At 36.7% G+C, this 72,089-nt stretch overlaps 4 protein-coding genes across 4 annotated transcripts; 1 reads left to right on the forward strand and 3 right to left on the reverse strand.

The window, feature by feature from the left end:
* The first annotated feature begins 15,246 nt into the window (after nucleotides 1-15,246).
* Nucleotides 15,247-59,952, forward strand: LOC127791761 (26S proteasome non-ATPase regulatory subunit 2 homolog A-like). Its single transcript, XM_052321776.1, is given in 26 exon segments — nucleotides 15,247-15,489; nucleotides 15,571-15,671; nucleotides 36,606-36,726; nucleotides 36,820-36,879; nucleotides 37,166-37,233; nucleotides 37,935-37,977; nucleotides 38,224-38,289; nucleotides 38,446-38,484; nucleotides 38,556-38,638; nucleotides 46,259-46,373; nucleotides 46,703-46,777; nucleotides 50,200-50,358; nucleotides 50,484-50,489; nucleotides 50,491-50,592; nucleotides 50,680-50,784; nucleotides 50,884-51,024; nucleotides 51,105-51,209; nucleotides 51,353-51,574; nucleotides 51,720-51,833; nucleotides 51,914-52,129; nucleotides 53,070-53,129; nucleotides 53,223-53,336; nucleotides 53,432-53,517; nucleotides 59,111-59,219; nucleotides 59,336-59,514; nucleotides 59,591-59,952. Coding segments are annotated over 26 exon segments (2,676 nt in total). The 5' UTR covers nucleotides 15,247-15,378; the 3' UTR covers nucleotides 59,667-59,952.
* On the reverse strand, nucleotides 20,031-21,316 carry LOC127791760 (uncharacterized). The gene is made up of 2 exons (XM_052321775.1): nucleotides 21,179-21,316; nucleotides 20,031-21,082 (listed from the first exon to the last, which is right to left on the reverse strand). The coding sequence occupies exons 1-2, from the start codon at nucleotides 21,290-21,292 to the stop codon at nucleotides 20,687-20,689; spliced, it is 510 nt and encodes a 169-aa protein (XP_052177735.1). The 5' UTR covers nucleotides 21,293-21,316; the 3' UTR covers nucleotides 20,031-20,686.
* On the reverse strand, nucleotides 21,419-22,420 carry LOC127791758 (uncharacterized). The gene has a single exon (XM_052321773.1). The coding sequence runs from the start codon at nucleotides 22,418-22,420 to the stop codon at nucleotides 21,419-21,421; it is 1,002 nt and encodes a 333-aa protein (XP_052177733.1).
* LOC127791759 (uncharacterized) lies at nucleotides 22,520-23,143 on the reverse strand. Its single transcript, XM_052321774.1, has one exon. It carries the CDS (start codon nucleotides 23,141-23,143, stop codon nucleotides 22,520-22,522), a length of 624 nt encoding a protein of 207 aa, XP_052177734.1.
* Nucleotides 59,953-72,089: the final 12,137 nt, after the last annotated feature.

Genomic DNA, 72,089 nt, shown 5'->3' on the forward strand with positions numbered 1-72,089 from the left:
TAAGAGATCTTTCCAATACGGCAAGTCAAAGAAAATACTTTTTTTCATCCAATACTTTAACCAAGTTTCACTAGACCCCTGCTAATTTTCTTTCTCAAGCGTACACAATTGATTAAGAACATAATGACCAAATAGTTGTGGTGGTTGTTCCCTTTGTTCTACCTTACCATCAAAATGAGATTTATTGTTGCTCCATCTGTGGTTCATAGGTAAAAAGCGGCGATGACCCATGTAGCAAATTTTTTTCCCATATGTCAACCATCGAGAAATAGTGTGCTTGTTGCAACAAGGACAGGCCCACCTTCCCTTTGTACTATATCCAGATAGATTAGCATATGCAGGGAAGTCATTAATAGTCCACAAAAGAGCTACATGTAGCTGAAAATTTTGTTTCTTTGAGACATCATAAGTTTCAACACCGATCTCCCATAATTCCTTTAATTCCTCAATCAACGGTTGCAAGAACACATCAATCTGATTTTCAAGGGCTTTTGGACTGGGGATAAGTAAGGAGAGCATGAAATATGGTTGTTTCATACATTTCCATGGGGCAAATTATATGGAACTACCACCATAGGCCATGTACTACGAGCAACACTCATGGTGCCAAATGGATTAAATCCATCACTTGCTAGGCCAAGTCTAACTTTGCGAGAATCACTTGAGAAAGATGGATAAAGCCCATCCAACCTTTTCCAAGCTTCAGAATCAGCTGGATGTCGTAGCAACCCATCCTTAACACACTTCTCATCGTGCCATCTCATATCTGCAGCTGTTTTTGAAAACATGTATAACCTTTGAAGCCGTGGGGTCAGGGGAAAATATCTTAGGGTTTTGACAGGTATCTTCTTACTAGGTGAATCATTATGTGTTGCTATCATCTTCCATCAAGAAGCACCACATTTTATACATTCATGGGAGTTTGCATATTCTTTTCGAAAAAGCATGCAGTCATTTGGACATGCATCTATCTTCTCATAGTTAAGACCTAAATCTCGAATGAACTTTCTAGCTTCATAATACGAAGATGGTACAGTTTAACTTACAGGAAATACTGATCTAATGAGCTCGAGCAAAGTGTTGAAGGAATTATTGCTCCAACCACTCAAGCATTTCAAATGTAGCAATTTCACAAGGAATTCAAGCTTCGAAGCATGATCACATCCTGGATAAAGAGGTTGTTCAGCATATCTCAACAAATCATAAAACTTTTTGGCGGGTTGGTTAGGCTCGTCATTACTAGCAAATGAACATCCACCCATCTCAACGTTGATGTTGTGCATCCCAAATGCTCCTTCCAACATAAGATGCATACCATCATCATTACCGTCCTCATCATCATCATCACTACTATCTACTTTAGCAAACACATCCTCCCCATGATGATACCAAGTGACATAATTCTTAGTCATTCCATACCTTAGTAGATGAAATTTCACATTTTCCCGAACTCTCACTTCTGTATTGTTACAAGTCATGAAGGGACACCTAATTCTACCATTTAAGCGTGTGTATCGAAAAGCAAATTCAAGAAATTGATCAATTCTATTAACATACTGGTCAAAAAGTCTATCATTCAATTGCATCCAATTCCTATCCATCGTACTAGAAATAACAAAAACTAATAGTATTAGAGATAGATTAAATTACAGAGCATGAGAATATGGGATAAAAGCACTACCAATATTCATGTACATATATATATACATATACATATATATATCTACCAACCTAAAAGACTAATTTTTGAGTTCTAGGCTAATCTTTCAAAAAGACTAATTGAAAATATTCTTTTCAACTTCAACCTATGATTTGTCATTGTTTATAATTCATACTCCGTGACAAAGATACTACAAAAGTTGCAAATAAACACCATTTGGGAAATACTACGCTAGAGATGGATTCATATTTCATATGGCAAAAGTTGCAAATATCCCCCCGTTGACTCCTTTTTTTTATTATTTTTTTTATAAAAGAAAAAATTTTGAAAAGCTGTTGGCTATTTAATATTTTTGTATACAAATTAAAAATAAAAAAAACAATTGTTCCATTTATAAAAAATAAATCCATCTTGACTCGATTGTTTTAGTATTTTTATTAATTAAACTAACTATAACGATTAGTTCATAATCCAATCATCCAAACTAAATCAATATTGGGTTGGAAGCTCCTCTCAGTCCTCTCTGATTTAATCGCCAAATATTTGTTTATTTTATGATGGAGTATTCCTATTTTGTTTGTTGCACTACAAAATATATTTTATAAATATAATCATTAATTATTAATTTTATTTATTTTAAAATAATTATTTTAGCTATTTTATTCTTTATCCAAATAAAATAAAATAAAATAGGGAATGATATTATATTTATTTATGTTTTATTCTTCTAAATAATAAATTTTATATTACTTTATTTACTTTTAGATTTCATTTTATTTTTTATTCCACCTCTTTCCTAAATATGATCTACCAATGGCAAAGTAAAAAAGTTATGAGAAAGTGAGGTGAATAATAATGTATGCAGATTAAATAAGTTCTTAATTGATTTTATTTAAAATTGTTCTAATTAAGGCAAGTGTTGGTAAAACAAGTATATATATAAAAAAAAGTTGAATTTCTCTTTTTGTGGAGATAAGGGAAGGGGGCATAATATGAATGCATGTATATATAAAACAAGTATATATATAAAAAAAAGTTCAACTTCTTCACTTGGTAGGAATAAGATGGCTTACCCCCAGCTAAATGAATGCATGTATTTAGTTTTATTTATTCTTTTCACTTCTCATTTCTCAAACTCTAACATACAATTGTAGTTCGTTCCTTTTTATACAAATATCAATGACAGAAATTATTATCCGAGACTTATAGAAGTTAATGCACATAGTAAATCCAAATTTTTCTTTTTATGCAACTGGAACTGATGAATTCACAAGATTGATTGCACACAGTTTGTCCACCAACAGTTTAGCAGTCAGGTTTAAGTAGTTCAGCATAATACTGAAAAATTTTTAACCTCTTGTATTTAATCACATAGTATTAACTATTATATCAGCTGATCTTATTATATACAATTCAAATAAAAAAGAAAAGCTTGGATATTTTCTCCTTTTTTTCCCCTATATTTAAGATAAATTGTGATTTAAACATTCTTATTTCAGGAATGAATAGTGTAGCCTACATATTTATGTGCATGCAGAAAAGAATGGTACATTATTGTAGTTAAATATCTATTCAAACATTTAATATTCTATTATTTAGCTAGTAACAGAAAAAAGACTAAACTAGTGCACATTTTTAAATACCTTCAATAGGATGCAATAACAGATAGGCACAAGATGGAATGTCCATAGAGCTAAGGAAATGATAAAACGATGATAAATAAAAACATAAAACAAACACACACCTTTTTCTTTAGCTAGTGAAGAAGATGACCCAGTATCCTGCTTTACTTTCAAATAGAAGGCCAATTGACAAAATGCAACCTTGATTTCTTTTCTGAGACTAGCAGTTGCGTGACTCTGAAATCTAATTGCTTTCTGCTGAGGCTCCCAGTAGTAAGACTTTAGCCAGTCAAGTGCCTAAAACCATCCATTGGTTTAGAATACTAAGTGATTTAACAAAACATAAAAGATATTGTTATCAAGATAGATGGAAAGGACATAAGGAAAGCATTTTTGGTCATATAATCTCAGAATGAACATGTATTTTAAACATTTCAATTGGATATTGCATGGAGCCCATGAAAACCCTTTGAACCTAAGGGGATTCCAAAACCTAAGCACAACCTAACATCCATGGAGACTTAGCACCTCCCTCTATCACATAGCCTTCAGTTGTACCAAGAAGGCTTGACCCTCAGGTTCCGGCCAAATTTGGCCAAAAACTTGGCTATTGGACCTGGCTTGAGTCTCACGTGAACCTCACTCACCCACATAAATTCAAACCCCTAGAATCAAACCCAATTTGGAGAATAGTAACCACACCTAATCCAGGTCTAGGATTCCATGACCCAAATTAATGAAAACTTTTAACCCAACCCACATTAGTGCAGGCTGACACAAACCAGAGAAAACTTGACCAAGAAGCATGTAGCAGACCCGAAAGTTGATTAAAACTAACCCAGAATAATGAATACCCAACCCAAAATGAATCACACCTAACCTACGTCCTTAATAAATGCCCAAATCCACCCACATTGAGTCAAATCCAACTCTAAACACCAATAAAACATGAAAACTAGCTTACTTTTGGAGGCGGAAGTAGCAACGTTGAAGAGGAACTGTTGAAGCAGTGGAAGCGGCAACGTTGAAGAGAAGCTGTTGAAGCAGTAGAAGCAGAAACGTTGAAACGACGGTAAAAAGAGGCGATGAAAGGTTGGGGATTTGGGGGATTTGAGGGCTAGGGGTTTGCAGGTTGATTGGAGGGTTTGGGGGGTAGGGGGGTTTGGTGGGAGCATCTCCCGCCTGATAGAAATAGATATATATATTTTTTTAGTTAAAATATTTAATTGTTAAATAAAAATAAAATAACTTATAAAATTAATATTAATAATAATTTGATTGATAAAAAAAATAATTATGATTTTGATAACTAATAAATAATTTTAATTATAATAATTATTAAATAATTTAACTAATAATATATGATAATAATCTAAATTATAATAATAAAATAATTTAAATTATTGCATCAAATTAATATTTATTAAATGTTAGTTAAATAATATATGATAATAATCTAAATTATATATATTAGTATTTAAAATAAATTTAATCCTACAAAAACCATATGTTGAATTACAAAAATCATCAACCTTGTATATTTTAAAATACAAAAACTCCTTATTTTTAATTTTTGAATTACTCTATTAGCTGATGCTCATGTTTTTCAATTATTTAATCAATCAATAAAATTATTTAAAAATTAAAAAAAATAATAAATAAACTTTATTTATCTATTAAAAAGACTTCTTTTAATTTAAAAATATTTAAAAGCCTATATGATTTACCTTTTTCATGAACTCCAAACACCCCAAGGCATGGCACAAGTGATAAAACTCTCAATTTTTTTTTCCTTTTACCCATATTGATTTAAGTGATGGAGGGCCTTTTGGAGACAACCCCAGACATCTCTAACCTTTATTTTATAGAACAGGTGTGATACACACAAAATTAATAATAATTTTATTTAAAATTAATAATACTTTATAATAGTGATATTAAAAATTAAAAATAGATCTATTCACAATTATAAATTATTATTAATTTTAAATAAAATTATTATAAATTTGATTAATTTAAAAAAATATTAAATCTATATATAAAAATAACACTTCTTCACATGAATGTGTATGGTAGCGGTGGCGGCAACTCCACGTTGGTATAAAAAGAGTTATTAGGCTTTAATTAGGATTATATATGCCTGTGTGTGTATAATGAAATGATTTTTGGAGTGAATATAATTATATAAATTTAAAATAATATATGATAATAATCAAATTAATATTTATTAAAATAATACATGATAATAATTTAAATTATATATATTAGTGTAATAATTATATTCATGCATTTATAAAAAAAAATATAATCAACTTAGAGATTACTTATATAAATGTTAGTTAAATCTTAATAATTTTTTTCTATTATTTAACGGTTAGAATTTAAATTTGTAATCAATAATGATTGAAAAGTGGTATAACTATTTCTTAGGAGTATGATTAGTTTTTTTTATTCAAATCAATATAAATATTTCACATTAAAATAAGTTATATTAATTTATCTAATCTTTCATTTATTTATATTTTTTAGGTTCTTGCAATGTATAAATAACAGAAGAAGAAATAGCCTGAAATTAAATTTAATGTTGCTATCATTATAAGTATTCACATTAAAAATAGTTAGAGATTTTTTGTAATGTGTCGTTGACATTAATTTTATTTTATGTGATTAATTGAAAGTTTTTAAAGTTATATATTGTGTGCTTTATATTTCATTTAAATTTTATAGGTTTAGAAAAAAATATTATTCCCAAAAAAAGGATTTTTTCTGCTACAAAATTAAATTTAATAATATCATACATATATAGTGGTTTATTAGTTGTTTATAGAATTAACTATAAAAATATAATTATTGATTACAAAAATTTTTGTAAAGAAAATCAATTTACAATGAAAATTAATATGATTAGCAATGATTTGATGTAGTGAAAAATAAGGTTGCGTTCTATTTGTGTTTTAATTTTCAATTTTGAGTTTTGAATTCATTTTTAATTTTCTATTTTGGGAGTTTGTTTTAAAAGGTTAAAAATGCATTCTCTTTATTATTTTGAAAAACTGTTTTTCAAAATAGAAAGTTAGAAAATGCATTCTCTTTGAAATTTTAAGAATAAATTTTTAATGATATTTTATTTAATAAATTTTATTATTCAATAAATTATAAAAATTTAATATTAATATAATATTAAAAATATATACATTTTAAAGTTAGTGAATTTTGTAATATTTTTTCTATTACAATCATAAAATACGAATAAATATTGAAAATGAAACTTGTTTGATGTGTTTTGAGGGGGTAAATTATACCAAAAATCACTAAATTTTTGTGTATTTTTTATTTTGATCACTAAACTTTAATTATTTAGAATGTGATCATAGAGATTTAAAAAATTTTGCAATATGATCACATATAAGATTTTTCAATCACTCTATAGTCGAAGTGGGTGACGTGGCGCTGATATGGTCAGAATGTGCCACGTGTCAAAAAAATATTTTTATTACTTGTGTTTTGAGTGACAAAAACACAAATAAAAATATTTTTAGTGATATTTAGTGTGAGTTAGTTGTGTTTTGAGTTTGGAGTTTGTTTTGAATAAAAGCACTCAAAACAACATTTTTGTTGTTTTGGATTTTTTTTATAATTTTCTTTTATTTTTGAAAATGCGTTTTTAAAAACAATAATTCATTATTGTGGAAAATTAAAAACTAAAATGGCTTAAAAACAACAAAGAGAATGCATACTAAGTGTTTTATCTATAATTTCGTAGAGAAAATCAAATTTTTTACGGTGAATACAAATTTTGATTAATTATTTTTTTGTATTACAAGAATTGTTGTGACTAGATAAATAAAATTATTCAAAATATCTAGCTATTTGAATGAAAAAGTGATCAATTATCTAGAGTTGAAAAAATATGTAAATTTACAATTTAATTTGTCTGAAGACATTAGTATATCTATACATTTTTTTAATTCAAAAACTACACCATCGCTATTTAAGTAAATTCATTTTATTAGTTTCAAATTACATAATTAAGTGTATTAAGACTAAATCATGTTAAATTTATATATATATATATATTTTTTTTTCAATGTGCAACTCTTTTTGATGATTCTTGCTTAATCCTTAAATATTACATTTAGTGACGACCAAGTGTGGCTGTCATTATTAACCTCCATTTGTGATCACTATCCCCTGGCTCTCACTAAATGTGTACATTCAGTGACAATCAATTCTGACCGCCACTATTGCTAACCCATTTGTGACCGAGCATTCTCGACCCTCACTAAAGGTCCAATATTCAGTGACGGCCATGTGCAGTGGTCACTATTGTGCCTTCATCTGTGACCGAGGTTCCCGACCCTCACTAAAGGTGGTACATTTAGTGACGAGCATCTCTGGTAGTCACTATTGTGCCTCTATCTGTGATCGATGTTACCCAACCCTCACTGAAGGTGGCACTTTCAGTGACGACCACGTGTGGTCGTTACTATTGTGCCTCCATCTGTGACCGACATTGTCCGACCCTCATTGAAGGTGGCACTTTCAGTGACAACCGCGTGTGGCCGTCACTATTGTACCTCCATCTGTGACTGACATTGCCCGACTCTCATTGAAGGTGGTACTTTCAGTGACGACCGCGTGTGGCCGTCACTATTGTGCCTCCATCTGTGACCGATGTTGCCTGACCCTCACTAAAGGTGTCACTTTAAGTGACGACTGCTTTTGGTCGTTACTATTGTGCCTCCATTTGTGACCGACATTACCCGACCCTAATTGAATGTGTCACTTTCAGTGACGACCGTGTGTGCCGTCACTATTGTGCATCATTTGTGACGGATTCTATCTGATCATCATTAAATATTGGCATTAGTGATGACTTTTAACTGGCCGTCACTAAATGTGATCACTAAAAGTCAAATTTCTTGTAGTGTTGAACCCCTTCTCTTTACTCCTTTTCCTTTTCATTGGACAAAGAGGAACCACATGTAATTGTTAATGTTGCGTGCCCTAATACTAGATTTAGATGACATCTAGCAAGCATGTAACTAGTCACATTTATTATATATTTGTATATAAAAGGCAAGTTTCTTCATTCATGAGCTCTTCAGTTTAACACATGAATGAATCCCTAGATATTCTATTTAAAAATCTTATTCTCAAAGAGTTAAGACTGTGTGACAGAATTATTCTGTAACAGGATGTTTTAAACTATTCATAGTCCTTAGATTCTTTAGATGGGGATTCCAATTAGTCGAGTATGGACTAACATAAGGGTTACTATCTCATTCAATATGAGATATTGATGGGAGAGTGGTGTGTCACATGCCACATTACATGAGATATTGCTAGTAAACCTGTGTGTGGTTGTTGAGGAACAACCAGCCGAATATGACACCAATGATAAACCATATGGCATGGTGGATAATGGTTTTATCGTCAGATTGCGATGGTGTGTTGATCCTCGGACTTGAACAAGCATGGTTGTTTTGTACAGTGATGTACGGGATTTGGTAATGAATTAAACCATCCAATTGGGAGATGGAGATGTTCATCTATGTGATTCTTTATTGTTGGTATATAGAGACACGTGTTGGGAATATGATCTGTCACCCTCGTCAGTAGTTGATGGGGTGATCATCCTATGTGATCTACTGTTAATGTGACATGATAGTCCCTAGGCAAGGCAGATTGAATATCAAGAAATGAGTTTCCTTGGGTGTCATCTAGTCACATTGACGAGGTTAGACACATAATTATTGAATTTGTGAGTTTATCACTCAATGACTCTTGCTTAGTCAAGACATTAGGTGATGAAAGGATTAGAATACACAGTAATCGTCAGTCATAATAGGTTCACTTGAAATGAGACTTTACTGCCACATATACTATCCTAAACTGTAGCTAGGCATTATTCAGGAATTCTTGGATCATCATTAGGATATGGAGAGACTTCAATGATTGGTCAAGGGGTTAACCGGTACTGAAAGGGGTTTTAGTGCTATCTAATTGCTAGTGGGTAGTGAATTTAGAAAGTCACACACTCTATAGTGTCACGTCTGGTATCGGTATCTTGTGCCCAAAGTGTCTTAGAGATTGGCGGGTCAAACTTTGACTTACTAGCTTGGATAGTTGACTTTCTTGGGGCAAAAGTCGACTTTAGGGGTAGCGAAAGTCGACTTTCGCCTTTAAGAAAGTTGACTTTCGATGCCACCCAACAGCCACAATTGAATGCCATGTGATGCGAATTTGAGAGGGGTTGGGGGCTTGGTGATGGACGATCTAGGGCAGATTAAATTAGAGGAAAAAGTAGAATTAACTACTTCTCTGCGTCTTCTTCTACTTCTGCTTCCATTGAAAAATCTGTAGCTACCAAAGATAGAATACGCGTGATAGTTATGCACAAAAAAATTGAGTTGAGGGTACTAGTGATACGGGAACCTCTATGACTAGCTCAAGAAGAGGAAAATGGAACAATACCAAACAACGTATTAGGTGTGAACCTACTAGGACCACCACAACGTGAGGTGGAGTGGTCTTAATTAGTACATAAATAGTTTATGTATCAACCCTATATCGGGCTACAGGTATGTGTGTACTTATATTCATATAATGAATATGCATGTTATTTAAATACCCAAGATACGTATGGTTTCTGCATGATTAATTTCGCTGGGTGTATTTGATACATGTAAATTTTTTATTTTACCCATACCCCTATACAATATTTCCTTTAGTATTAGGATGAACCTATGACACAAGCGCCAAACCCCCTTGAGCCTTTGCCCATCTAGGCTAACGATGTTTAGGGGAACAACAAGTGCTAGACTTCTTTTCCCTGAGGGACTTCTAGAAGGCCCAACCTCATTCTTCTTTCTTTAGGCATGATAGATTAATAGTTCCCGAGACTTTAAAATTTGTTATTGAGGAGTTTCCTTATCTTTAATAAAAAAATGGTTTTTGGGGATAAAGAGACATAAAGGCATTTAAACAAATATGAAACTATAATGGTAATAATTATTAGGGAGGAGATCTTTCCTCTGCTAGACTTTGAAGAAGGTTCTGTTACCCTCGTAGAAACCCTAGGTCTAGCTTCCTCTTTGGCAACCTCTATCAAGACTTACCCTCACACACTTGAGCCACAAAAATTTCTATTGCCTTTTTCCTAGGAACTCTATCTTGGGGACTTGCAACCTAGACTTTAGTTAATGAGATAGCTATGCAATGTGGTTTGGTAGTTCCAAATGTGCTCAATTTGCCTCTATGAACCTCTTATCCTTCTTTTTTCGACTAACAACAACAAACTCTAGTTTAGAGGACCTTGCGAAGTCTAGAATTTTTTTTAGCTAAATTGGTGGTGAAGAAACATCCCACTAATCTTCAACTAAAAAAGGAAAATTGTGAGAAAAATGCATTGGCTTGTAAAAAAAAAAAAAAAGGAACTTGCAAGATAACTGAAAATTTGGACCATTTAGCCTGAGGCATGCAAGGCTTAGACCTTGGAGTAGATTGTTAAAGTTGTGACTAGCCAAGAGGATGTGAGCATTGTTTATTCATTAGATGCTACTCATATTCCAACAAAAGGGTCAAGAGTGTTTGGCTTTACGAAGAAAAATCTCCCCTTCTAGTCATCGGAGTCTTTGGAACCCACAAGTGCCACCATAATAATACTTAATCAAGTCTTTATCTTTTGATTATTCGTGACACTAGGGAGACCCAACCTTTGGTGTCTCGGTTAGATAAAAGAAGAAGCAAAAGAGTTCAATAGTTGGCTCAACCCCAACAACATAGTAAATCACTAGGAAACCCATAAAATGCCTCCAAGCAAAGGGAGATAGTTAAGGTGTCAAAGCGAATCCATCACCTCTTCCTCGCCTACAATTTGAAGCCTCGTTTCAAAGTAGCATTATAGAAGTAGAATTTGTTAAATATAAGACGATGAGCTCAAAGGTGATTATTAAATTCCATCAACCAATCTTCAGGAATGTTGTAGGTGGAAATGATCACCTTCTAATCTTCGAGTAGCTATGTTGTCATGAGAAGTAAAGTTAGACGAACCTCATACTTGATTATCTCCATCCCAACAATAATAAATTTTCCTAAATAAAAAGGCATTACGATAAAGAAATAGAGAAAGCACAAGTAAAGGATAAAGAGTAAGAAATTGGAAATAGAAGCAAAAGCAAGGTAGTAGAAGGGGGAAGAAACTTGCTAGTTCAAAAATAACATTAGAAACCTAAAAGAGAAAGAAAACGATACAAATTCCAAGAAGCAATCATGGTGGAAAACTTGAATAACCTAAATAGCAGCAATAATGGCAAAAATGACATCACCATATCACCCATATGGGAATTTGAAAAAGCAAGTGGTGCATTTATGGTAGCATGGAAGGAATGTTCAAATTCAAATAAATGGTTATGATTGCTAAACACTTAATGTAATTCCTAAGTTCAAAATGATTGTAATACCCTTAGTTATCGTGATTTATAAATCGAAATTTTGTGTTTTTAAGACCCTAAAGAGATTATTAGAATTTTAAGATAAGTATAAATTATTTTATTTAGTGTTTAAATAGGATTTTTTTTTGTGTATTGCTGTATATATAATTTAGTATGTATGTATGTATATAGCTATGAAAATTCGTATGTATATATGATATATATATATGTAAAAAAAAAATCCAAAAAATCCAAAAAATACAGAGGCCAGAGCATGACCGCGCCTGCAATTGACCATCAGGGAGAGGAGGGGATTTAATGCCGAGGTGATCGCCGGAATGGCCTCTAAGATGCGAGGCCGTCCATGATAGGACAAGTCATGTCGAATTTGGGCTATAAATAGCCATGTTCGAGTGAAGCCATGCATCCAAAAATTTTTACTTCTTAGAGCAGTCGATTGAGGCAGCGTTTGCGAGTTTTGTAAGTTGGGTTGTGATCCTTGCATCGTGGGCAAGCTTCTTGGAGCATTTGGTGGCCAACGGAACAGTGAAGAATGAGGAATCGAGCTTGCCGGAAAACGTGCAAGTCGCTGGAGCCGTGCCTTCAATCGACAAATTGATGTACCCCTTGTGTTTTTTTCTCGATTTTAAGGCCATATTTGGGTTCGGGAGGTTGGGTTTAGGGGGAGTAGGACCTCGTTTCGAAGCTTGGGAGCTTGGGAGGTTCGCCGGTGGCGAGGAAGCCGCCGAAGAAAAAGAACCAGACGGGGCGCGTGGCTGCACACGCCCGCGAGTGGGAAGAAGGTGCGTGCCTTCCACGCGCCCGACGGAAAAGAAAATAAAAAATAAAAAAGAAATAAAAAGAAAAGAAAGAAAAAGGAAAGAAATAAAGAAAAAATAAAAATAAAAGAAATAAAATTTTGCAATTTTTTTTATTAAAACTGGAATTTTATTTATGTTGTGTTTTGTGAAAAATATTTCTGGAAAATGTTAAATTAGCCATTTATTTAAATAGTTCTTTTATTGTGGAAATAAGGAAAAATAAGAATTTAATTCAAAAAAATTCCAAGAAAATTCCAGAATGTTAGAAATAATATTTAAGGAATATTGGTAAAGAGAAATTAGATTTTTTGAAAGTCTAGATAATTTTTATGCAATTTTTGAAGAGATAAGGCTTAGAAATAAAAGAAAAAAATTGAAGAAATTATGAAAAATAGTAAAATGATATTCTAAAAATAAGTTTAATGTTTTAGGAGTCCTTGAGGACGAGAAGAGTAAGAAATAGCCGCCTGTCACTATTTTCGAGATTGGCACGCTTTTCAAGACAACTTAGTAGTAAGTGTACCGTTTCGAACTTAGTACGAGTATAAGTGTTTATCTTCGAGAATGCTTATATCATATTGACATGCTATGATATGTATCCAACACGTAGACTACATCCATGACATGATTATGAAATGCATAAATACACGTTGATGTCATTGATCATACGCATATGAGGTCTTAAGGAGTACGAACTGGCACTGCTGCCTTACCAAGGGTGCACCCATATACCCTGACTTCGATAAAGGTGGCCGTTAAAATGGTAGGTAGCACGAGGGTGCAGTTGACACCTACGAGGTAAAACATTACATACACACATGGCATAGCATTATGTACTCTTACTTAGATGGTTCATCATCTAACTTGGGTTCGCCCCTGAAACATTCAACGTTCCAGTCAGGACTTGCAATAATGATACCGAGATTGGAGATGTGTAGTGACGCGAGACGTCAATAAACGAGGAAATGCGCCATGTTGTAATATGAATAGTCTAAGAATTATGTACACTTGTTTTATTGTTAGAAGTTTATGTAATAATTTTGTAATAAATGCTATGTCCAGTTATTCATGTATGTATTGCCATGAGTAAGTTCGATTTAGCTTCCGCTTTGTATTTATTTTCTAGTGTAAATATCTCGCCTAGCACTAGATAATGTCTTAGGGAATTTAAAAAAAAAAATAAGTACAAATTTCCTAAGACATAACACGCCCTGAAGAAGTGGACTGTTACAATGATAATGTTAAACTTAGTAAATCCATGTCAATAGGAAGATTGCCTCGTTAAGGGTCACATTAGAAGTTAACACCTACTCTATTTTTAGATTTGACTTTTACCAAATAACTAAGGCTTTAAGCACTCGTAGGGACCAAGACCATGAATGAAGCATATCCTTAGGAAATCTAAGGTAAAGTAGAACAAGGAAACCCAATTTAAGTAAAAGGTAAATACCAAAACATTCTTCGAGCAAGGTAAGGATATTCATCATCCACGTGTTACTAAAAGTACAACCTAACATGTATAATAAGATCATAAAGACATTCATTAAACCCTCAACTTAAGGAAACTCCTAAGATTTAAGGGATAGATAAATCTAAATATAGTATGAAGAATTAGGTGATAAACATTCCAAGTTTTCTTATTACCACGTGTTTATATCTTTATAAGCTGAAATCAAGATAATTTGTACTTACACAACAATCATAGATCAATTTAATCCCAAACTCATGGAATAAGAGGGAATCAACTAATCATTTGTGATACGGACATGATTGATTCATTCTTTTTATTATCTTCACTCCAAAATGTATAAAAAAAAACATCAAAGGGAAAGCCAAAGGTATAATATTCTATTACATTCTTCATTATTTTAGTCCTGGTTATTTTTTATTTTTAGGATCTTTTTATAATTTAAACATTAGAGTGGTGTCATCAAGTCTTGAAATAGCCATTCTTGTTTTTTTTTTTTAATCTATGTAAACATCTATAATTCGTATCAGTATCACATGGGTGAAATTTTGTATAAAGTGTATAAATTCAATTAGTGAGTCGTTGGTCTATCATTAGATTGGATATATTTTTACAAAAACATTACTTATTTCTTTTTAATGGATTAGAACAATAAGAAAATAAATAGGCATACATCATTTATCAAAAGAACATTGAACAATTCTTGCATACTTAAATTTGAAAAATCAAAATACAATGGATTATGAAGAGAGAGACAATAGATTAATTTTAATGCTCGAAGTTTATATAATCGCGTCCCTTACCAAATAAATTTGGAATTTTAGGATAAATAATTATTATTAGGTGTTATAATTATTTTTAAATTAAATTAAATGCCACAAATGCGTCCATGTTGAGGCCAAAATACATCTTTGAATAATGAGGATATAATTTAGTATATCTAGTATTCATAATGAATAAATCTTTAATTTAATAGAAATTTGATAAATAAATCATTGAAAAATGAGGATATAATTTAATGAATAAATCTTTGAATAATGAGGATACACCAACCAACCATGTATAAAAATGGCCAAAACTAGGGAATCAAGCTCAAATTTATCCAAAATTTCAATGAGATTTTGGCGCCATCATCTTAATTTATTCAAAATTTAACAAAAATAGAAGTTATGAAGCCCACCACATCTTAGAAAAAGAAAGTGATCCTTTTTACTTAATTATATAAGAAAAGGAAAGACAATGAAAACACCAAACCCTGAAAGAGCTTAGGGTTTAACTCCCACATCTCTGTAGGTTTTTGGTTTTCCCTCTCAGCGAACGCTAGTTAGGTTTCGTCAATTGCTCGCTTGAATTCAGCGTACTAGGCTTCATTATGGCGCAAGATCCAAACAGCGGCAGCGGCGGCGCCACTCGGGATGAGCCGACGGTGAAGGTCCCTTCGAAGGACCCCAAGAAGAAGGACGAGAAGAAGGACGAAGATCTTGTGAGTTCAATGTTGGCTGTTGATATATTCCTGTGAAATAAAGAATTTGTGGGTTTCTAATTTGGCTCTGTGGATGTGCAGTCGGAGGAGGATTTGGCGCTGAAGCAGCAACTGGAGTTGTACGTAGAGAGGGTTCAGGACTCTGATCCTGGGTTGCAGAAAGTCGCGCTTGAGAGTATGAGGTATAATCGTATTCTGTATAATTTGTTGCGTGGCTCTCTCTCGCTTCCTAACTCCCGCAATCCTTGTCTGTTTGAGTCTCACCTTAATTCCCTGCTCTTTTATATTATACTCCACTGTGTTACTCCAGAGTCTTATCAGATGCTCCATGGACTCCTGTTAGTCCAAGTACTGAAGGACCCTCGGCATGTTCCATGATTGAAGTGGCAGCAGCTGAAGTGTGGTATTAGATGGGTGTTCTTTGCTTGTCTTATACGCCAGGGCTGCTCCTCTCATCCCATCTACACCAATGCATTCTTGAAAATCTCACAGTACATGTGTGTTTGACTCTCACCTTAATTGCCTGCTCCCTGTTTGCATCCCTTTTACTTTATGCTCCACTAGCGAAGAGCGATACTTGTTGAGCACTGCATTAGCCCAGAGTCTTACTATATTATTCCATGACCTGTTAGTCCACCAATTTAAGATTTCTCAATATGTTCTATGATGGAAGTAGCAGTGGCAGCTAAAGTTTGGCATTAGATGGGGGTGCTCTTTCCTTGTGTTATATGTAAGGACTGCAACATAGCCTCATTTGCTATACTCATGGACAAATTTAAGTTGACAGCCCATATCCTAAGATTTAGGTTCTAATTTTTCTCAAACCATGTGACATGGGATAAAACTCGATGGATAAATTATTCAACTGCTTACCACTCTTAGGATATAGGATTACTCCCCCACCTTAGAGATATAGGGCAGGGTGCACTCACCTCTCTAAAGAATCCTCCAAAGAGATACATAAATGTGTAGGATAAGTCACCACTCAATGGAATCCACCAAAGAGATACAAAACTTTAGATAAGAAAGCACAAATGGCTCTTCAAATCCCCTAGGATAAAGTTTAATTGATATCCAATAATACCAATATGATACAAGAGTAGGAATAGATGGCCTTGGAACGTCCCTTTGTCATGTGCGCACAGTTATAAGGGCAGGGGGAATATTGTATGTTGTTTAAATAGTACAGGCCTTCTTGTAATAACTGAGTAGTAGACGATTACACTATTTTGAGGTTGGGCTGCCTTTGGCGCCTATTTCCAAGCAGTGGATCAATATATAGCACAATGATCTCGCTCCAAGTGAGGCATCAATCAATACAAATAGAATTCACCTTTCCCACCTCATTCTCTCTTGTCTCTCGACTCTTCTCTCGCTCTCTCCCTCTCAATTCTCTCCCAAACTTCCCTAATTCTCCCCAATTCTAGAGGATAATTCCATTGTTCGTATTAGAGTCTGACAAACTGGTATTAGAGCATGATTTAGGGCAGCAATTACGAATCCTATCTTCTTTACCATGGCCGATGGAACAAGAATGAAGCAAATGGAATCACAGCTGCAACAAGTTACAATGATGGTGGTAGATATGCAAATCCGAATGGTAATGTTGGAGTCATCAGTGGAATTAGTGGTGGAAATGAGGATAGAAGGAGCAATGGAAAGGTGGCGTGAGGAGAGTCGTGATTAGCACAATTGGCTGCAAGACCAAATGCTAGAGCATAACCAACAGCTACGAGATTAGATGTAGCAATTAATGGTGATGTTCACTAGCCAGATCCCGGTAAGGCTTTCTCTCGAATTCCCTCCTAGAGAGAGATCTGAGCCAAGCCTCCCTAGGCATGGGACAACCCACCGATCCAAGGGATCGTCGAAGTTTGAGATAGATCCACCATTGGTGGGGGAAAATAATGTGGGCAGGGAGCTATGGATGTTCCTAATCAGCCTGGATTCCCAATGCTGAAGATGGAGATCCTATTATTTGATGGCTAAGACCCAAGATGGTGGCTTAGGCCACTACTTACCTTAATGATGTCGGGGATGCTTGGTTTCAAGGGTGGAGTCGGGTGAGGGAGAGTTGTCTATGGGTGGAATCTGTGGAGGATTTATGTGAATGATTTAGAGATCGAAGTATGTTGGATGTTGTAGAGGAATTCAACAAGCTTAAGCAAGAGGGGACAGTGCAGTCTTATCAATTGAAATTTGAAGAGCTCAAATCACTCATGCTAATCCTTAATCCCACCCTCACAGAGGGATACTTCGTCTCAAGCTTTATTAGCGGCTTGAGCGAAGAGCTATGCCCCACAATAAAGTTGTTCCAACCTAAAACTGTTAAGTTGGTAGCCGAATGTGTCGAGTTACAAGAATTGATAGTGGAGGTTCTCATGAAGAAATAGAGATGGATGGGAAAAGTGACAAACTTAGGCTTCCCCTAGCAAGGAAGCAAGGGGTTCAACACGGAGAGTGGCAAGATCAGTCAGGGGAACAAGGGAATGGCAATCATCACCCCTGCTTAACCACCAGGCGGGAGGATCATGGAACAAAGGAGGCAAGTCGGCCTCTGTTTTTGCTGTGGAGGTAAATACTCCCCAGGGCACTAATGTGGAGACAACTTCTACTATTGGAAGGAGAGGAAGAAGTAGAGGCAGTGGAAGAAGGGAACACCAATCCTATGGAAACCAAAGGGGAGGAGAATGTGGAGATATCATTGCACGCATTGAGGGGATTGGCCAACAATAAGATAATCAAGGTGGAAGGAAGGGCCCTAGACAGCAAGCTGATGATACTAATAGATAGCGAAAGCACAGATAACTTCCTAGATGACGGCATCGCAAGGAAGTTGAATTCTCAACTTACAGGCACACAACCACTTTCCGCGATAGTGGCTAATGACCATAAGGTGATTTGTAAATTGGCTCGTGTGGGATTCTATTGGCAAATGCATGGAGAGGAGTTTGAAGCAGGCCTAAGGTTGCTAAAGCTTGGGGGCTATGACATTGTGCTTGGAGTAGATTGGATGAAGAATGTGAGTCCAATTTGTTTCGATTTTAATAAGATGGAGGTAACATTTGAAAATGAGGGAAGGGGAATGACACTGATAGGCAATGCAAAGGTAAGATTGTGCAAAATGATATTCAGAAAGAAGCTACAAAAGATCTTCAGGAGCAAATTATCGCAGGTAGCACAATTATTCTCAGTCCATGCGGTGGGACAAATGAAGGAGGAACTGGAGTAGGAAGGAGAACTAAGGCTAGCCATTAACGACTAGCCCCAACATCAATGGAAGGTACAAGAACTTGATTCTCTTGATTCACTTCTAGTTGAGTTTTAGGACTTATTTGTGGAACCCAATGCCCTACCCTTAGAAAGACCCCTTAACCACACAATCACTCTCAAGCCTAATATATGTCATGACCCTATGAGCAATAAATGGATATTATTGTAATAGGGTAGAATAGTTTGGTAGGGATATTTTAGCAAGTGGTTAGAAGCACATGGGAGCATATGTTAGGCTGTTAGAAGGCAAATATGCCTATATAAGGTTGCTGTAATGGGTTTGTTTCTTTATTCAGAAATTAATGAATTGAATTTGATTTCTCCTCCTTCAAATTCTCTCCCCTCTCTTGATCTTCATCTCCTCCTTTTCTGTTCTTCTAATCCTATTTCTTCTAATCTCTCTCTCATTCTTTCAAATCTCCCCCTAATTTCCTTTTGTTCTTGGCCTTAGCTGAATCGGATTCTTTCGATTCCCAAACTGATCCTAGGTTAAGCCCTAGGTTCATGACAAATTGGTATCAAAGCATCAATCCTTGGTTGTGGTTCTGATTCATATGAAGGCTAGTGAAATCAAAAGTTCTATCAAAAATCTGATTTCTTATTCTCTTTTCCAATCTCCTTCTTTCTTTCTACGATTCTTCATCCATCCCTTCTAAATTTGATCGAATCCTTAGAGACTGCAACAGAGCCCGTCCTAAGCTTTTGATTAGTTCGATTACAACTGAGCGGCAGTCCTCAGCTGTTGAATTGGATCTAGACGATTCCGGAAGATGTGATTCTTTGTGAAATTGATCGAGTAGAGGTTTAAGGTGAAGTCTGACGGTGATTGGGCGAGTAGAAAGACGAGACTCTGTGAAATGGACTAAGCAGGGTTCAGTGATTTTGACGAATTAAACAGTGTCGGCAATAGATTGCAAGGTGAAGAACGATTCAACCGAGAGAAGGAGCAAGGTGACTTGGCTTCGAACTGAAGGCGAATTAGATAGTGAGTGCGATTACATAAGGTGATTCAAGTAACCTTCGGTGTGAACTTGGAAACGAAGAGGAAGAGTGACTCTTGGTTGTGAATTTACTGAGTGTTGGTCAGGAATTCCAAACGAGCAGGTCGGGCGATTTCGAATTGGAAGGCGACTTGGCTAGGCAGATCCGTTTGAGATTCCGACAAATCTTAACGATTGGGCTCGTGTTTGGAAGGCGCAATTGAGAGGCGAATTCCTTTGGGTGTTTTGCTCATTGATTTCTGACCCCTAGGCTGCAGAAATTGGTCAAATGTTAGGCGATCTCTAGCGGCAATGAAATTAATTGAACTTTCAAGAGGCGTTTCATAGAGTTGAATTGGTAACCCTCGGCGCTGGCTATTTGATCTTTAGGAGAACTGACTAGAGCATGGTCCTTGGTTGTGATTTTCGACAAGCTAGGTGAACTCCCTAATTGCGACAACTCTCTGCTATGTTCTCGTGATCAATTTTCTGTTGGATTTTGAAATTTGATTCTGACGCACTAGGAGGTGAGTGACAGTTAATACTTTGGGCTTGGAAATTTGAAAGCGACTGGGTCAATTGGTTTCGATGGTGCTTTCGGAGACACCTAGAGCAGTTTCGGCAGTGTTCTAAAAGGCGCTAGGCGCTAGGCGGGCGCTAGGCTGGGGCCTAGCGCCTAGGCGGGGCCTAGAAAAATTGCTATTTTTTTTTTGTTTTTTAAATTTTGTAATGTAATTTGATGTTATTTTCAATTTAATCAAAGTTAAAAAGCATTAATAATGCAACATAAACCAAAAATACAATAATAATGGAATGACAAGTGAAATATAGAATTAAGCATGAGAAAACAAATTGTTGTAGATCAGTTCTAGGTTCAATAAGATAAAAGCAACAATAATGCAACATAAACCATACTTGAAGAATTTAAGTATCTAACTATTTAATTAGACTTCTTCCTCTCCATATTCTTCTAATACATGATCTTCATCAGATTCAAAATCAAATTCATTGAGCTCTTGCTCATCTTCTTCTTCTTCTGATTGGAAATCATCTTCATGAAGCTTTCTCATCCTAGAATTTCTTCGAGGTTGAAGCATCTCGTCTGCTCCAGATGCTTCACCAACCACTTCCCAAGTAAGCCCCGTACCAGGATCAATTTCTTCATCATCTCCTCCTTCAACAATCCATCCTTGTGCATTGCTGGCATCACTAGCAAGTAACACATCAACATTCCTTTCCTTCTCTCTCTTTTGCTTGTTCATCAGTTTTGCATTAAATTGGACATAGACAAGATTGTTCAATCGATGCACATCCAGTCTATTTCTTTTCTTCGTATGTATCTACATAAATAAAATAAAAATAATATCACTTTAAGTCTTTAAATGATAGGAATAATGAAATTAAAGTATTAAAAACGTTTTAAAGTATACACTAACCCCTTCAAAAGTGCTCCAATTTCTTTTACAACCAGACGAACTACTAGTTAATGAAAGATCCTTATCGCCATTCGTTGTAAGTTTGGAGTGTGATTTCCATAAGTTATCCACCATTTAACTACATAGGTCAAACAAGTATAAAGTAAATAAACTTATACACAATAGAAGTTAAGAAAATGATTAAATAAATTTTATACCTGGATTATAATTGTCATCATTTTCTGCACACCCTTGAGTTGCTCACGATTTTCCAAAAGTTCCTTCTTTATGAGTATATTTTGGCAACTCAATATTTACAACATGACCTTGCAATTCACCATTGGTATCATAAAACATCTCCACACAGTTAAAAAATCCATCCATGACTTCATGATCAAGTTTTATACTCATATCCTTAAAAAAGTAATAGGGATTCAAAAGGTAAGCCGCAAAATGTAGTGGACTATCTAGCCTATCTTTTACCCTTGCTTCAATAATCTCAATAATAGGTTGATAGTTCTTCTCAATATTATTTAGGGCCTGCATAATAGCTTCCTTTGCATGCTTAAGCTCTCCATATAAAAAGCTCATAGAAGGCTTTTTATCTGCATCAACAATTCGAAGTACCTTCACCAAAGGAGCAAAAACCTTGAGGCATAAATTCACACCATTCCAAAAAGTAATGCTCATCACAGTAGCATATGTTGCTTTCCCTTTAACAATCTTTGACCATTTGCACTCATCCCATTCAGAGCTAGTAAACATTGTCCTCATTTGAGCTTTTTTCTCCATCAAACTTTGCAAAGTAAGGAAAGAAGAAGCGAATCTAGTAACTCCCGGTCTCACAATATCCCTCTTCTTTGTAAATGATCTCATTAAGGACAATGTCTTATGGTGTGCATAAATGAAGATCGTCAAACTCTTGGCCTGATCAATGACTTTTTTAAACTTTGGTAGTTTTCCAATACTTTCAAGCATCAAATTGATAGTGTGAGTAGCACATGATGTCCAAAAGATATTTGGCCTCTTCAATTTCAATAATTTTGCTGCTCCCATATTGTTGGCAGCATTGTCTGTTACTACTTGGATGACATTTTGTGGGCCAACTTGCTCAATGCACTTGTCCACATATTCAAAAATGAGTTCGCTTGTATGTGCTTCGTCTGAAGACTCTTTGGAAGACAAAAAAACAGTACCTGCATTAGAATTAACACATAGGTTCATGATACTCCTCCTTTTTCTGTCTGTCCAAGCATCTGTCATAATGGAGCACCCATTTTGTGCCCACTCTTCTTCATGCTTCTTTAGTAATTCTTTAGTTCTATCCACTTCTCCCTTTAACAACGGTTCTCTCAACTGGTATTAACTAGGAAGTTTGAAGCTCGGGCCAAATTGACCAACTGCCTCAACAAACAATTTGAAGCTATCATGATTTATCGCATTGAAAGGAATACTAGCTTCATACACCCATCTAACACAATACTCACGAACAGTCTGTGTTCTTTCTTTGAAGAGTGCTTCATTGATATTTTGTTGCCTTTTCGTCAAATAAGTTTCAGGACTGATGGAGGTTGCAAACTTATCCATAGGGCCAAGAGTATGAGGCGTTTTTTTGCTACCTAACTCTTTCAATTCATCTTCATCATCCCCCCCTTCAGAAATATTAACAGAAGATCTCATAAAATCTTCCTCCTTCTTTTTATTCTTCTTCTTACTCTTTGCCTCGGCAATAGCATTCTTGCATTTAGCTTGATCATCCAGAGAAGATTTTGGACATGCAGAAACATTTCCAGAAATATTACCTATGTGTTCTTTTATTCTGTAAACTCCGCCAGACATAATTTTACCACACAACTTACATTTAACTTTATCCATATTCTTCGGATCAATTAACATTCCATACTCCCATCCAATATCATTGGATTTCCTTTTAAAAACCGAAGCTGCATCAGACGATGCTCCTGTACTTCGAGTCCCATCCGACATTTTTAATTTAATTGAAGAAACTTGCAATAGAAACCTATATATAACGAATAACCTCACTTAGTATTCAAAATAACAATAACATATCATGATTCATGGCTGTAAAATAATCAAATGATTCAAATTAAGATAATAAAATAGCAAAATAATTTATGTTTTACAATATAATAAAAACATCAATATATTATAAGTTTATAAGCAAGCAGCAATTTTTTTGGAAATATTAAAGAATATATATAATTAATAATAAAAACTAAATATAAATCTAATAATTATATATAAATAGAAAAGAAAAATGAAATAAAATAAAAAATAAAAAACATAAAAACGAAATAAAAAACGTAGCAAACGCAAAACAGAGAGAGAGAGAGAGAGAGGGGTTACGAGTGGACGGAGATGGACCTTGCCGAGGCGGAGATGGAGCTCGACGGCGAGGACGAGGGCGTAGGTGACGATGCTGAGGCAACGAGGAAGAGGAGGACGCGACGGAGAAGAGGCGGTGATGATGAAACTTGGCGGCGAGGATGGAGCTGGATGCAGCGACGACGGTGAGCTACTGGCGGGCCGATGAAGCTTGGCGGCGTTGAGGTGAGAAGAGAGTGAAGAGGGGGAGACGCTAACAGGTTTGAATCGTTTGATTTATGATTTAGCAAAAAAAAGCCTTAAAAACTGATATTTAAACCGAAAAAAGCCCTAGGCGCACTGGCCGACTAGGCGCCCAAGTCGGCCGATTACTCGGGCCGGCGCCTAGGAGGCCCGACTAGGGCAATTTCGGGGCGGCCAGTGGCCGCCTAGCGCCTAGGCGGGCACCTAGCCCGATTTTTAGAACACTAAGTTTCGGTTGATCAAAACTTGCAAGCGAATACAACCTCCTTGATTCCGACGGAGGAATTCTTGGCTAATTGGCCCTGAGGCAGTTGATTATCCAATTGCTGTGATGCCGATTGTGATTTTTAGCTAAGAGTTAGACGCTCTAAGAGACTTTAGGAGGCCAATCAAGTTGCTGTAATTGTGCAACTTCTTTCGTTCCTAAAATAGGCTGGACTTTGAAGTGGAACAACTCCTGAAATTTGCCACCTCTTGGATCAATTTCAGAGGTGATTGTTGTGAGACAGATACAGAAGGGAAGTGTGGGATTCATCATGTATAAAACTCCTTTTACTTGGACTTCGAAGTATACTATTGGTGAAAAATCAGTCATGGAAAGTAGTGCACGCACGAGGATATTGGAGTCTCAGTCATAGCAGAAGGGTGCTGCATTTTCAGGGGGATGACCTGCTTGTGAGGCCATTGGGAGCAGTGCATACATGAAGCAGATTAGCCCTCAATTGCAGCAGAAGAATGCTTCATTTTTAGTTGGAATGGAGCCTTAATGGCAGCCAAAGAAGGTTGCATTTTTAGTTGGTAGCAACAGGGAGTGTAGCCAGAAGAATCAAACATGGGAAAAGAAGTTTGAGAATGAGATCAACCAATGGGACAAGAGAGCAAGCAGTGGGGTACACGATACGAGCAAGAAATTTGGCCTTATGATACGTGAGAAGCTGCAAGAGTTTGCGATACTTATTAAAAAGTATCATTACAACTTTCCAGTGGAATACTTTGATGATTATCACGGAAGTTTTAACAAGGAGGAATTCCTTGGAGTGGAGCAGCTGAAGGAGGAGACAAGATTACGAATGATCAATTCACCGCCTATTCTAGACTTTGGGCAGAAAAAGAAGCATTCTGATAGAAGCAGCAGTGACCAGAAGGATGGCTGTAATATTGGGAGTAATTTTGGTGGTGAAAAGCATAATCTCGAGGAAAATCATATTAATCAAGTTGATAGGGCAACAGATCAAAAGGAGCCCATAGATCTTTTTGAAGGAGAAGTGCATGTAGAGAAATATCTTGACAAATACGGGGAAAAAGAAGTTGCTGGATTACTTGCATGGAATCAAGAGGAACTAACTGAAAATTCAGTCAATATTAAGGAAGTTGTTGCTGGAATCAAAGCTAATTTATCAATGGTAACTCAGGATTTAGAACATGAAAGTAGATTGGAAGAGGAGATCTGTATAGATCACACTTTACAAGAGCTGGAAGTTGATAAATCGGGTGCTAATCAGTCTATACAACAAATTGGAGGCAAGAACTACTAGAGATGGCTTCCATACATTGCTATATTTCATTAGATAATTGGGCTGCAAATCAGGTTGAGAAAGAAGGCTGGGATAAAGGCCTTATGGCAGCCACTGAGGAGCTATTGGCTGGGATTGAAATCACAACATCCTCTAATTCCAATGCTCACAGACAACGTTGGTCTGAGAACCCAAGGCAAGTCTATAATTCTTCATCGCTATATTTCCAGGATGTTGTTGATATTTTTGCAACAAAACTTGGCCATGGGTTGAATGGGAATATAGTAAAGGCAGCTATGGTTGTAGGTCCGTTATCCATCCTTGTATTGGACATGGAGATTGATTTTGGTTGGCCAGCTATTGTAGAAGGTGGGGGCATCGAACTTGTACTCAATCAGATTTCTTCAATTGAAGTTCTAGGCCAAAGTATGCCTGGGATGGATCTTGGAAACCTAAGAATGAAAAAGAAGAGACTAGAAGTAGAAAGAAGGAAAGGAGAATGATCTGCATAGAGAAGGTTGGAATTGGATGAAGAGTAATGGCTACTTGCGACAAGTTCTTAGGGACAAGAACTCTCTTAAGGAGGGGGGAATTGTCATGACCCTATGAGCAATAAAAGGGTATTATTGTAATAGGGTAGAATAATTTGTTAGGGATATTTTAGCAAGTGGTTAGAAGGACATGGGAGCATGTGCTAGGTTGTTAGAAGGCAAATATGCCTATATAAGGTTGCTATAATGGGTTTGTTTCTTTATTCAGAAATTAATGAATTGAATTTGATTTCTCCTCCTCCAAATTCTCTCCCCTCTCTTGATCTTCATCTCCTTTTCTGTTATTCTAATCCCCCTAACATTTCTTCTAATCTCTCCCTCATTCTTTCAAATCTCCCCCTAATTTCCTTTTGTTCTTGGCCTTAGCTGAATTGGATTCTTCCGATTCCCAAACTGATCCTAGGTTAAGCCCTAGGTTCATGACAATATAGATCCCATAAACATCTGATCCTACCGTTATCCTCCCAAACAGAAGGCTGAAATTGAAAAGATGATCAAGGATATGTTTTAAAGGTCCATCATCGGACCTAGCCTTAGTCCCTACGTGCCCCCAGTACTTCTTGTTAAAAAGGATGGTAATTGGCGCTTTTGTATTGACTGCTGTCAACTCAACTCCCTTACAGTCAAAAACAAATTTCCCATACCAAGCATAGAAGACCTATTAGATGAATTGAAATATGCCAAAGTGTTCACCAAACTAGACCTTCAACCCGGATACCTCCAAATTTGAATGAACTCTAATGACATGTCTAAAATAGCTTTTAGGACCTATCAAGGGCATTACGAATTTATGGTGATGCCATTTAGACTCACAAATGCCCTTACAACCTTCTAAGCATTAACAAACCAGATATTTGAACCATACCTACGCTAATTCATTCTTGTATTCTTTGATGATATATTGATCTAAACTCCCTTTTTCTCACAACACTTAGAACATCTACGAACCACTCTTCAAGTCTTGAGGCTCAACTAGTAGTACATTAAGAAATCAAAATGTGCCTTTGCACAGCTCCAAGTTGAGTACCTTGGACACATAATATTTGGTGCTAGAGTGAGCAAAGATCAAAGGAAGATGGCAGCAATGACCTCTCTCATGTACTTAGGGTTTAGCCTAGGGTTTGGATTGGAAATTGGAAGATATTGAGGGGGAATCAAAGGAAGATGGCAGCAATGACCTCTCTCATGTACCTAGGGTTTAGCCTAGGGTTTGGATTGGAAATTGGAAGATATTGAGGGGGAATTAGACTGAAAGGGAGGGAAATACAACAAGAATTGGGGTAGGATTACAGAGAAATTAGAGGGATCGGGAGAGAATTCAGAGGGAAATTGAGAGAGAATTGATGAGAGGGGAAAGCTAAAATTCAATTATCATTCATAACTGTCTTTCCAATAGACTTAAGTAGCTTTATAGCTACTCTATGGAAAATAACAGACTAACAGAAAAATACAACCAGAGGAAAATACAAGTAAAATGTAAAATAGGCTAATTACTATTTTAGCTCTAGTAAACCCTTGGGTCCTGACATTTCTCCCGCCTTAAAACATTTATTGTCCCTATGAAATGCCAACTCTCCAAAGCTTCTAATATGCTTTTTCCTTCTCTTCCACAGCTTGGTTGGCACAATCTTAAAAAACTTCTATAAGCCTAACACATTGTCAATAACTCTCTTGGATTCATCGGCTGAAACAAAACTAGAAGCAACCACTTTCTGGTAGTTGTAGTTAGCAACTGAAATTTGCCGACTGCTGTTCACACCAATTTTCCCCATCATCGCTCTTTCGATATTGACTGTTTGGAGTCTCGAGGAATGACTAACTGTGACTTCCTTTAATAGTTCATTACTATCTAATACAAGTAAGGATGGCAGACACGCATCCATAGCTGTAGTTAATGTATTCCTGACAGGCTAACGACCATTCTTTATTGCAAAAATATATGCAATAACTTGCAAATGCAACGATGAGTAATGTAGACTTGCTTTGGATACCCAAACTGTCTGAGAGCAACAAAACTAGGAGTTGTTGTAACATCAATTCCAATCATCACTCCATCCTTCATTACAATATACAAAAATCCTAATTAGCTAGCTAGAATGAGAACAAACAAAATAGCAGGAGCTTTGTGACACAGCTGAACTTTTGGGCTCTTTTTGCTATTTCCCTTAGTTGAAACCTCTATAGAGATTTATTTGTTGAAGCCATACTTTAACATCACCAGAGTAGTGTTTTGCTTTACTAGCATAAAGTACCATAACCTTCCTTGAAAAATTGAATTGTCCAACTCATGCAAAACCTTGTTTCCAATTGTAAAGCCTGCTTTAGTTCTTTTTCGTAGCTGTCCTCCAATTACAAGTTGCTTCCATATTTCCTTATCAAATCCACGTACCTTCACAATATTGAAAGATATCTCAATTGAGGATATATCTCCAATCGTACCATTTCAAGTAATAGTAAGGGACTCAAATTTCTTAGCCAACCAAGAGCTGATCTGATAAGGTAGCTCATCAATTGGAATTTGAGCAAATAAAACAGCAAAAACTCTTCCTCCTGAGCTGTCTGCTGCTCACTATCGTACACCCAAGATTTATCTTCAACAAATTTCCCCTCCAATGGTGTTCCAATGTCAATTCTTGCAATTGCCCTTCTTGTCCGGACATATTGATTGCATAGGAAGGGATGAGAAAGTTCCATAGGTTCCTTCCTCAATAGTTGAAACATGGCCTCCATCACAACCTTCATTCCCAACATGATTTATAGCCGAATTATTGGATGAATCAATATCCCTATTCGAAATATTAGATGCATGAAAACCATCTTCATAGCAGTTCTCATCTCCAATTTGATTTATAGCCCGCATATCACCTGAATCATCAACTTCCTGCCATTGTAAAATGTGGTATACATGGATCTCGTTGTCTGATCTCTCTACGTCTTTGGAGTCTTGAGTTATCGTTAACTGGTTTACTTAAGTTTGTTCCTTAGATTCTTGTAGATTAGAATTCTGCAGGACTCCAACACCAACTTCCTTATCATTAACTAATTTTTGAGCCGAAATTTCCTAATCCAATGTAGGTAATTTAGCAACGTCTTTTTCTTTCTGTTTGCCAAAATATTCTAGAGGCTTGCTGTCAACAATTCCCTTCTTCAAGAGCTCTATGTTATGGTCGCTCAATCCCGATGATTGATTGTCTGAATCAATCATCTCTCGGCTAGAACTTTCGAGAGAATCATCTAAAACATCTTTTTTCGACTTATAGAAGAATTTAGCTAGAATACTGAATTGATACTCCTTGACAGTGTTATGTGAATAAAAATAATGTGTACATTCAACTAAAAGTGTACAATACAAGAGTATACAAGTATTTAAAATTAATTACACTAATACCCCTTATTTAACTTATTAACACTCTCTCTCAAGTTGGAGCACCTATATTGAGCATGCCCAGTTTGGTACAAATATAATTCACACGAAAACTTCTAAGTGACTTGGTGAGTAAATCAACCAATTGATCGTTGGAATCCATATATGTTGTAACTATATCCCTAGAGAGCACCTTTTATCTAACAAAGTGGCAATCAATTTCAATATGCTTGGTTCTCTCATGAAACACAGGATTAAAAGCAATATGTATTGCAGTTTGGTTGTCACAAATCAATTGTATAAACTTAACCTGCATAACTCTTAACTCCTCAATTAATTGTTTCAACCACACTAGCTCATATGTTGTTATGACCATTACCCTATATTCAGCTTCTGCACTAGATCTTGCGATAACAGTTTGCTCCTTACTTTTCTAAGAGACTAAGTTTCCACCCACAAATACATGGTATCCAAATGTGGATCGCCTATCACTAGGTGATCCTGCCCAATCAACATCTGTATATATCGAAAAATACGAATCACTGCATCCCAATGACTGTCACAAGGTGAATCCAAGAACTGACTTACCACACTCATAGTAAATGAAATATCAGGACATGTGACTGTGAGATAATTAAGTTTCCCAACTAGTCGATGGTAGCGCCCAGGATCAGAAAGAAGCTCTCTTTGTCTCGGTAACATGATATTTGGATCCATAGGGGTATATGTGGGCTTACATCCAAGCAATCTTGTCTCCTCTAGCATATCCAATGCATACTTCCTTTGAGAAATATAGATGCCTTGCTTTGATCAAGCTACCTCAATACCCAAAAAATATTTCAAAGGACCCAGATCCTTAGTTTGAAATTGTTGGTGAAGATGTGCCTTCAATTCAGTGATACCAACATCATCATCCCTTGCAAGTACTATACCATCAACATATACTACTAGAAGAATGTGGTGGCCAAACTGAGAGCAATTAAAAACAAAATGATCAGCTTCATTCTGAGTTAACCCAAACTCAAGAACAGTTGAACTGAATCGACTAAACCAAGCTCAAGGAGATTGTTTTAAACCGTATAAAGATTTTCGAAGGCGACACACTAGCCTAGATTCCCCCTGAGCAACAAAGCTAGGAGGTTACTCCATATACACCTCTTCTTGTAAATTGCCATGAAGGCATGCATTTTTGATGTCTAGTTGATGAAGAGGCCAGTGAAACATAGTAGCAAGGGACAAGAAAAGGCAAACAGAGGAGATCTTAGCAATAGGAGAAAATGTATTGCCATAATCAAGACAAAAAACCTGAGTGTATCCTTTGGTAACAAGGCAAGCCTTAAGATGATTAATCTGGCTGTCAAGGCTAATTTTAACAATGTAAACCCAACAACAACCAACAGTAGACTTATCCTTGGGAAGAGGTCCCAAGTCCTGGAGGAATGTAAGACAGACATTTCTTCAACCATAGTAGCCTGCCACCCTGGATGAGAAAAAGCTTCGAGAACAGATTTAGGAAGAGAAACAAAAGTAGAATATCCAAGGGACAAAGAATCATAGCTAACAAAATGTGAAATAGGATGGAAAGTGGTGCAATGACGAGTACCTTTATGAAGAGCAATAGGTAAGTCAAGATCAGAAGTCGGAGGTGACAGACTAGAGGAGGAAAAACTAGTTGGCACAGAGAATGAGTCAGGAGATGGCTCCCTCTGACTAGTGACGACAGGTGGTGCTGGTTGGGCCACAGGTTGTGGACGTCGTTGATAAACTTGAAGATCGAGGCGATCAAGGTGAGAGGCAAAGAGTGGAGAAGATGGAGATGATGAAAGGTCAAGAAAAGGAACAGGCAAATGTAAGTCAGTAGACACGTACTCGGAGATCTTAGACGAAGAGGAGAAATAAGGAGATGACTCAAAGAAGGTAACATCTGTTGAAACAAAATATTGAGTTAATTGAGGAGAGTAGCAACGATTCCCCTTCGAAGGCTGGAATAACCTAGAAAAACACATTTAACAGAACGAGCAGATAGCTTATCACGACCTGGGGCATGATGGTGAACAAAGCAAGTACTCCCAAAGATACGAGGGGGAAGAGAATATAAATCAACCTTAGGAAAAAGAACAGAATGAGGAATCTGGTTATTAAGGACAAAAGATGACATTTGGTTAATCAAGTAACATGCAGTTAAGACAGCATCACCCCAGTATTAAAACGAAACATGCATATTAAGAAGAAGCGTGCAAGCTGTCTCAATTAAATGATGATTCTTGCGTTCAACTACCCCATTTTGTTGTGGGGTTCCAGGACACGAAGTTTGGTTAAGAATCCCATTGGATGCTATATAAGATTGCAATGGGAGAGACAAATATTCAAGAGCATTATCACTACGAAGAACACGAATAGGCAAATTAAACTGAGTTTTAATTTTAGCATAAAATGTAGTGAAGACTAAAAATAATTTTGAATGCGTTTTCATTAAATATAGCCATGTAGTTTGATAGAAATCATCAATAAATGTTACAAAATAACGAAAATTGTCTTTTGAATTGACACGACTGGGACCACATACATTTGAATGGACTACTAAAAAAGAGAACTAACACGTTTATTGACTCTACTTGGGAAAGAACTACGACTATATTTCCCAAGTTGACAAGACTCACACTAAGGAATAAATACTAGAGAGACTGGGAACCATCTTCTTGAGATTGGGAAGAGATGGGCGCCCTAGTCGACAATGGACCTGTAGTGGGGAAGTAGTCGTCGTGCACGCCATTGAGGAAGCAGGGGAAAACAGATAGTAGAGGCCATGAGACTCAAGCCCCGTGCTAATCGTCTGTCCAGTCCTTCGATCTTGCACAAGAACAAAATCAGACAAAAAGGTTATAGACCAATTCAAACTACAAGTGAGTTAACTGAAAAAGAGCAAATTAAAGGAACATTCTGGTAAATGGAAAATATATGACAATGGTAAAGTAGGAAGAGGGGATGTTGTGCCAATACCCGTGACTGAGGTTTGAGAGCCATCAGCCAATGTAACGGGAGGTAGAGATTGCAGATTTTGAATATGAGACAGGAGAGAGTGATTAGCAGACATGTGATTAGTGGCACTGGAGTCGAAGATCCATGAGCCAAGAAAAGAGGACTTAGCAAAGCAGACAGTAGGGTTATCGGTGTCAGTAAGGGATGTAATAGGTGAAATAGCCTGTTGTGCTGCTTGGAGCTGAAGGAATTGAGCATACTACCCATCGGAGATAGTCACCGGTGAGGAATTACTTGGTGTGATAGATGCCTGACTCTCCGAAGCACCAACAACCATGTTAGTAGTACTGACTGCCTAAGGTGGACGACCATGTAGGCGATAGCAAGTCTCTAGAGTGTGACCAAGACGATTACAATAGGAGCACTGGGGCCGAGGACGATGACAACCATGATCGGTCGGGGTAGTAACAAGGGCGGAGTGATCTCCAGGTACGGACACGCCATGATTAACAATAATAAAAGAGGTTCGAAGTAGCCTGGCTAATACATTTGTCAAAGGAGGGAGAGAAGTATTGCTGAGAATCTGTCTTAACGGATTCAAGCTCCGGTCAAATTCCATGAAGACAGAAGACAATAAACATTTGATCATGTTGTTGTTGTTTCTTGATATCTGGATCAAAAGGCATCAACTCGTTAAAATCGATAATAGAAGCTTGGAGCTTATCCAAATACGTGGTCATATCCAAATCAGCCTGTTATAGATTGAACGAAGCACCAATCACATCATAAATACGAGTGATGTTTCTCGTATACAACTCACGAGCTCGACTCCATAGAGCACTACACTCACAAAGAGGTCGAAATAGAGGCATCAAAGTCGGTGCAATAGTTTGCTACAACGAACCGAGTAATTGTGCATCCACCTGTCGCCAAAGAGATTGATTTCTTGTAGGAATAGATGAGATGGTCATTGATAAATGAGCTTCAAGGCCATGTCCAAGAAACCAAATTTCAACCGCAGATGACCAAGTCGAATAATTTTGGCCATTTAATTTCTCCGTAGTAATAATTGGTGTGCTTGAAAAATGGGGAATGGTCATAGTTGTGGATGTGGTGGAAAGACTTGTGGATGTAGATGAAGACATGATACAGACAGAACAACCTGCTGTTCTAGCTGACTAGGTCTGGATCTGAAGTGGTGGGTCAGACATGAACTAAATAGATCTGAAGTAGATTGGAACCAGATCTGTTGTCTGATCTGAAGCAGATTTGAACCAAAAAGAATACTGGAGGGAGCGCACAAAGCTGAGAGTCGCCGGAACTGGAACAACAACGGATTTGGGCGTGCAAAGCTGGGAGTCGTCGGATCTGGAACAACGACAGATAACACGATCGGATCTGGGCACGAATGATGGCCAGATCTGGGGTCGGCCAGGAAGAAGCAGTGATGGCGGATCTGGGTGGCTATGCGATTTGAGAGATGGTTGTGATCTGGGTGAGCGAATCTGGATGGCTGCGATCTGGGCAAATTTGAGAGATAGCTACGATTTGAGAGACGACCGCGACCTGGGTGGGCGGATTTAGATGGTGATGGTAGCAGCGTCGGTCGGCGGCGACTGGGTTTAGGGTTAGGTTGGGGTTTGTGACTTTGATAGCATGTTATGTGAATAAAAATAACATGTGTATATTCAACTAAAAGTGTACAATACAAGAGTATATATATACATACAAGTATTTAAAATTAATTAAAATTAATTACAATACTACCCCTTATTTATCTTATTTAACAAACAACATTATGAAAAACCCCTGCATCTGTTTGCGTATCACACGGCCTATTTTCTTGCACGTTTTGCGTATCACACTGCTTGAACTAGCACTGCCCCTACCCCGGTTCCACTAACATCAGTTTCCAAAATGAAGGGCTTATCAAAATCTGGGAGGCCCAACACTGGTACTTTGCTCATAGCCCTTTTAAGGTTCTCAAAGGCTTCCTTTGCTTCCGATCCCCAATTGAACCTCCTTCAGTAAATCAATCAATGGTTTGCTAATAACGCCATAATTTTGCACAAACCTGCGATAATACCCTGTTAACCCTAGGAATCCCCTCAAGGCCTTCATTGTTGTGGGCCTCGGCCAAGACACCATTGCCTCCACCTTCTTTGGATCAGTACTCACCTTCCATCTGATATAATGTGCCTTAGGTACTCCACCTGCCTTTGGGTGAAAGCACATTTGGACTCCTTAATAAAAAGCTGGTGGTTCCTTAGGATTTCAAGGGTAAGCTTAAGGTGGGATAGGTGTTGTTCAAATGTAGGGCTGTAAACGAGTATATCATCAAAGAATACCAATATGAATTTGCAGAGATAAGGCTCAAAAATTTTGTTTATGGGGATTGAAAGGTGGTCGGGGCATTGGTGAGCCCGAAGGGCATCGCTAAGAATTCGAAATGTCTATGGTGGGTTTTGAAGGCAGTTTTAGGAATAGCTTCAATTTTCATCCTAATTTGATGATATATCCCGCCCTTAGGTCTAGCTTAGAAAAGAATTTGGCATGGTTAAGTTCATCTAATAGGTCCACCAAGAGTATGGGAAATTTGTCCTTGATGGTCATGGCATTTAGTTGTCAGTAATCGATACAAAACCGCCATGTTCTATCCTTCTTTTTTGACTAAAAGGACGGGAGAAATGAATGGACTTTGGCTAGGCTTAATGAGAGATTGTTCGAGCATGGTTTTAACCATTTTTTCAATTTCATTCTTTTGGTTGGGAGGATAACCGTATGCTCTAATGTTGACTGGTTCAGCATCTGATTTGAGGTTGATATTATGGTCGAACATTCAGGTAGGGGGTAAGGTTTGGGGTTCCATATAAAGGTCCTTGTAATCCACCAACAATTTATTAAAGGAATCCAAATGGCATACCTGGCCTTGCATTCCTTGGGGTGTGTTTACTGTCAACCCAATCTGCCCCTGCATTGTTTACTTTCCTTAATCTCCTTTTGTTGCCACCATTGAGAAGAGGTGTGCTAGCTAGCTCCACTTGCCCTTCAACACTCTTTGCAATCTCTTTCCTGATATCATTTTACAAGCTCCCGTCTCCTTTCCCCTAGATAAGGTCATCCTCTTACCTTCTTTCTCAAAGGATACCTTCATCCTATTGAAATCGAAGCTAATGGGGCTCACCCCCTTTATCCAGTCCACTCCTAGGACCACATGGCACCCCTCTAACTATAGTAATCTCAAGTCGGTTTCAAACTTCTCCCCTTGCATCTCCCAACAAAGACCATTGCAGGCGAAGTTACTTAACACCCTTTGGCTGTTGGCTACTATCATGTTCAAGGGAGGGGTTCCTGTGAGCGAACACTTCAATTTCTTGGCCATGCTTTCATCAAGAAAGCTATGGGTGCTCCCACTATCTATTAGAATCGTAAGATTACAGTCCTTAACTTGACCTTCTACCTTGATGATCTTGTTGTTGGCCACTCCTTTCAGGGCATGTATAGATATCTCTCCATTGTCTTCTTCTTCACCCTCTTCAACATTTTCTTCCCTTGCTTCATCCTGTTCCTCCTCTTCTTCTCCTTCCAGCAACAAGATCTGCCTCTTGCACTGATGTTCGGATGGTACTTATCCCCACATCTGAAGCATAGGCCAACCATTCTTCTTTGCTCCCGTAATTGTTCCCCATAGGGAATAGAGCTTGTTCTCATAAGGTGCTTCCCTCCAGTGCTTCCTTTGGTAGCTTCATGAATGTGACCCCTCGCCCCCATACTAGACGTTCCTGTATTCACTCCCTTAGGCAAGTGTCTTTGCTTTTTGATTAAGGCCTCTACCATCATTTCTTGCAAGCGAGCACTCCTTGAAGCTTGCTCGACTGTTTGAGGCTTCATCATTTTTACCATTGGTTTGAGCTCATCACTCAACCCACTCATGAAGCTTGATACGAAATAAGCTTCTGAGAGGTGATGGTTATGGCTGACCATATACGACCTAAGCTCTTCAAACCTCCTGAGATAGGATCCCACACTCCCAATCTGCTTAGTTTATTGAACTCTTCGATTTTATCCACCATACTTCTCTCCCAAAACGTTCACATAACTTCTCAGAGAATTCCTCCCAAGTGTATTCTCTCCTTACCCTCAAACACCCTTGCAACCATGCATCTACCACCTCGTTGAAGTATGTAAATGCAGAATTTAAAAAACGCAACGGAAATAGGTGCTGCTAACGGATCATTTCGTGACAAGGTGGTGGTTGCATTCCTTATGAAACTAATTGTTGTGACACCTGTAAATAAAATACTTTTGCCACATTAGCTTTTTTTTTTTTCTTTTTTAAACTTTCAGCATGTTTCCTGAATGTTGTACTTTTGATAGCATACAGCTATCCATGTCTGAATGGAATTCAATGCATGATATATGGTTCAGTTCTGAAAACATTTTGTTTCTAGGCAGGAGATACGGACCTCAACAAGCTCTATGACTTCAGTTCCAAAACCTTTAAAGTTTTTGCGTCCTCATTATGGAACGCTAAAGTCATATTATGAAACAATGGCAGAATCAGATGTGAAGGTATAAGCTCTTTAAATAGTTCCCCCCCCCACCTCGGGAAATTTTTGTTTCAGCTCTGTAACCAGTCTGATTCACATTTTCTTTCTGATACAGAAATTCCTAGCAGATATACTTTCAGTATTGGCAATGACCATGTCTGCAGAGGGTGAAAGGGTATGCTGGAGGTTTTGTGTCTCATTTGTTTGTCTGATTGCCTTATTAGGTTGTGGAGCAACCTCTTACCCTGTGACTTTCCTCTAGTCGCACATGTTATATACGTTAATGTACTCTTGTAGTCATGTTACTTGCAATACTGGCTTAATTGGAATATATTAACTTTAGTTTATGTAAGATATTTGGTGTTTACATTGGTGTCGGGCTGTGCCTAATTATGGTGGGAATATTGCATTTTGTGCAATAAGTGTAACTGATGTTCTGATTTATGTTTCAATTCCCCCAGGAGAGCTTAAAGTACAGGCTGTTGGGTTCTGAAGGTGATATAGGCTCATGGGGCCATGAATATGTCAGGTGAGCTGCATCAGATAAAATAAGAGGGTAGCTGTTCATGTCTGTATGCTTGTTTTACCGAGGATTTAGATGTTTTGCTTGGATTATTTGGGTGCCCTAACTGGTGGTTTAAAGTAGAATTAAATTCCAAAGGTTCTTATTTTCTTCTCCTAATTGGTCATTTGAAGTAGAATTAGATTCCAAATTTCATTTTTTAATGGCTTCTTGCGTATGCTGATGTGGATTAGGACACTTAAAACACCTACTTGTTTCATATTCATGCCTATTAATTCATTACTTTTGGTTCTAATTAGAATATAATACTATTCAAACAAACAATGGCCTTCCTTCCTTTACCTGTAGCAGAGAGGTCTAAAAGGCTCATCTCCTTTGCATTGTGTAAAGGAGGGAAAAAGGCTCGCTTTCACTTTGAGATTTGCCATGGGCAAAAATTTTTTTTTGATTGATCTTGGGGTTGATCTTATTTTGATTACTTTGTTTGTAATGTGAGTCACCTGTAGGGCTGTGATCATTGGGACATTATATGCATTATGTTTGTTGAGAATGCTGCTCTCATACACTTTTTCGTTATTTTAATATCATTGTCATGTTACATGGATTCTTGTTTCCATTTGGAGTCCTACTGGCTTTCATTTTTACTTGGTCGTGATTCTGCTTCTGTTTTAGTTAACTTTGAAAACTATTTAACTTGTTCCTGACAGAAACTTAGCTGGTGAAATTGCACAAGAGTATGCAAAAAGACAGGTTAGAAATTTTTTTTTGTGCTATTAATATGCCTCTGACTGGGATTGATATTACTAGACCAATGTATGCTAGTTATGCAGTGATTCTTCTCCTGTATCATTTATTTTGATTGTTAGCAGATGGACCTGGTGCAATGGTGAGGTTGCTCCAGCAGTTCTTGGATGTTTGGGTTCAGGAACAATCCTTGCCATATATGTTCCCTTTACCATGCCCTTTTGTAACAGATCTTTGTATAAATAATTTCAGGGTGAAGAAGGCCCAATTGATGATCTAATGGACCTTGTACAACAAATTATTGCCTTTCACATGAAGGTATGATTCATACAAGGTGTTTTTGGTTTGCTTCTTTATTGTTAGGAAACTGTAGACATATTAAGAGCTTTGTTGCGTACATATTTAGTCAAAAATATCATTGCAAACATTTCTTTGGAATCTGTTTCTGACTCTTTGTGCCTGCCTGTCTTACAGCACAATGCTGAATATGAGGCTGTGGATCTTTTGATGGAGGTATTTATCCACTTTTTTCTTGTCCTTGTCTTGCTGCACGAGTATGTTAGCAATATCTTGAACTACTTTAGGTTGAAGACCTTGATTTGTTAGTGGAGCATGTGGATGCTACAAACTATAAAAGAACATGCCTGTACCTCACCAGTGCTGCAAGGTTAGTGAATCCTGAGAATCCTAGATTTAATCAAGTTTTATCTCCTGAAACTAGTTTCCTTTTCCCCTATTGTGGTCTGGATTACATATTGATCTACCGTAACAGTTTGAATGTGTATAAGCTTGTTTCTTGTGAATGCATGCCACAGTTTGTGTGCAATTGAAGGAATATGAATACCAACAACTGATAAATAAGCCGTAGCAAATGAGAGACCTATAGACTATTCACTAAATGAAGCAGCGATGTGCTATTGTTTGAAATATAGCATCTCAAAAGTCTATTTAGATAATATGAATTGCAAGAAGTGACCTACTTAACCTGGATCAAACTTCTCAATCACCCAAGATTGTGGTGTGTTAGATAGCTAGTAGTTAGTGTAAAAACTCGTTGGATCAAACAAACATGAATTTTTGACAAATTCAAAATTGTTGGGGGCATAACCCTTCATAATGGTTGCTTGTTGTAACAAATGAGCTACATTGTTGCTTCGACGTTGGACTGTAGTGTTAAATTTACAAGGGTTCTTGCATTTTCACGAATAAATGCAAGTAAAGAAGTTAGTCCAAGATCATGGATTAAGGATTGACTCAAGGACTATCAAGACTTCAATAGGAAAATCTATGCAAGTGGTGTGTGTGATGATTATGAGAAAAAATAATATGGTGTGCCTCCAAGAGATGAGATAGGATGGAGATCAAGCTAAAGTATTTAGATAATCTAGATATAAACTTTGGTACTCTGGGAAGGATCGAGCAAAAGAGTGGAGTGGAGATTATTATGAATAGGACTTTGAAGGATGGGGTAGTATATGTGAAGAGAAACTAAGGAGATGGAAAACCAATTTGGTTTTATACCTAGCTAGAAGGTCCATAATTGAATCTATATATTTGCTAAGGCACCTAATGGAAATATATAGAGAATCAGAGATAACAAAAGGATTTTCTTATGGTGCGTATAGATCTAGAAAAAAAGCTTAAGACACTTTTTAAAAAAATCTTATGGAGAGTTCTAGAGAAGAAAGGTGTCCAAATTGCTTATATACAGGTTGTTAAAGACATGTATTATGGAGTAGAAACATGCATTAGAACTTATGGAGCAGACATTAAAGTGTTTCCAATTATAGTAGGGTTACATTAAGGGTCGACATTAAGCCCTTATTTGCCCTAGTAATGGATGAAATCACTACCCATGTGTCATGGGACTATTGTTGTAATTGGCAAGTTTGGTAGGCGAGAATTTCTATTAGGTAGTTAAGCCTATTTCAACTTCAAATAATTTGTAAAAACATGTGGACGTGAGGCTGCATTTGGTGCCTCTCTTGAGCTGGATCAATATAAATCACAACTGATGTCGCTCCTTTGGGTATGTTGAGAATAGAACATTCCAATTCTCTCGCCTAATTCTCTCTCTTCCTTCCCTCTATTTCTCTCCCCCCTCAATTTTCTCTGTTTCTTTCCCCCAATTCTCCTCAATTCAAAGGAGAATTCCCTTTTGTCAGATTCAACTTTGACATTTGGGTATCAGAGCACGATCTCGGGCGAAGATTATCCTTCTTCCTCACCATGGTCGATGGCACCCGTATGAAGCAGATGGAGGTACAACTTCAATAGGTCACAGTGGCAGTAGCTGACATGCAGATCAGGATGGGAAGTATGGAGTCGACTATGGAGTCAGTGGTGGAGAGAAGAATTGATGGAGCCATGGAGCGGTGGCGTGAAGAAAGTCGAGAACAACACAACTAGTTGAAGGATCAAATGCAATTGTTCATGTGGATGGTTACGAGCAACAATTAGGTAAGACTCTCTTGAATTCCCTCCTAGGGAGAGATCTAACTCGATCTTATCAGGACACATACTGGCCCCTAGAAATTGAGGACACCTTTGAATTTGAGGCAGATCCAGTGGTGGTAGGGGAGAATACTATGGAAAGGAGATAGGGAATTCAGGCTGTTTCTCATTAGCTTGGTTTTCCATTACCAAAGTTGGAGATCCCTATGTTTGATGGCGTGAATCCGAGGTGGTGGGTACACGTGTGATAGGATGTTCAGCATCCATCATGTACCTGAACACCAGCGAGTGACTCTCGTCGCTGCCTACCTCAATGATGCCGGAGATACTTGGTTCTAGAGATGGATAAGAGCTAAGGAAGGGAGTCGTTGGGCGGAATTTGTGGAATATCTATGTGAACAATTCAGTGACAGAAACATGATGGACGCAATGGAGGAGTTTAACAAACTATGTTAGGAGGGATCAGTTCAATCCTATTAGTTAAGGTTTGAAGAGCTTAAGTTGCTCATGTTGATTCTGAATCCACACCTCACAGGAGGGCTACTTTGTTTCCAGCTTTGTGAGTGGGTTGAGTGAAAAGCTGAGGCCAATTGTGAAGATGCTACAACCCAAAACTATCAAACAAGTAGTCGAATGTGCAAGGTTACATGAGGGGTATGAACACTGGAACACTTCAGTATAGTGGCAAGGGAGTGGGAAGAGGAGGAAGGAGCAATCAAGGTGGAAAAGGAGTGAGCAACTCAATAACTATTGTTCCCATTCCCATAACTAGTGGGATGATTATAGAACAGAAGAGGCAAGCATGATTATGCTTCTACTGTGGAGACATGTATGTTCCAGGGCATCAATGCTGAAGATGGCTCTTAGTACTAGAAGGAGAAGAAGAAACAGAGGAACTTGATAAAGGGGCTAACATTCAGGCAAAAGGGGAAGGGGAAGAATGTGGAGATCTCACTGCATGCCCTCAGAGGGCTAACCAATAGTAGGATAATCAGGGTGGAAGGAAAGGTTCAAGACAACAAATTGATGGTGTTAATTGATAATGGAAGCACCCATAGCTTCCTATACGAAGGGACAACCAAGAAATTGAAGTGTGAGCTAACAAGGACTCAACCATTGTCAGTCACTGTGGCACATGGTCACAAGGTGATGTGCATATCGGCTTTTGTGGGGTTTTGTTGGGAGATGCATGGAGAAACATTTGAAGCAAACTTAAGGTTGCTCAAATTGGGAGGATGTGATATAATCCTTAGAGTGAACTGGATGAAGGGAGTGATTCTTATAAGCTTTGACCTTAATAAAATGGAGGACACGTTCGAGAAGGAGGGTAGGAGGATGACTCTCACATGTAGTCTTGAGACAGGGGTGTGCAAAATGATATTCGAGAAGAAGTTGCAAAAAATTCTGAAGACAAAGTGGACTCAGGTGGCTCAACTCTTCTCAATCCATGTAGTTGAGCAAAGGGAAGAGGAGCTAGGATAGAAGGAAGAAAGGAAGACACCCCTCGACAGTCAGCTTCCACACCATTGGAAGGTACACGAACTAGATTTACTTAATAAACTCCTATTTGAATTTAATGACCTATGCAAAGAACCCAATTCACTCCTAGCCCATAGACACAATGATCATTCCATCATTCTTAAACCCAATACTGAGCCAATCAACATCAGAGCCTATAGGGGCCACACAGAAAGGAGAAATTGAGAAATTGATAAGGGACATGTCGATAAGGTCTATCATTCGACCGAGTCAAAGCCCTTATGCCTCACCTATACTTGTTAAAAAGAAAGATAGTAGCTGGCGGTTTATCAAACACTTTAGTAGTATTGTGGCTCAAATTACTGAGTGTTTAAAGAAAGGAAAGTTCCATTGGGGTGAAGAACAAGAGCAAAGTTTCGCCTTGATAAAAGAGAAATTATGTACCGTTCCTGTCTTAGCTTTGTCAAGCTTTGATAAATTGGTTCAGGTTGAGTGCGATGCAAGTGGAGTGGGTATAGGTGTTGTGTTGTCCCAAGAGAAGAGACCAATTGCATTTTTCAGTGAGAAGTTGTGTGAAGCTAGAAGAAAGTGGTCTACTTATGATAAGGAGTTTTATGCAGTGGTGAGGGCTCTTAAGATATGAGAACATTACTTGATTGCCAAAGAATTTGTTCTTTACACGGATCACTAAGCTCTTAAGTACTTGAGTAGCCAAAGGCAATTGAGGAGTGATATGCATGCTAGATGGTATGCTTTTATTGATAAATTTTCATATAAAATTGTGCATAAGTTGGGACAACATAATCGAGTGGCGGACGCTTTGAGTAGGCGTGTGGATTTGATCAAGACCCTTAGTGTTGAGATTGTTGGGTTTAAGTGCTTGAAAGAATTATATGCGACAGACAAGGATTTCAAACATGTGTGGGAACAATGCATGTCTCAGCAACCGTCGAGAGATTTCTATGTGCATGATGGGTTTCTCATGAAGGGAAATTAGTTGTGCATCCTTTGCACATCTCTTCGTGAGAAAATTATTCGGGATTTGCATGGTGGTGGCTTAGCAGGGCATCTTGAAGAGACAAGACTATTAAAGTTGTTATGGGAAGGTATTATTGGCCAAGAGCAAGGAGAGATGTTTCTATTATTGTGGCGAGGTGTTATATATGTCAAACAGCTAAGGGGCACTTTTCTAACGCCGGTCTCTACCTGCCATTGCCTGTTCCCAATGCTATTTGGGAAGATTTGTCTATGGACTTTGTGTTGGGTCTACTGCGAACCCAACGAGGTATGGATTCTGTTTTTGTAGTGGTTGACAGGTTTTCCAAGATGACGCACTTTCTTCCATGCAAGAAGACGGCAGATGCAGTAGCTACTGCCAAACTGTTTTTCAAGGAGATTGTTAGACTACATGGAGTCCCTAAAACTATTACTTCGGATTGTGATACAAGGTTTTTGATTCACTTCTAGATTACGTTGTGGAAAATGTTCAATTCATCTTTGAATTTCAACAGCACAGCACATCCCCAGACTGATGGACAGACAGCGGTGGTGAATTACCTTAGGAAATCTGATTCGTAGTGTTTGCAAAGACAAGCCAAGACAATGGGACCTAGTCATAGCTCAAGCGGAATTTGCCTACAAGAACGCTGTGCATAGCTCAATAGAAGATCACCATTCTCTATCGTATACATGAAAGTTCCTAATCATGCATTGGATTTGGTAAAATTGCCAAAAGCACCAGGTTTCAGTGTTGCAACTAGTGACTTAGCGAGCATGTTCAAGCAGTTCAGGAAGATGTCAAGCAAAAGTTGCACGAGGCGAATAAGAAGTACAAGGCAGCAGCTGACAAGCATAGGAAGCACAAGGTATTTGCGGTTGGAGATGAAGTCATGATATTCTTGAAGAAGGAACGGATTCCAACAGGACAACAGAACAAGCTCAAGCCAAAGAGGTATGGTTCTTACAAGATTACAAAGAAGATCAATGATAATGCTTATGTTGTGGATTTGCCTAATCATATGGGTATTTTCAAAACATTCAATGTTGCTGATCTTTTTTTGTATTTACTAGATGTTGAGTTGTCATACCCAGATCATAATTCAAGGACGAATTCTTCTCAAGTGGAGGTAAATGATGCGGTCACCAATCAAAGACTAGACCCAAAGCCGACCCGACCATGCCGGAACAATATTTTAATACTTCTTAAAGTTTTAAAATTCTACTTAATTTAGGATTCTACTTCATGTTATTTTAATACTTCTTAAGTTTTAGAATTCTACTTGATTTAGGATTCTACTTCATGTTGGATTAGGATTTTATTTTTATTAGAATTCTAGTTGACTTTTACTTAGGATTTATTTCTATTAGGATTTTAGTTGGATTTTGTTTAGAAATATTAGATGGATTTGGATTAGCCAAATACTATAAATATGCCTAAGATCTAGAGTTTGTAATCAAGTTTTTCTCAATCAAATGTCAGCAATCTATTTGGGTTTTCTTAGAAAAATAGTCTTGTTTTTGCGTTTTCTTGAAAGTTAAGTTTCGACCATTGAAGTTTGCTATTTCAAGGATTTATTTTGGTGTGTTTTTTTTCACACACACGCTACACGCTGCTTCAGCAGCTCACTATGGATGGCAGTTACACTAATTAGATGCAAAGAATGCATTTCTTCATGGTGATTAAGAAGAAAAGATCTTCATGGAGCAGCCACTAGGATTTAAGGAAGGAAAAGGAGATGAGGTGTGTAGACTTAAAAAGGCCTTATATGGTCTCAAGCAGTCACCGAGAGCTTGGTTTAATAGGTTCTCTAAAGCAATGAAGTGTATGGGGTATCAACAAAGTAGAGGAGACCATATTCTCTTTTTCAAGCACTCAGGGGAGGAAAAAGTGACTACATTATTGATTTATGTGGATGATATCATTGTGACAGGGAATGATATGGATGAACAACAAGATCTAAGAATCAAGTTGGCCTAAAATTTCGAGATAAAAAACTTGGGATTACTTTAATATTTCTTTGGAATAGAGGTAGCCTACTTCAAATAAGGTATATTTCTATCCCAGCGTAAGTATGTATTGGACCTTTTGAAGGAGATATGTTTACTGGGAAACAAAGGAGTATGCACTCCAATAAAGTCTTGTCTGAAATTAGGAGAAGACACCAACAATGCACTAGTGGATAAAGGCAGATATCAGAGGTTAGTAGGACATTTGATTTACTTATCACACATTAGGCCGGACATAGCCTAAACATTGAGTTTAGTAAGTCAATTTATGTATTGCCCAACTGAGAGTTATATGTAGGCCGTAAGACGAATATTGTGCTACTTGAAAACTACCCTGGATAAAGGAATCCTATTTAAAGCGAAGGTTCTTTGGATATACAAGGGTATACAGATGTGGACTATGTTGGATCTATAATTGATAGAACATCTATTGCAGGGTATTGCATGTTTTTGGGAGGAAATTTGGTCTCTTGGCGAAGTAAGAAGTAGAGCATAGTGGCGAGATTAAGTGCTGAAACTAAGTTTAGAGCTATGGCATTTGGTCTATTTGAATTACTATGGATGAGAATTGTGCTAGAAGATTTGAAGATTGCTATCAAGGAACCAATCAAGTTATTTTGTGACAACTAATCAAGCATAAGCATTGCACATAATCCTGTATAGCATGACAGGACCAAACAAATTGAGATTGATCGACACTTTATAAAAGAAAAGCTTGAAAAATGTATAATTCAAATTCCCTGTGTTCCTTCTAAGCAACAGGTGACAGATTGATTGACAAAAGGATTGGTGACTACGAGATTTGAAGACCTAAAATGCAAGCTGGGGATGATAGGTATTCATTCACCAGCTTGAGGCTGAGCGTTGGCGTGAAAAGATTCTCGGGAAAGGAAAGGAGAGGAGGTAGCAGTGCAGTTTTTAGAATGTTTTATTTTTTGGTCTTGATTAGATTAGTTTCTTAAAACAGATTAAGAAACTTTTCTAATCTTTTGTATTATAATCTTTCCTAAATGTTGTAATCTTTCTAATTGTAAACTTCCTATACCGGTATATTCCAACCCTATAACTAGGGCTACATGTAAATGAATTAATATGCTTTTCCATTCAAAATCTTCAGATCACAAACGCCAGAGAACAGAAATATGATCTTCTACTTAGATTCTTCCAATGGGAGGTGACATTTTAAGTTTTACTTTCAAGAAAAGGGAGATGACATTCAACTAACATAACCTTTGGGCAGCCAAATTACTGTTATTTAAATGTTTCATGGTTCTGTGCTTTGCTATTATCAGCCTACTTTCTCTCATTTGTGCTTCCTACTTATGTTTGGAATCTCAACATCTTGCAGATACCTTCCTGGACCAGATGATGTACTAGTTCTAGATATTGCATATGTGATCTATCTAAAATTTGAGGAGTATCCAAGTGCACTTCAGATTGCCCTTTTTCTTGACAACCTGCAGGTTTACACTTAATTATATTTGTCAAATATTTTCTTTTTCTCCTTAACCTGGGTAAAATAGAGATAAATAATGCAAAATAATAATAATAATAATATTAGTAAACTTGAAATTTGGAAATTTGTTTTTAGTGACTAAATAGCAGGTATGCCTTTTTACTATTGGAAAATGAGATGGAATTATCAGATGATATTCTCCCCACCCATTTTTTGTTCATAATGACTGGGTAGCAAGTATGTCCTTTATACTTTTGGACGAGAGGACATTGATCGGATGACATTCGCCCCACCCACATTTCTGTTTTCACTGACATTTCATTCTACTCCTTGCAGTATGTGAAACAGATATTTACCTCTTGTAATGATCTGCTACGAAAGAAGCAATTTTGTTTCATGATAGCTAGACATGTAAGTACTTTCCAGCTGGTTCTATTTTTTCACTAAAATGTTGGTTATACTTATCTCTCCTTTCATTTCCCAAGATCATTATAGTGGTGGGTTCAAGGTGTGAAGAACCCAATAGTTTTCCTTTGTGTATGATGTACCCATTTTGTTATGCTTCTTGCTCATATTTGGGGTCAGTTCTTAATGACGGTGCTTGTCTAGAATAAAATGCAAGCTACCAGTTTAATATTTTAAATAGTATCTTTCCTGTTATTAAATTTCATCATTTTTATTGTAATATGACAATATATTGTCTTTCAAATTTGGAATGCCCTTCATGATCTCTCTGTTGGACCTGATACTTGAGATAGAGTTCTTGTTTTTTCTTTCAAATTTGGAATATCCTTCATGATCTGTTGGACCTGATACTTGGGACGGAATTCTTGTTTTGTGCTTGGAGATAATCAGCTTGCTGTTCTCTCAATTAACTTCTTGGGTAGATGCTGATGATGAAGTTATTCATAAATAATATTTAAAAGCTAGGCCATTGCAATATTACAGTTTTGCACTTTCGAATGATTTCCTTCTTTATTTTTCTGAGTGTGGCTAAGGGGAAGGGGGCATATAGGATTTTTTTATTCTGACTCAAGGTCATTCCTTTAGTCACCAAATGTTTTTATGTGAGTCAGAGGAGATTTTGGATGGTGTTATCATGGCTTAATGAGAGTGTTGATTCATGATTCAAAGTTGGACTTCCAGTGAGAAGATGATGATTGTCTAGATTAGGATTCTTTATTGCATATGCTTTAACAGATGAGATTTGATCTGAAACATACAGATTGAATTTCAATTATGTATCCCTATAGTTTTTCTGCCATGATAAATGGAACTCCAGCATATCTCGTTCATACTTCTATAGGTCATTGACTGGGGGATCCTTCAACACCTCTCTATTATTTGTGTCATTGAAGATTTGACCAAAGATGGATAAAGGAATTCTAATTAAGGTCCTTTGAGTTGGACAATGAATGGTTCAGAGAAGGTGATTTCCTACTTTCTCTAAATGAAGTATAAATCTATTTTCTCTAGTATTGGTTACCGTTTCTAGATTAAAGGTAATTTGTAAAAATATGAGATCATTCTGGTCAGGAATTTGTGTACTAAGGAGGTGGCTACGCTTGTGCCTGCTAATTGTTTGGGTCTTCTGGGGAGGGCTTCTTACTAAAATGCTGTTTGGGCTGCTCAGGCAGCAGTGCTTGAAAGTATTAGAAGATTTAAAGAGAATGGAAGCGGCACTATTTCTTACTTATTTGAAGTGGGAAGACTCGCATTGATCAGGAGCAATTTCTCTAGTCTTCCTGCATATTTTTTGTGTCTATTTTCTTTTCCCATTTCATTTCTGAAGAGGTTGGTGAAGCCCAAAAGAGATTTCTTTGGAGTTGGATTGTGAAAGATATGCCATTTAGATGTTATCAATGTAGAGCTTCAAGATGGAGGCTGTCAGATTCGTGGATCTGCATTGATAACATCTAACATCCAAATGGCAAAAGGCTCAGGGAAAGGCGCCAAAAGGTACAGAGAGAGAGAGAGAGAATTGAGGCAGGAAGGATGAGAGATCAAATTATATTCAAGGATACCTCAAAAGGGAGTGGGATCAGTTAGTTTTATACTAATCCATCGCTCAGGGAAAGGCACCAAAAGGCTGCCAAATTCAAATATTACAACTGCCTACTTATTTTGGTAAGGCTTATAACTGCCTTCACACTACTTAAGCCCCCTGCCTTTATAACTGTAGGCACATGTCAGAGGCCTAGGCATTGGAAGGGTTATCATTGCTAGTGAAGCACTCACAACATGGTTGTGGATGTTTTCACAATGAAAAGAGATATTGGAGAAGAGTGATACCTGGTATTGCTTGGCTTGTGGATTTCTAAGTTAGTCTTCAAATCTTGCAAAAGATGCATTTCAAAGAGTTTATGCAGTAGTTGAGATGTTTTCAGTGACATTAGCCTTAAGGTAGGAGGGGGCAGAGTGTTATTCAAGAAAGGCCAATGGTGTGAAGAGGGAGATGATTGCTGCAATTTTCCTTCTTTTCTAGTGATTTCACTGGAAGATGGAAATCAGTTTGGGAGGATGTTGAAATGGCTTTACATTTTGTAGTTTAGAGTTGAAGCTTCATTGACCTTATTGTGAAATAGATTGCACCAAAACATGGATAGTTTGAAGTGAAATCTTTCTATTCTGTTCTTTAATTGATGTTACATTCCCTTGGAAGGGGATAGGGAAAACAAAAGGCTCAAGAGGGAATCACATTCTTTATTTTACACAGACGCAGGTCATGGTAAACTATGCATAATTTAATAATCTAGAAGCACGTTGTTTTGGTAGGATCAGATCACAGAGAAATCAAGAGAAAGAGGATATGGAAAATTTAATGCGGTTTGTTCCCAACAAACCTACTCAAATCAATGAAGATGTTTTTGGATGGAAAAACTACAAATCCTCTTACAACTAAATTTTTGTATGGAGAAAACCGTAAACCCTCACAATATTCACAATTCTAGATAACTGGTCATGCTTTACTCAAATATATGACACTGGTTATTGAGTTGTGACTCACTCTATAGACACTCAACTCAATAACACCGGTTACAATCTCTATGAAAACCCTAACTACTCAGATCTGCCCACTCAAAACCTAGGCTGGTTGGGCCTATCTATAGGGTACGACCCCACCCCATCAGGTTTTCCTATTCCCACATGGAATAGGTTTCTCATGAATACGATCTGCCCACTCAAAACCTAGGCTGGTTGGGCCTATCTATAGGGTACGACCCCACCCCATCAGGTTTTCCTATTCCCACATGGAATAGGTTTCTCATGAATACCTAAATTTTGTTATCCTAAAAAAACAAATCTCATCTGGTTTGGGATTTGAGGAGTTTACTAACAGTTTTGAATTGCTGCAGCATGTGCAAGGATGTTGAATTAATGTATAATTTACTAATCTGCTGGATAACGACTAGGAAAGCTGTGGTCTTTGATTTCTGTGGCTTTTCTTTGTGGGTTGATACAAGATGAGATGGGATAAAGTTGAGAAAGAGCAAGAAAAAGGCACGGGAGTGGCTCCTTCTTGTCTTATGTGGATCATGGAGAGAAAGCAACCGATGTCCTTTTAGAGGACAAGGAAAGGGATTATTGTGCTGAAATCTTACTATGTGGAGCCACTTTCCATGCCTATAAAGGACTTCTTGGAGTTTGTTGGATGCATGCTACTTACCATAGAGTTTTGAGGTCTAACACACTTTCTGGAGTTTTGTTTTTGTTTTTATTTCCTCTGTTGTGTATATTCTGCATGCCTTGATACTTGTTTTATAGATTCCTTATAGTGAAGGATCTTGATTGACATGAATGCCCTTGATGCTTTCTGAATCATTTCCATACAGGGTATAGCTTTTGAGCTTGATGAAGAGATGGTTGCAGATGATGATGAGAGGGCGTCATTGCAAGATATTATTGTTAATAACAAGTTAAGTGAAGGTTATCTTACACTTGCTCGTGATATAGAGGTCATGGAGCCCAAATCTCCAGAGGATATTTACAAGGTTAGGACTCCTTAGATATCCCTATTAGCTCTTGATATCATCTATGATCCTAAAAAATAATTCTGCACATTATGTATCTGTTACCTAATTGTTTTAACCTGTCATTCTTGCTTGCATTTAATTAGGCGCACTTTGCTAGATGGCCGAGCTAGTGCTGGTGCAAGTGTTGATTCAGCCAGACAGAACTTGGCAGCTACATTTGTTAATGCATTTGTTAACGCAGGCTTTGGTCAGGTAAAGGCATGGTTTATTTTCATAAGAAATTTTTAGGCTGCTGCTAGGAGTGGATTCTTGAAACATTTGCTTTTTTCACTGTTGCAGGACAAGTTAATGACTGTCCCCTCAGATGCTTCAGGTGGTGGTTCTTCAGGAAACTGGCTTTTTAAGAATAAAGAACATGGAAAATCCAGTGCTGCAGCAAGTTTGGTATGGTGCACTCCCTTGCCAATCACTTTAATGGGGTTGTCTCTTTTCTTTTTGTTATTTTTTTTATGGTATCATCATCGTCATCATGCCTCTTTTTAGGGTATGATTCTGCTTTGGGATGTTGATTCTGGGCTTGCTCAAATTGACAAGTATTTCCATAGTAATGACAACCATGTCATTGCGGGGGCACTATTAGGAGTTGGTATTCTGAACTGCTGTGTCCAGAATGAATGTGATCCTGTGAGTTCTACTTTAAGCATTTTCTTTGGATACAAGACTGCTTTATGTTCTATGAAATCCTAAGATTTTCCCTTTTGCAGGCTCTGGCACTTCTGGCTGATTATATAGATAAGGAAGATTCTTCTATCAGAATTGGGGCAATAATGGGCTTGGGCCTCGCGTATGCTGGTTCTCAGAATGAGCAGGTGAAGTTGCGTGTTGCTTGCATTGTCATCTGGTGATTATTTGGTAGCACAGTAATACCAAGTGTGGCAGAAATAAACAACTTCTTTCAGGAATCATTGTTTGACAGGCATAACCAATCTAACCAATCTATATTATTTTCCAGATCCGTAATAGATTGACCCCTGTCCTTGGAGATAGCAAAGCACCTCTTGATGTGATTGCATTTACTGCAGTCGCATTGGGCTTGGTATTTGTTGGTTCTTGCAATGAGGAGATTGCTCAGGCAATTATATTTGCCTTAATGGACCAAAGTGAGTTGGTGTTGGGGGAACCCCTCACTCGATTTTTGCCTCTTGGACTTGGCCTTCTATACCTTGGAAAGCAGGTAACCAAAAAAATCACAAGCTATGATGGTATCATGTTATTTTCTTTATTGGTTTGTTCTTTTCCAGTTTAATCTATTCTTTACACTAATATAAAAAGTTATTGAATATTGACTTGGGACATAATTGTTATATCAATCTTAACAGGATAGTGTGGAGGCAACTGCAGAGGTCTCAAAGACATTTCATGAGAAAATCAGGAAATATTGTGACATGACCCTACTTTCCTGTGCTTATGCTGGGACAGGGAATGTGCTCAAGGTGCTTATTCTCAACACTGTAAGTCCAATTTTTGTTTGATGTTATGCATATGAGACAGCTGGCTTTCCCCTTTCACACAGGTTCAACACCTTCTGGGTCAGTGCGGCCAACACTTTGAGAAGGGAGAAACCTATCAGGGACCAGCTGTACTTGGGATTGCTATGGTAGCAATGGCTGAAGAACTGGGCCTTGAAATGGCTATTCGCTCCTTAGAGCATCTTTTACAGTATGGGGAGCAGAACATCCGAAGGACAGTTCCTTTGGCTCTTGGTCTTCTCTGTATATCAAACCCTAAGGTAATCAATTCTTTGACATTTTTGGAGTTAGCACTCTTGATGGTGGTACTTGCAGTTCAGTTGAGCTAAATGATGTTAATGTTTTATTTGTGAAATTCTTAGCCACCAACTGATTTAAAACGCTCCCTCGGTTTTGGCCATAGTCTCATAACTAGGCCTAACATGCAGATATTCTGATTTTGGGTTCGTGGCCCAGTAACTCATGTAAAAGTTTAAGATACTAGAGAGAGGTAATTTTGTTTTTTATGGTTTTAGCTTAACCAAGAAAGGTCAGTTCTGATGTCTTAGATGAATCATATAAAAAGATGGGAAGGTTAATGAGGATGTTACACATAGAATTGAGGCAAGATGGTTAAAATTGAAAAGTGTATCTGGATTCTGGCTTTTTGTGCAATATTAAGATTTCATTAGGGCTAAAAGAATTTTTTTATAAAAACAACTATAAGACCAGCTAGACCAGCTTTGTTGTATGGTGCATAATGTTGGGCGGTAAGTCACCAACATGTGCAAAATATAAGCATAATAGAGATAAAGATATTAAGATGGATGTTTGGACATACAAGATAGAAGTAGAAAATGAGGTTATTCATACTAAGGTAAGAGTAGCTCCAATTAAAGACAAGGCACATGAAACATGATTAAGATGGTTTGCCATGTGAGAAGAAGACTAGTAGAGGCTTCTGTGAGGGGAGTGGATGTAATGGAATAAGCATCTAGCAAACGAGATAGAAAAACCCAAGAAAACTTGGTGGATGACACTTAGGTATTATTTGAGTAATAAGGGCCTTACAAAGTTAAAACCATAGATAGAAAGAATTGGCAAGCTAAAATTCATAAACCTGACCCTATGTAGTGGGATAAAGGCTTGATATGTTGTCTTTAGTTTACCCTCAACAATATAGTCATATTTTAACAAATTTATTTCAATGTTTTGATCCAGGTCAATGTTATGGATACTTTAAGCAGACTTAGTCATGACACGGATACAGAAGTGGCAATGGTATAATCACTGGAAGGAAGATTAAGATTGTTGTTAGTGTTATCTAACTCTAGTTACAACCTAAATCTTAACATGTTTTTCTTTTTCAAACAGGCTGCTGTCATCTCCTTGGGATTGATTGGTGCTGGAACTAACAATGCTAGAATAGCTGGCATGCTTCGGAATCTTTCTAGTTACTACTACAAAGAAGCTAGCCTTCTCTTTTTTGTAAGCTTCTGTTGGAGTTTCACACCCATGCATCTCAACTTTCTTTTCTCATTTGAATGGTTCTGTACAATGATTTGTGTGGGCTGGTTCTGCAGGTACGAATTGCTCAAGGCCTTGTACATATGGGGAAAGGCCTGTTGACTCTTTCTCCCTATCATTCTGAGCGCATGTTGCTATGCCCGTAAGTTTTTCTTCAATTAAGTGAACTTGGGTCCTCTTGGAGCTTCATAGTTTTAGGATAAAACTTGTCTATATGCAAATCCAATTGCAAAGGGGTAATTTCTTCTATTAGTTTTGGCTTTTAATTGGCATAAGTATTGTAGTCACGCTGTGAAACATGCCTGTTCACAGAGTGATTCCTACCACACCTTGGTACCCCATCTTTTGTAGTTTAACCATTTACGTGATTGAATTCTAGAAATGGATGAATGACATTTCAAAACTATTCAGAACAAAAAAAAAAAAAATTTCTAACTCTTTTGAAAGAAACAAAAATTTTCATAATTGTCAAATATGTAACAGAAATGTGTTGTAATTAATTTAGAAAATTACTGTTATTACGGTGTCAAGTCAAATATGGACATACCAAAACAACAATCTATTACAAGATTAGGACATGACCTAGTAAGAGACCTATCAGCAACTAAATTTTATGAATATGTGAAAATAACTATTCTTTTATTGTTTTAAGATTTGTTATATCTAATAGTAAGAATAAGTTTTCATTTTCTATATTTTAGGAAGAAATAATTTTTGATGTCATGCATTGTAGGAAAAGAAGAGTGGATTATGGACAAAGAGTCTTAATATCCATTAGAATGTTTTATTTGTGAAATTGAAATTTTTTGGCTTTTGATTCCTGAATTAAGTTTAAACGAAGGTGTAGTTACTATAGATCCATATTACTTTTATCTTGTTATCAGTTTACAAAATTTTTTAAGCTCCCAATGTCATTCATGTATATTAAGTGCTGGATGTGTGTTCCACTACATAGTTGCATAAATTCCATTTAAACCACTCTGATTTAGAAACAATGCGAGGCAATATTTTTTTGGGGAAGGTTATATATGTAGTTTTCTGGTAATCCTCCACCACTCTGCGCTAAGACTTTGATAGATCTAAGTCCAAGTAGTTCTTCATTATTTGAGACAACGGTTATAAGTATGGTCACCATGACTCTGCTTATACCCTAATTGCATCATAGCCTTAGTGAATCTCCCACACCAAGCTCATGGAGATTGTTGTAGCCTATACAAGGCTTTCTTCAGTCTGCAAACTTTGTCAAGACCATACTTGCCATCAAAACCTGGTGGTGGCTCCATGTTCACCTCTTCTTCTAAGTCTCCATGAAAGAATGCATTTTTCACAGCATATTGTTGGATTTCCCAGCCAAAATAAACTGCTAGAGATAATAGGATTCTCACCGTGTTTGTTTTTCCCACTCGTGCAAAAGTCTCTTAGTAATCCACCTCCTAGGTTTGTGTGTAGCCTTTTGCAACTAGCCTTGCCTTGTATTGTTCAATAGTTCCATCTGCCTTAAATTTAATGGTGCAGACCCATTTGCAGCCAACTGTTTTTTTTTCATTGGGACGCATCTCTCATGTTTCATTCTTCTCCAAAGCTCTCATTTCCTCCATGTCATATGCCCAATTCTTGTCCCTTAAAGCATCATATTCTGTTTTGGGTATTTCAATTAAGTTCAAGGAGGAGAGAAAGCTTTTGTGCTGGGAGGATAGTCTATGTGAGGAGATGAAATGGGCTATAGGATGTTGGGTACACTTTCATGTTCCTTTTCTTCAAGCAATAGAAAGATAGAGATCACAATTTGAGTTAGCATCACAAACAACAGTCCCGTCAATTTCAGAATTGAACAAGTTAAAAGTGTTTGCATTACCTAGGCTTGGAGTTGATTCTTGGACTTGCTTGAGAGGCTGTGAGGGTTGTACTTTTCTTGAATATTGCTTCAGTGTCTTTAAAGGGTTATGGATTTACACCTGTTCATGGACATTGGCAGTGTCATTAGCAGGTTCAATAACATTTGCAGTATCATTGGTGCTTCATTGTCTTTAAAGGGTTATGGATTTGCACCTGTTCATGGACATTGGCAGGTCTAAGAACATTTGCAGTGTCATTGGCAGGTTCAAGGACATTTGTAGTGTCATTGGCAGCTTCAATGTTGTCAATGTCAGTTGCTGCAATGTCCTTTGTAGCAGTGATATCTGCCATATCTGCAACATGTTCAATTGGTTCTGGGAAGATAACACTGGGAAAGGGTTGAGATGATAATGGTTTATCAATAAGGTTTGCATGTTGTTCGAGAAAGGGGATGGAACCTAAACACACATCTTTATTTTTGGAGTGCTCCCCCTGGAGATGAGTGTGAGGAGGAGATCTGTAGAAAGGTTGAGGCTCATGAAATATGACGTCAAGAGAAACATAGGTGCGTTGACTAGAAGCATCATAACATTTGTAACCCTTTTGAGTAGATGAATAAGCAACAAAGATGCACTTCTTTGCCTGGGAGTCCAATACTTTTGGGGACAGATTTCTAGTGGACACAATGTTTGGAAAATGGTTGGACATAATATGTATAGGACTATGATTGGCTAGGACATTACAAGGAAGACGATTTATGAGATAAGTAGCTACTAGAACTGCTTCCCCCCATAGGAATTTTGGAGCATTAACAGAAAAGGAAGTGCACGAGTGACTTCTAGGAGATTATGGTTTTTTCGTTTTGCCACCCCATTTTGTTGTGGGGTTTCAACACAGGAAGATTCTTGAATAATACATTCCTTGATAAAAAAGAAAGAGGGATTTTGATTGAAATAATCTCTAGCATTATCTAAGCAAAACCGTTTTATTTTTGCTCCAAACTGAGTAAAAATCATTTTTTACAATTGAGAAAGCAGTAAACTAACTTCAGATTTGTCTTTCATTAAAAACAACTAAGTAGCCCTAGTGCAGTCATCAATAAAAGTGACAAACCACCTAGCCCCATGAATATTAGGAATCTTTGATGGCCCTTAAATATCAGAATGTATCAAAGTAAAAGGCTGACTGCATTTTATTGAATGATAGGGAATGAAGTGAGACAGTGTTTAGAAAATTGACCCACTTCACATTGAAAATCTGACATAACCAAATCTTTAAACAACAATGGAAACATATATTTTAAGGGAGGAAAAGGTGGATGACCAAGATGAAGATGATGTCCAAATTATTTGTTTATTAGATGTGGTTACAAGGGCTTGAGAGAAAGGGGACTAGTTTCTCTTTATTCAACCATTGTCAAGATCTTTTAGGTAGTACAACCCATCACACACACTAGTAAATCCAATCATCTTCCTTGAGACTTGATCCTGAAACACATAAATGAGAGTCAAAGAATGTTCTTTTGCAATGGAGTTCTTTAGTAATTTTTTTGGACATAGATAAGATTAGTTGAAAGGTTAGGGATAAGGACATTTGTAAGAGACATGGAAGGGGTAAGATGAAGACTTCCTTGGTCCAGCAACGTCAATGGGAGAGCCATCAGCTTTTGGTTTCCTTGGGTTGATTTGTATGAATCAAAGAAAGAGATATCATGAGTCATGTGATCAGTTGCCCAAAAAACTACAACCCACCTACCCGTTTAAGTATGTGATGCTTTAAAAGAATTAATCGTAAGACACATACGACTTTTGGCAAGAGAACAAGAACCTGAAGATTTATCCAAGGATTCAAAGAGTCTCAATCTTCCTATGTCTTCTTTGTTGAATTCTGTAGACTTCTCCTTGTCTGGCCATGCAATGTTGATTAGTGACTGCTCTTTGCTAGCCACATTAGCTTGGTTGTTTCCTTGGCCCTTTAATTCTCCTATCTATGCCAAAACTTGGGTCTTACCATGCAATTTAAAACAGTTCTCACAAGTGTGGCGGGGTTTATTGCAATAGGTGCACCACAGTCCATCTTTGTTACTATTTCCTTGATTTTGTTGGCCTCAAATTATTGTTTCCTTTATTCCCTCCTTCTCCAAGTCTACGAGAGATCATTGTTGCAGCCTCTTGTATACAAGGTTCAAGCATAACACCTCGTCGACTCTCTTTGGCACGAAAAATTGAAAAACATTCATGAAGAGTTGGTATAGGAGCCTTACCGAGGATTTGAACTCTGATCTAATCATACTCAGAATTCAATCCTGCAAAAAATTCAAATACTTGATCATTTTCGAGTAATTCTTGAATCACTTGAATGTCATGGTTGCACTCTAGTTTTAGATTTTGGTTGTGGTCTATTTCAAGCCCAAATCTAGTCATCTGGTTGTAACACTCGGTGACAGACATTCCCCCTTGTTTGGTAGAGCTTACTTGATTCTTCAGCTTGTAGATCAATACTGCATCTTTCTTCTTGGAGTAAGTTTGCTGCAAATTTTCCCATATTTCCTTTGCAGTGGTAAGGAACATCAAATTTTTATTGATCTCTGGTTTTATGGAATTCCATAACCAAAACATAATCACCGAATCTTCTTCATCCCATGCCTTGAATCCTGGATCTTTTTCTTTTGGGTTGGGGTTGGTAAGATGTCCTATCTTCACTCTTCCTTTGAGAAAAGTGCAAACTACTTGACTCCACTGCAGGTAGTTTGTTCCATCAAGGTCAGAAAAAAAGGCCCTAGAAAGATGGCTCTAATACCATGTAGGAATTTTCAAAATTCTTGTATATTCGCAGCAAAGATTTACAGTCATATTTAAGGTGAGTCTTGACACCTTCATGAGGAAACTATCAATCTATCTTCTAAAGAAACTAGCTATTAAGGAAATATAAACAATTAGGAAACTAACTAATTAGGCAGCTAATTGATACAGAAAAACAACTCATTGTATGTTCTATCTATATCTACATTAGGAAACACAATCTTCTGCATTCAATGGTGAGCTAATTAGCTGAATAAGTCTTCAATTTTCTTTATTCCAACACATTCCATAATTGTAACCAAACATGTTTGTTGGATTCCCATTCCCATTGTAACGTTAAATTATAAGTATGAATGATATTATGGTAAAATTGAAAGATTAAGTCATCCCAAGAAAAGATCAATTTAGATATCTTCAATCAAATAAAAAAAGATTTAGAGATTAACGAAGTTTCTTTTCTTTTTCTTTTTTTTGCTAAAGGAGATTAATGAAGATTAATGAAGATGTTACTCAAAATGAAAGCATGATGATGCATATGGTGTTTCATGTGATAATAAGATTTTATTAAATGTAAAAGTAAAATTTTACACGATAGGTATCAGATTAGCTTTGTTGTATGTACAAAATGGATGTGTGACCATAGAAAAAAAGATGAAAATAAAAATGAGATTATTTGTAATAAGATCAAATGGCTTCTATTGAAATAAAATGTGTAAGATATGATTAAGATGGTTTGGTCGTATGGGAAGAATGCCAGTAGAGACTTGTGAGGATAGTGGGTGAAATGAAACAAGTATTTAGTAGCACAAAAACTTTGTGGGAGACACTATGGTTTTGACATTTAATTATATGGTCTTTCACTGCCATAGATACAAATGAATGGAAACTAGAATCATGTAACCCACCCCACATAAGGCTTGATGCATTGTTGTTTACCAAGCACTCTTATCACAGCTTTCTTTTTAAGTAAACTTTTTCTAATTGATTGTTTTTTAAGCCAAGTTTTTTTTTATGAACAACAATCACTAGCCAAACGGAGCCCCAAGTCATTCAACGTCTCCATCAGCTCACTTTCTGTTTATGTTTTTTCCTTTGCAGGAGAGCACTGGCTGGAATAGTTACCTTGCTGCATGCTTGCCTTGATATGAAGGCCATCATATTAGGGAAATATCATTATGTTCTTTACTTCCTTACTTTGGCAATGCAGGTTGGTCTCTGTCATTACTGCTTGTTTTCCACATGCTGCTTTTTCAATAATTTGGCGGCTTTATATTCTCATATCCATGTTTGTCTCATCTTAGTATATGTTTTTCATCGTTACAGCCAAGGATGCTGCTGACAGTGGATGAGAACCTCAAACCTCTTTCAGTTCCTGTCCGGGTGGGGCAAGCGGTTGATGTTGTTGGGCAGGCAGGTCGACCCAAGACCATCACAGGTTTCCAGACCCACTCAACACCAGTTCTTCTGGCTGCTGGCGATAGAGCAGAGCTTGCTACTGAGAAGTACTATAGCCCCCTTGAAAAGGTACTATCTCATTATTCTTTTGATGTCGGTTACTGATTTTTAAATTCTGTGCAGGTACATTCCACTCTCTCCCATTCTTGAGGGCTTTGTCATATTAAAAGAGAACCCAGAGTATTGCGAAGAGCACTAGTTACCGATTTGGATGAAACTGGATGTGTGTTCGCACTAGTTATCGGATATCGCTGGGGGCTCAAATTCGAGCCTTGCATGCTTGAATGAAACCTTACCAGAGAAGATGGAAAAGAATAGGTGGAAGAGTCTTGCTTGCCTTGCCGGCACTGGGGTGGTTACTTGTACATGCTTTGTACTGAAATTGTAGCACTGGGGTTCTTTCTACCTCTTGATTTTGGCAGTAATTATAATTTGTCACGGTGACTTGGCCACTTCTTTGGAATGCAATTATAAAATTTCTCTTATCCTCCTACTACTACACTCTTTCCTAGGGGTGATCACTGCCCTGCATCTTGCTAACATTGGTGCTCTCTTTGAGAGAGACAACCTGTAACCACCGTCAATCAGGGTTGAAGGAGCAAGAGCCAAGGCATCCGAAGCCGGCAGGCAGGTTGATGCGGTCTTGGAGACGGTACACGCCCATTGTACTGAGCCGAGGGATGAGATTTTGGCTGAAGTATAGACAAGGCAAGATCAAACGGACAATCGCATCATCCAACTGCAGATATGCAAGTCTTGGAGAATTTCGTGCTGCTATTCGTGCAATTTGCCTGCTGGTGTCAAAGCGGCCGGGCGAGGCCAGCCTGCCCCGTCTGGACTTTCTATTTTCTCGAAGTCGAGCCTAGTTAGTCATGCCATCTTTGGTTGGCAAGGTTGGGCTAAATGAGCCAACTCTTGTAAGTTTAAAAATATATATTTGTTAAAAAATATTTTAAATATATTAACAAAAATTTAAATGAACTTTCAACTATTTTGGTAGTAATAGAAATATATTAATCAAATAATTAAAGATTTTGAACTTGAGAGTAGGAAGAATAATCAAAGGTAACAAAATACTAGAGCATAGAGTTAGAAAGAAAGCAAGATAGCAAGAGAGTGATATTAAGGGAGATATAGCAATGTATAATGTATTGAACAAAATGAATTGAAACCCTTTATGTAGTCACTTAAAAATAGTCATTTAAAATTTGAACCTTTAAACTTCAAACAAATTGCGGTAGTGAGTTTGCAGGGATCCCTATTGTATGGTGAATTTCACTATTCTATTGTAAATTTAAAGGGACTGAAGAAGGAAATAATTATGATTTGAACATGTAGTGAGATTCCTGCAAATTGCACTACTCAATTTAATGTAAATTTGAAGGGATTGAAGAAGCAAATGATTGTGTTGTATATAATCAGAATTGTTGGTAGGTTTGTAGGGATTTCTTTCAAGAAATCTCTACAATTGAAAGGATAGTATTTTTAAAAGGATTGAGGAAAGAAATGACTGGAACTAAATATAAATATATATATATATATAAGGGGTTGTTCACATGTCTTATTATTTCTTCTTCTTATATATTATTATTTTGGCATTAATTAATAATTAATTAATTCCTTTTTTCTTTTATTTTTTTTCTATAATTTATGTGTGATCTATTATCCATGTAGGTTGCAAGATGCAAATGAGTTGTGCAGCTCACTTCAACTATTATACTTGTAGGGAAATCCCCTGCAAGTATGTTGAGCACACTTGAGTTTGTTGCAACACAATCATGGATTCTATACAAGGAAAAATATTTATTTCTTATGCCCCCTTAATCTTTTTTTTGGAGTAGTTGAGAGTTGACAATTTGCTCCTGCTTTAACACCTCATGCGAGCTTTCTAATCTAATTTTGAATGAAGTCTTATGAATTGAAATTTTTTGTGCTTTGCGACACTTTTAGCGGCTTTGGGTCAACCAGTCTATCTTACTTTGTTGAGTCGTATTGCTTAGTAACTTGAAGTTGACAGTTTGAGTTTTGAGTATACTTATGAACCCTCAGTGTTTGTTTGAGAAATAGTCTGAGGGTTGACAATTTGCTCCCACATCAATGCCTCGTGTGAACTTTTTGTTCGAACTCTAGGGAAGGTCTTACGAATTGATGGTTCTTGGTCTTGTGTGATTGTTCTAGTGAGTATCTTGGAGTTAGCTATATAACAATAAACTTTGGATGACCAAAGCTAGCATAATCCTTAGGGCTTCTATTACTTTGTCAATTACAGTCGGGGCTCATCTTTAGGCTGAGAGGTCTTCGTTGTCTTGTTTATCATCTTTTGGCCTCTACTCATGACACTTGCACATCCATGTTTTGTGATTCTTTTGTTTTTCTTTCTCCTCAATGTTGAGGATTTCTTTAGTTGTTTGATAATTTTGTCTTTTTACTTTGTTGTAAGACCTAAGGTATGCCTCAATTAAAACTGTAGACACTTTACAATTTTTTCGTTTAATGCAATTCTTATTTACACATTTTTTTTAAATTTTTAGTATTTTAATTTTATTTTTTATATGATTAAATATTTATTTAGTTCTTTTGTAAAATTTTGTTATCTTAAGATTTGTTTAGAAAAAAATATATTTTGACAAGAATTAATTTTTTGTTATTCCTCCTCAACAAGAAATTAAATTTGATGCATATAGAAATATTTTATTTATTTATTTATTTATGAGGTATATGATAGTAAATTGACTAAAAACCACCTTCAATTTAAAGGAGTTAAAAAATATTGTGTATAGCTTATTCGATATGGTCAGTTCTCTTGCTTTAACTTCTCTTAATTAAATTAATAAATTTTATTACCTAAAATCATTTAAATATTAGTGAACTTAGAATTTAAACTCAAAATCTCAAGCTTACAAGACGATGTTTTTAAGCCCTTTAGTTGGACTTATAATTTTAAAAGTATAGTTTAAATTTATTATAATCAATTATAATACTACTATTGAGACTAGTGTATAATGTTTTATGAGTAATGACTAAATAATTAAATATTAAATATAATATTAACTTCAAAATTTAAAGTTTCGTAAAGATTACTAGATTTATTAAAGTTTTTATAATTTTTTAAAAGAAATTCTTTAAAAGAGCCAAATGGGTCGTGCTAAGTCACATGTCATATATCCCAAAGCTAACATAGCCCTATATGCTTAGACTAGGCCTACACGACCCATTTGCAACAGAAACGAGGCTAAAAAGTGGGTGGGCTAGGTTAGTTTGTAGGTTCACTGGGCTAGTCCATGGGAAGTCTAGCTCATTTGACACCTCTAGATTCACCTCACAAACCATAACCTAATGACTTTAATTAGGGTTCATCTAGTTCAACGAACGCAAATCGGCCCTTGAGTAGAGGAACCGAGGAATTAGACTAGGTAACTCCTCTAAACCATGTGAATAATCAACCCCTAGTTACTTTGTCATCAAGTGCGGCTCTCAATTCCCAATTGAGACTCTCACGATTAGTTTGAGTAGATGTCCCTCACTTTGATGAGTATGAACCATGCAAATGGCTCTCCAAAATTAAAAAACATTTTGCATTTCATGTTGTTCCAAATAATTAGGGATTAGATCTAGTTTCTTTGCGTTTGGATGGACCAACTACAAGTTGGTACCAATAGATGCAATTGAGTCACTAGTTAGGAACATGGGATGACTTAGAGATTGCAATATTGGAGAGGTTTGGTCCTAATGCATGTGACGATCCCAAATGGGCTTTTACTAAGTTGGTACAAACTAATTATGTGTTGAAGTATCAAATGAAATTTGAGATACTATTTGCTAAGGAAATAGGACTTACTCTAGATTTTCTACAAAGATGCTTTATCTTGAGATTGAAGCTAGAGATCCAAGGGAAAATGGTAGAGAACAAACCTATACTAACCTTACTCAATCCTTCCTTTGGCTTAGCAACCTTATAACTTAAGATCCTCAAGAATTGACCTCCCCACGCAACATCTGTCAACAACCCTTCTATTGTAGGACCACCATCTCAATCCAAGAACATTGTGATTAGTAGCAATCTCATACTAACTAACACCCATACCCTGCCTATCAAAAGGTTGACTTCATCTAAAATGGAAGTTAACAGGGAAAAAGGGGCTCTACTATAATTTTGACAAAAAAATTCTCCCTAGGCCATAAATGTAAGAGTTTCTTTCTTTTTCTTATGGGAGAAGAGACAAAGGACAAAGGGGATGTCTCCTTGAAGGAGTCAAAATAGAATTCCTACAAAAATCAATGCAAAAGCTAGTACCTGAGATTAGTTACCATGCTTTAGAAGGGCAAACTAGTCCTAAAACCATTAGGTCGATAGGAAGTGTGAAGAGACAAAATGTTCAAATGTTGATTAATTGTGGGAGCAAGTCATACAACCAATAAGATAGGGTTCACTTTAAAGAAATGCAAGGCTTTTATGTTTTTATTAGCAATGGGGACTAAACCCTTGGGTGAGCACAAATGCCACCTAGTGCCTCTCAAATTTCAACAGGTGGTCTTGACCTTAGATTTTGTGTGTTCTACCTATTAAGGGGTTTAATGTTATACTGGGAATATAGTGGTTAGAGGCCCTAAAAATTATGTTTCAATGGAAAGAAAGAGGGGTGTAGTTGCAAGGGGAATGCACTATGAGGGACATACCCTCGAGCTCTAAACAACTATAAAAGCTAGAACACCAAGGAGATATTTTCAAACTGATAGAAAAGTTAGCTTAAGAGGGGGATGAATTAAGCCTTTTCACCATTTTCTTTAAAAGAAAATTTTGACTGAAAGAGAGATGGAAAAGTAATACTTGTAAATAAAAATAAAATGAAAAGGGCAGTACACGCAATGTAAAGTTATTCAGCCTCAACTGCCTAATCCACTACCTTGATCCACGATCAAGGATTTTTCAACTACACCCACTGGTGCATTCTATTACCTTGTAGTTTTTGTAGGCTCACTACAAACCTTTACACTTGAATTTTTACAAAGGGCTCAGCCACAATTACAACCTTTTCACAGGACAAGCTTTAACCTTTACATGTTGGCTTTTCAAATAAGCTAAGCCATAACCACTACCTTTTGAAGGATAAGGCTTAACTTTTAATAAGTTCACAATAGATTGTGAAGAATAGTTTAAGAGAATGATGAATGAAATAGTAAACACAAAAGCTCTTTTCTTGAATGAGAGAGTTACAAGATTTGAAATGAGGCTCACTCTCAAATATTTTCTCACAAAAGATATTAGAATGAATAGCTCATGAGAAGTAGGAATATAGAATAGGTAGGACTCAAAAAGCTTGATTGAAGTAATATATTGTGTGTGTAGATCATATGCTTTTTTTCTTCAAGCAATCTCTTCTCCTATTAATAGATTTCCTACACTTAATTTTAGCTGACATGGAATATTTCAAAATGAATGATCCATTTTTGTCTCATAACTCACTTTTGTCTCTAATAGCATTAAACAACAATTATTAATTCATACAAGAATCATGTTGTTTGAATAACATTTAATGATCTGAAAAGAAGAAACTGCCAAGCACTGAATGCGCCTAACGATTATAAATTTCAAATTTAGATGACAGTTACTCGATTGTGTTAGATAGATACTCGACTAATGAAATGCAAACCAATCGATTGAATAAAGCATGTAATCGATTATATAAAAATTACTCAAGTATGACTAAGCAATACTCGATTAACTTATGAGTCACAAAGAGCGCATAGAACATACTCAACTATCGGGCTAGACTTACTCGACTAATGAAAATGTATACTTGAGTACAAATACTCTATACTCGATTAACTTTGAATAACATGAACTTAACCATAATTAGTCTAAGCCTTACTCGACTAATTTATAAAAACACTCGACTTAGTTTAAAAGATACGAAGAGCATGCATAACTCATTCGACTGATAGACCCTTAATAGTCGATTGAAATTTATATTCAGGAAGCATATATTCGACTAACTTGAAAATCACAAAGAAATATACTCGAATGATTTTTTAGATAAAAACAAATGTGTAAAGCTCTTTACCAACATATACTCAATTTACTCAAGTATGTTAGTCGATTTAGAACATAAGCTTTACTTTGTTCAATATATGCTCATACCTTGATGCTCTTGAAGATACATAGATAATCTCTAGGCATACTCGTGTATAAAAAAGATTTTCTCATGATTATATTAAGTGTCAAACTCAATTGAATCTTTTAGAAAAGAATACTTGAACAACACATACTCGAGTTGGAACTTTTGCAATAATCAATTGAATCACTTTAGCACTCGATGAAGACAACATTGAGCAATATATATTTTTTTTAGAGAACTTTTATACTAGCCATTTTTTTTGAAAAATATTGTCATGCTCAATTGATATATGAACACACTTTACCATTTGGAAATACATACGTATATGAGCATGAATTTTCCAACTCAAAAATATTTATAGAAAAATATTTTAAAAATTATCAATAAATCAAATTTACTGAAAATAGATTTTCTAAATATATTTTCTCTATAAATCAAAACACAAATTTCTCAACACGAACTCTTTCACCTAAGAATGGAAGAAAGAGCCATTGACCTCACCTAAACCAACACATGTTGGAAAAAAGTTGCAATAGATTTTTTAGTAGTATGTGGAGGTTTTTCAAGAGCTAGTTGGGTTGCCACCCCTCAAAAGGATTAGTCACCACATTACTCTTAAGTAGGGATGGCAGTTGCAACCGAAATTGTGGGGAACCAAACCGAAATTGAACTGGTCAACTCGATTAAAAATTGTTTGACTGGGTAATGGTTTAGTTTGGGAAAAAAACGAACACTATTTCAATGGGTATGGTTTGATTATGATTTTCACTAAATCCAAACCAAAACCCAAATCGAAATCGAACCGAATATACATATATATAATATTTATTTATTTATTTAATATATTATATATACACATAATATATATTGACTAATGCATTTTACTACAAGTATTTTAACTAATGCATTACAAATATATAAACTATTTAACATTTATAAAGTAATTAACAAATAAAAATCAAACCTAATCTAAAAATTATTTTACTTTTATCAATCAAATAATTATATCCAAGAAGTTTGAAATTAATTTGTAACTTTATACAAGAAGAAGGTAATTTTATTAGAGCAACTTTAACGTTGGACACCAAATCTAGCGTTAATTTGGTGTCTAAGAGTGTTTTACACCAAATTGGTGTTGTCTCCAATGTGTAATACCAAATTGGTGTAAAAGAGAATCTTTAAAACATATTCTATAAATAAATATTTAATAAATATTAATTAATTTATTTTACTTAGCATAATATAAGAATAGAAAGCATTTTATTTTTAAGCCATGTTATTGTTGTTTTTATTTTAAACTTTTTTTCTATTTTCATCATGTATTTTTAATTTAATGGAAATGTTATTGTTTTTTATTATATTATTGAGTTTTTGCGTTAAGAGTATTTTCTTTCTATTAAGTAATTATTAAAATAAAAAACTTTCATATACATAAACAAAAATAGTTCATTTTATATTAAGATGGTATTTATAAAATATATTCATTATTATACTCATTTTATAAATCTTAATAAAAGATTTACACTGGTATATATTTTTTATAACAATTTAATTTATATTTCTAATTATTAATCAAAATATACAAATATAATAAAAGTGATAAAGGATACAAAAGGAATAAGTTGTTTTGAAATTATACAAAAAGGGGTAAAATTGAAAAAAAAAAAATTGGTGTTGGTGAATAATATAACACCAAATTGGTGTGTTCATTCAACAGCAAATTTGGTGATTGAAAATTATGCCCAACACGAAAATGGTGTGTTCATTGGAGCGCTCTTCAGCGCCAAATTGAAGTTGGCACTGGAAATGGTGTATTCCTTGGACTTGCTCTTAGGGTGTGTTTGATAACATTTAGTTGGAAATAGAAGCATTTTCCAACTTGCATGGAAAACAAAAACCATCTCCCCCCTTGATGAAATTTTTCATGGAAAATAGGCAAAAACATGCTTTAATGATTGTATGATGGAATTCAATTCCATCAAAAATATAGTGTGTTAAACACCAAAGATAAAATTCAATTCCTTGGATGTAACATTTTCTATATATTTTTCATGCTATCAAACACACCCTTAGAGTTTGTCTTTGTTTGTTGTGGAGTTATCAAAAATTTTTACGAATGCTATTTGTAAAAGTTTGTCTTTGTTTGTTGGTATGGATCAAACTAAAAAAATCATGGTTAAAATCGAAAACCGAACGGTTTGGTTATGGTTTTTAATTTTTAAAACCAATGGGTAATGGTTTGGTTTTGGTTTTAGTAGTTTAAGTTTGGTTTGGTTATGGTTTTGGCAAAAATCGAAACCAAACCGAACCATTGCCAACCCTACTCTTAAGCCTCAACCCCAACCCACTAAAATGAGACCCTACCCATATCCTCACTTTCAAAAGGCTAAGATAGAAAGGCAAGTACAAGAGGTGTCAATAAATGAATTATTCAACCCAATAATAGCCTTTCTCCTCCACAATACTATTACTTAAAAAAAGGGAATGAAACATGCAATTTTATGTGGACTACAAAGTTTTGAATGTGGTTACTATCAAAGATAAGTTTCCATTCTCTACTTTCTATGAGTTATTGGATGAATTGCATGGAGCAACAATTTTCTTCAAGTTGGACTTAAGAGCAGGGTATTATCAAATCAAAGTTGTCAAGAGAGACATTGGGAAGATAAGTTTTCGAACACACCAAAGGCATCATGAATTCTTAGTAATGCCTTTCAGCCTTATCAATGCACCATTAACTTTTCAAGCATCTTAGAAAGTTTGTGATAGTCTTCTTTAATGACATTGATCTGTAGCAAGATCCTAGCTTCTCACTTTCAACACCTCTCAAAAGTATCAGAGATAAAATACTGAAGTTGTATCAGCTATATGTTAAAAATAAGTAAGGCTGCCTTTGTTAAGGAAACATAGAATATATGGGCCACATTGTCTCCATAAAGGAAATGGAGCCTGACCCTAGTAAGATAGCAACCATGATGCATAGGCCTATCCTTGTAAGCGTTAAGTAATTAAAGAGATGTTAGATCTAAGGATCTGACAATGAATTCTCACCAATTTAGTGAGAATCAGATAAGGGTTTAGGGGATTAGAGTAATAGAGAGTGAGGGAGAGAAGGATTGAGAGAGAAGGGGGGGGGGGATTTGGAGGGAGGAATCAAAATTATCTCAATAATAATTTTTGGATATCTCAATTAGGCTGTATCAGTCTGTATATATATTGATCCCAACAGTCATGAAAAATGCACCAAGCCCACTAAAAACAGAGAGTACAATTGATTATAGCTCTTGTCTAAGTACAATCCATAACAACTATAACTACCCAATTGTGTACAACTTCTATATGTAGTAGGTACATGAAAAATACCCCCTCCCTTGAAAAATTTCTTATCCTCAAGAAATATTAAGAAGGTTGGCAACTTGGGGAAACTGTCTAGGGAAGTCAGGCAAGTACTCCTATGTGTTATTGTCCGAGTAGAGGTTGGGCCACTTCACAAGCACTTGAGTTATATGCACCCTTTGCTTGCAAATGACTTCTTATCTACCATAGCAGTTGGCTCCATAGTAAGGATAACTTCCTTAGCAATTTGGGGTAAAGAAGGACTCGATGTGTTCATGTTGATTTCTTAAGTAAGGATACATGGAATACCAAATGGATTTGGTAATCAACTGGCAATTAGAGCTTATAAGTAACATTTCCAAACCTAGCAATGATAGGAAAGGGACCATAATATCACGGGCTCAACTTAGAAACTTGCCCTTGTGTTAGTGTCTTGAGATAGGAGTGCCTTGGCTTCAGGTAGACTTCCTTACCCACTATTAACTCTTTTTCACTCATCCTTTTGTCTATAAACTACTTCATTTGATTTTGATCAATTGCTAATTCCTTCCTTAGCTATTGTAAAACTTGTTGCCTTTGTTGAAGGTATGAATCCATTGCAACCACTGTGGTAAGTCCCCCAATGGCTGGTTGGAAGGGTTGTTTGTAGCCAAATAGTGCTTCAAATGGTAACATTCTGATAGAGCTATGGTGGCTAGAGTTGTACGACCACTGAGCTAAGGATAGCCATTTATGCCAGCCCTTGGGATGCAAGAAGCAAAGGCAACGTAGATAAGTTTCCAAGCACTGATTCACCCTCTACGTATGTTCATCCATCTATGGGTGATAGGCTATGGACATGTTTAGTTTAGTTCCCAAGGACCTCAACAGTTCTTACCATAAAAGACTGATGAATACCTTGCCCCGGTCTAATACTATAGAATGAGAGGATTTGTGTAGCTTCACCACTTGGTCCAAAAAAGTACGAGCCACTTGTTAAGCAGTGTATGGGTGGGCAATGCTTAAGAAGTGTGCAAATTTCATGAATTGATCCACCACTACCATTATGTAGTCCCTTCCCTCTGAATTTTGTAATCCATCTATAAAATTAATTGATACACTAACCCAAGCCTGTTCAGGCATAGCTAAGGGTTGTGGTAAACATGGGGTGGCAACTATCTCATGTTTACATCTCTTGCAAATGTCATAGGCCATAACAAATTCCATCACAAATTTCTTTAATTTAAGCTAATAAAAGAGTTGTTTAACCTTATGGTAGGTGTTTTGTATCCCCGAGTGCCCTCCCAATGGAGACTTTATGTAGGGCCTATGATATCTTTCTCTTAAGTGGGTCACAATCTCCAATTACAAGTCTCCCTTGATATCTTATCAATCCATTAGTTAGTGTATATCCTTGCCTGCTCAAATGACCAATACCAGCTATTCTAGCAGTTTTTTAGTCTTTCCATCCTTCTCATAACTTGCTATAATGTCTTGATACCAGTTAAGGATAATGGTTGTGATAGCTATTGATGTTCCCTCTTTGTGACATCAGGAAAAGGCATCTACAACAACATTTTCCTTTCCCTTCCTGTATTGTATAACATAGTCCAACCCCATGAGCTTAGCAATCCCCTTCTTCTACAAATGAATGTATAGTTTCTATTGTAGCAGGAACTTCAAACTTCCATGGTCCATTTTGATTATAAATTGACCCCTTCCAGGTAGTGCCTCAACTTTTCTACAGCCATTAAAACTGTCAGTAACTCATTCTCACAAATGCTCAAACCTAAGTGCCTGGGGGTTAATGCTTGGTTGATAAATGCCAAGGGCCTCCCTCCTACATTAGGACTGCCCCAATACTCGTGCTGCAAGCCTCAGTTTCCAGAGTAAAGGGTTTGTTGAAATCTGGTAACCCAAGCACTAGAACCTCACTTATTACTCTTTTTAATTGTACAAAGGATGTCTCAACCCGGGGACCCCAACTAAACCCATCATTCTTCAACAACTCAGTAGGAGGCTTGTTAATTATCCCATAGTTCTTCACAAACCTCCTATAATAACTTATTAACCACATGAAGCTTCTCAAGGCCTTAACAGTAATGGATCTTGACTATGTAGTCATTGCAACCACCTTTCTTGGGTCAGTGCTCACTCCAGTACTTGAGATGATGTGTCCCAAGTATTCCACCTTCCCTTGTGTAAAGGAGCATTTTGACCTCTTGATATACAACTGGTTGAGTCTAAGGATCTCAAATGTAGTCCTTAAATGGTCAAGGTATTAGTCAAAGGTTTGGTTGTACACAAGTATATCATCAGAGAAAACAAGGATAAAGTTTCATAAGAATGGTTCAAAGATCTGATTCATTAAAGATTGGAATGTGGCTAGGGCATTAGTGAGTCCAAAGGACATCACCATAAAATCGTAGTGGCCATGATTTGTTTTGAATGCGGTTTTGGGTATGTCTTCAGGTCTCATTCGAATTTGGTGATAAACCGATCGAAGGTTTAATTTAGAAAAGACTGTGGCATTTTTTAACTCATCCAACAAATCTTCACTTGTCCTTGACAATCATGGCATGTAGTTGATGGTAATCAACACAAAAGTCACATGATCCGTCTTTCTTTTTGACAAGCAAAGTAGGTGATGCAAAAGGGCTATGGCTTGGTCTGATTATGGATTTTTAAAGCATTTCCTTAACCATTTTTTCAATCTCGATCTTTTGGATGGGAAGATAGCAATAGGACTTGATGTTGATCGATTTAGTATTTAACTTGAGGTTAATAGAGTGGTCAAGGAGTCTGTTAGGGGGTAGGAAATCAGGTTCTACAAATAGATCCTCAAATTTAACTAACAACATATTAACAAGGTCAAGTTTATGCATCTCCCAATTGGTCTGAGACTGATTGCTAAAAGTTAGCATAAATTTTCCTTTCTATTCCTGATTTTCTTTCAAACTATTCATAGCCTAAATCAAGAATAACTGTGCTATTTGGGACAATTTACTCCTGAATATTTTTGAAGCCTCTGCCTCGTAATCATCTTACATGCCCCTATTTCCCCACTACCAGTGAGTGTCATTTTTTTGCCCCTTTTTTTCAAATGTCACCTCTGTAACGCCCCGCTTTCCCGGGCGTGTTATAACTTGGGACAATTCTGAGACAATAAATTTTTTCTTTCCAACTTAATT

Source organism: Diospyros lotus, chromosome 15 (genome assembly GCF_014633365.1).
Source record: "Diospyros lotus cultivar Yz01 chromosome 15, ASM1463336v1, whole genome shotgun sequence".
Classification (NCBI taxonomy): domain Eukaryota; kingdom Viridiplantae; phylum Streptophyta; class Magnoliopsida; order Ericales; family Ebenaceae; genus Diospyros; species Diospyros lotus.

What these genes read in the sequence shown, in the direction of transcription:
- LOC127791760 (XM_052321775.1), bottom strand. Translation starts at nt 21,292, where the DNA reads ATGGTGGATAACTTATGGAAATCACACTCCAAACTTACAACGAATGGC. An exon ending in ATTGGAGCACTTTTGAAGGG is followed by an intron (nt 21,083 to 21,178) that starts GTTAGTGTATAC and finishes TTATTTATGTAG; the next exon opens with ATACATACGAAGAAAAGAAA.
- LOC127791758 (XM_052321773.1), bottom strand. Translation starts at nt 22,420, where the DNA reads ATGACAGATGCTTGGACAGACAGAAAAAGGAGGAGTATCATGAACCTA.
- LOC127791759 (XM_052321774.1), bottom strand. Translation starts at nt 23,143, where the DNA reads ATGTCGGATGGGACTCGAAGTACAGGAGCATCGTCTGATGCAGCTTCG.